We start from the raw sequence: 54,630 nt of genomic DNA on the forward strand, positions 1-54,630 counted from the left end.
GAGGAACCAAATAAAACTGTAGCTCTTGAGGGTCCTTCCCAGGAGCCTTTGCCTTAGGGACCAGGTTTTGTTTCCTTCAACCTGAAAAATGACAGCAGAGTGTCAGTTGGTGTGCCCTATCAGGAAAGACCATCTCTGTGGGCAAGGATGCTCCAGTAGCCATCCCGCTGAGACTGACTTCATGTCCACAGAGACTATCTTAAATGGTGGACCTCTGGCCAAGTGTCTCTATGCTTCATCCTGAGCTAAGATGGGGACAGGGCCTCCCTGAAGGTGCGCCTTGCCTCGACTGGGGGTGCCCCTAGGTAAGCAACTGGACTTAATGCAGTGTTGAAAAGGGAGCACCAGAGTGACTTAGGGACGCGTGCCTGGCTCTTGGCCATCTGGGTGGTGGAAGGGGTGTTCCCTGGTGTGTCCTGGTTGCCATGCCAACCTGCATGTCAGTCATTCTTACCTACCCTGCTATTTTCAGAGAAATTCTCTGCTTTTCCTGTGTCCTTTGATCTGGGGTTCAACTCCACAGCCATGACTGTTTTTATATTTTTACATTCACATGTTTACATGTGGGGTGTACATGTATGTGCACATGTGCTTGTGCTCAAGTGTGTGTGTGTATGTGCGTATGTGTGTGTATGTCAGAGACAACAGGGGCTGTTCACCAGGAATTGTTCCACTTTCTGTAGAAGCCCTCAGAATATTTAGAAGTACATTTTGAAGCAATGTACTTCTATACAGTGTGTGTGTGTGGTGTGGTGTGTGTGTGTGTGGTGTGTGGTGTGTGTGTGTGGTGTGTGTGGTGTGTGGTGTCTGTGTGTGTGGTGTGTGTGTGTATGGTGTGTGTGTGTGGTGTGTGTGGTGTGTGTGTGTGGTGTGGGGTGTGTGTGTGGTGTGTGTGTGTGTGGTGTGTGGTGTGTTCATGAATGTCCTCACTTGCCATGGCCCTTTGTGAGGATCTCAGAGAACAGCTCTCAGAAGTCGGTTCTCTCCTTCCACCGTACGGGTCCTGGAAAGCAAACTCAGGTCATCAGATTTGGCAACCAACATCTTTACCCATGGAGCCATTCTGAGAGTTCTAGAACCACAGCACACCTCAAGGCGGGCAAGGAAGACAACAGAGGGTCTCAGACTTCAAAGTGCCTGCTGTTTCCTAACGAGATGGATACATAAGCTCTTTACTTTCAGGCCTTGGTCTCCTAATCTAGGAATGAGGTTAGCGACAGGTTCTGTGGAGGACTGAGCAAGTTACATGAATGACTACAAGAAAGCGCTTGAATGAAATCATGCATGTTACCAGTGGCAACTTGAATGATCATCCAGGCCCAACAAGTTTAGGATGCTCTTTTCTCCTCTCACTGGTTCCCTGGCCTTTCTTCCATTTTTTGCTTATGAAATGGTTCCCTGCTTCAGGAAGTCTTCTGGGATTGAAGGGCAGGTGTTAGAGCTGATCTCTGGGGGTGATTCACTTGCCTAGGCTGAGAACTGGCAAAGTGGGCTTGACAGAGTTTCTCTCTGTTGCTGCCCCACCCTTGCCTTTCTGGTTTATGGGGCTGGCAAGAAGTCTGCTCGATCTCCAAGGTGTTCTGATCTCTCATGAAGATAGCCATATGGCAGAGGCAAGGATGGTGTGGTTTACGGAACTGAAGACCGAGCTTCAAGGAAATCCCTCCCTGTTCCTGGAACTGAAGACTTTGCTGTGTCTAGACTCGCGCACACGTGGAGGTCGCTGCTGGAGAACCAACGGTCCTAGGATTGATATTTGGGTCTGAATCCACATGGTAGGGTGGGGGATAGATGATTCTCAAGCCCTTGGCTTTGGTTTAAAACTTCAGTGTGTGTGTGTGTGTGTCAAACATCTAGCCCCAACCATTCCCAGACAGTGTGAATAGAAAGGAATCCATACTTGGACATTTAATGACGGAAGCACTCTGATGGCTCCATATTCTTGGGACACCCCTCCACAGTGCCCATTCTAGTCAAATGCTATCCACAACTCAAAACTTGCTTCAGATCTAATAAATATTACAATATTTCTGGTCTCTCCTCTCCATCCTCCCCTCAGCTCTTGGTTCCTACATCATCCTGGACTTGGCTTTTTTTTTTTTTTTTTTTTTTTTGCTTTTTCGAGACAGGGTTTCTCTGTGGTTTTGGAGCCTGTCCTGGAACTAGCTCTTGTAGACCAGGCTGGACTTGAACTCACAGAGATTCGCCTGCCTCTGCCTCCCGAGTGCTGGGATTAAAGGCGTGCGCCACCAACGCCTGGCTGGACTTGGATTTTTCACTCTTGTGCCTTGCAATGGATTCTTTATCTTTCTTTCTTTTTTTCTATCTTCTCTCATACCATATATATATATATATATATATATATATATATATATATATCAACCGCAGCCTCCCCTCCCTCCTCTTCTCCCCCACCCCATCCACTGGTCCAATTTTTCCCTTCAGAAAAGAGCAGGTCTCCTAGTGATAACAACTGAACATATCAACACAGCATAGCAAGATGCGATAAGACGAGGCACAAACCCTCATATCATAACTGGATGAGGCACCCAGTAGGAGGAAACGGAACCTGTGAACAGGCAAAAGAGTCAGAGACACTCCCTCTTCCACTGTTAGGGGTCCAACAGAAACCCCAAGCTAAACAACCATGGCGTGTGTGCAGAAGGCTTATCACAGACTCATGCAGACTCCATGGTTGCCGCTTCAGTCTCTGTGAGCCCCTGTGAGGCAATGCACTGCACTTGCTCCTCTCCTCCCCTTTACCAGTCCTGCCTGCGGTGTTGCGGATTGAAGTTAGGGCTCCTGGATGGTAGGCAAAGTACTCTGTCACCGAGCTGTATGCCCAGCTCGCCGTTTTCTTCTGACATGACACCATCAGGGATGAAATGAAACGGGATGACCGAAGTGGATGGTGGGATATCTATCGCACTGGGCTTGGCACAGGCACCTGGCCAGCACAGCAGCAGGTCTGTTACCAGGCAGCTGCCAGGTGATGAGCAGGGGGAGCAGCACATACAGGGTGGGCACAGTGAGTGACGGGGTGGGGAGGGTCACAGTCGTGACAGGACAGAGCAGGACAGCACTGGATCTCAACATGCCACTCAGAGCATTGTACAATTTAAAACTAGTGAACTGGGGGGCTGGAGAGATGGCTTCGAAGTCAAGAGTTTGTATGGTCCTTCCAGAGGGCTTGGAGTTTGGTTACCCACACCCACATGAGGTGACTCAAAACTGCCTGTAACTCCAGCTCCAGGGGATCTGATGCTTCTGGCCTCTGCAGACCATATGTGGTGTGCGTATACATGCGCATGTACACACACACACACTTAAAAATAATAAAATAAATAGAAAAAAACACAGATAAACTGTTTATTTCTGGGATGTTCCAGGGAGTAGTGTTGGACTATGGTTGGCCATGAAATGACAGGAAGTAAAACCAAAGATAGGTGGTGGTGAGGGATCGCTGTGTATTGACTTCCAATAGGGTTAACAACTATTACAGAACAAGCTATCAGTCACATCGTAGTTGACAATGACAGTTCAGTGGGCTAAAGGGAGGCTGTAGAATTCCTATGGTGAGCCACATGACCTTCTATGGGCTGTGTAGCATCATTTCAACTTCAAATGGATGAGAGCATGAAGCATCCAGTCATCCCCTCGCAGGGACCAGAAACCTGTGCCCATCCGAAGTCCTTTCAAACAGCATAGTGTTGGGTAGGCATTGTATGCTTCCTTCTGTGTACTTTAAATCACATCTGCTTACTTGATGTACCCCATACAATAAAAACACTATGCACACACTTACCCTGCTGTATTTGAGAGACCAAGAGAAATAGCCATTTGACCCAACACACTTGTGGTCATGGACCTTGAGGACATGGAGGGCCCGAGGCAGCCTCCTTCTGTCCCTTTAGATGCCTGAGAATGGAGACATTTATGGAGACCTCAGCCCAGAACTGTTTTGGAGAACGAGGGGGGAGAAAGAAAAGAACTGGTTTGTGTTCTGGGAAAAACACTCACATCTGCCAACTCAGGGCTCAAGGAAAGAGAGATACCCATGGAGCAGGAATCTCCCCTCTCCTGTCTGCAAGAAATCAAATCAAATCAAATCAACGCCTCCTGTTACCATAAAAGTCTGTGAGGCCCTGGGGGCTCTTAGTAATCTTAGCCCAATGTCCTTCTTCCTAGAGTCCCAGCCTTCTAAGAAATACACATCCCCGTCAATTAAAACTATCTGCTCTGGAAAGGGAGAGGTGAGGGCTCAAAGTCTCCTGAGGGCAAGAAAGGGGTCAAAGCCCAAACCTGGTAATGGTAGCACTCCGCTAGCAGCCACTGGTGTGCCCTGGAAGGTGCCAGACCGTGACACCCTCCTTCCACATTCACGCTGTATGGTTGTGCTAACCAGTGTCACGCTAGGTGCTGACGTCCCAGACACACTGTGCTCCCAGCAGTTTCACGGCACAGAAGTTTGCTTTGTCCTTCTTATCCATCCAGTGAGAACGTTCCTGGGGCAATGGGCATTTCCTCCACATGGGGACTCGGAGATCTGGGTCTTGTGCCTGCATGTTCTGGTGACAAAGATCTGTCCCACGGTCGAAGGGCAGGGGAGTGGAATCGGGAACCCAGGGTAGACTAGTCAATTTTTCAGCAACCCTTCCCCTGCAGCTATCATGGAAGGGGCGTGTGAACTTTTGATGGACAGCTAGCCATCTCGTTCTAAATGTACTCTTTTATCTTCATTGTCATTGTCCTAACTGTCATTCCCTGTGTGAAAGCTCCAAAGTGTCAGGAACTTCCCCCAAGGTCTGCAGCAATTTGCCTTTGAATGGAATCCAAGTCGCTTGTAAATTCCCTGTGCTTACCACGGTGTTCTGCCAGCACTCAGGGGTAGATGCAGGAGGATTTCCACAAGGTCCAAACCACTCTGGACTGCATAGTGAATTCCAGATCAGCCAAGACGACAGCGTGAAACCAAACCAAACAAGAGCAGTAATTGGTTCACACACCTGTGCTCACAGCCCTTGGGAGGTAGAGATAGGAGGGTCAGAAGTTCAAAGTCACTCTCAGCTGGGATAACTCAGTGTGAGCCGCATGCCTCCCATCCTCGTAAAAACAAAAACCTGAACTGGGGAGATGGCTCCGTCAGCAAAGAGCTTGCAGTGCCCGGGTAAATAGGTGTGGTCTTGTGGGCCTGTAACCCGGGTGCTGGGAGGCAGAGACAGGAGGATCTTAGTCTAGCGGAATTGTCAGTCCACTTTGTCTCAAAAATAAAGTTGGGAATGATACAGGAAGCCATCCAGTGTGGACTTCTGGCATCTACACACATACAATCACATATGAACATGTACCCACACACATACAAGCCCCCACACTGACATTTACACGTACAAATCACACACACACACACACACACACACACACACACACACACACACCTGAGTCCTTACTCTCCAATTCTGAGAGTAAGTCAAGTCAATGATCGGCAGTTATGACAGGTCCTGGTATTAATGGATTTGCTTTGAGATTCATGATTCACAGTGCATGAATCAAAGTCAAGGATGACCAGAGTCTGGAGGACGAGGGATTTGACGTTTTCCCCAGAGTCTGTATACTCTGGTGCTAAGTGCAGTTTGGGAGCAGGCTGAGAACAAAGGGCCGGGTGTGCCAGGGGCAGTTCACCCTTTCAAATGCTTTTCTTAGGAACACCAGCAAGGAATCTGTGTGGTTGGAGTTTAGAAAGCTATAAATGCATGAAGAGTGCAAAGAAAGTGAAGTGAACGGACAATCCGGAGACAACCAGCTTACCGTGGGGGATTTTGGGGGTGGGATCAGACTCTGTCTTTGCAAACTACTTCTTCTTCTTCTTCTTCTTCTTGTTCTTGTTCTTCTTCTTGTTCTTCTTCTTCTTCTTCTTCTTCTTGTTCTTCTTCTTCTTCTTGTTCTTCTTCTTCTTCTTCTTCTTCCTCTTCCTCTTCCTCTTCTCCTCTCCTCCTCTTCTTCTTCTTCTTTTTTTCTTCTTCCTCCTCCTCCTCCTCCCCTTCCTCCTTCTCCTTCTTCTAACAACAGACTCCACACACACACCATTCCAACCCAGTCTAGCTGCTATCAATGCAATTCCAACTGGCTTTCTCTCTCCTCTCTCTCTTCCCTCTTTCTCTCTCCTCTTTCTCCTTCCTCTTTTTCCCCTCTCACTTTCCCCCTTTCTTTCTTCTCTCTCTCCCTCTTTCCTTTTCCACTCTCTCTCTTATTTTGAGACAGGGTCTTGTGAGTGGAACTCTGGCTGACCCCAAACCCACGATGTCACCCAGACTGGCTTCGAGCTACTGGCAGGCCCTCTTCTGTCTCCTCAGTGCTCGAATCCCCCACACCTGGCTCTGCTTCAGCGGACAGAATATAGTTTATTTGAAAATTCTCCAATAGTTGACACTTAGCTTGTTTTCCACTTTTCCTGTGACCCTAAGCGCCCCATGATGGCTTTGGACCTAATAATTGAGTCAAATGGCCTACATGGGCCCCTTCCAAGTATGATGTATTTTCTGCCAGAAAAGTGGAGGAACCCCAGTAGATCTAGCTGTGAAAAGGCAAATTTCAAATTGAGCTTGTGATTTTTTAAGAGTTATTTTATTATTTAATTATGTGTGTGTGTGTGTGTGTGTGTCTAAGTGTAGGGGAGGCCAGAAGAGGGCAGATCCCCTGGAGTTGGGTGGGGTTGCAGGTGTCTGTGTACTGTCCAACGTGGATGCTGGGAGTGGAACTCCAGTCCTTAGGAAGAGCAGCAAGAGCTCTTAACTCTTAACTGAGCCAACTCTCCAGTGTGTAATTTCACTCATGAAAAATAAAATGCTTATTTTTATTTTTATTTACTAGATCTGCTCCAAAAGCATCATTTTGATTATGATCATTTTCTTCTAGGAAAACTCCACAAATTATCTATCTATCTATCTATCTATCTATCTATCTATCTATCTATCTATCTATCTATCTATCTATCTCTTTATGTTCAGTCTTCATTGCAGCTATCTGTATCTGCATCTAATCTATACGTCCATAGCTGGAAACTTTGGAGAGAATGCCCACTTGTTTGGAGATAGTCACAGTCTGAAAGTATTAAGAGAAAATTTCCAGAAATAAACAACTTGTAGATGTCCAATTCTGCACCTACCTGAGCAGTGTAATAAAATCACGTGCCACTCTGCCCCATCCCTCCCAGGCGGGAATCATGCCTCTGCCCTGCACGTCTGGGTTACGTAACGCTCCCTGCCCATCTGTCACTCAGCTGTTCTCTTACTTACCAGATCAACTGTTAAGATACCTCAGGACTTGCATTCAGCTAACCCTGACTTTATGTAATAATGGCTCCAAGGGCAAGAATAGGGAGGTTGCATGGAAGATACATCATGAAGGCAGGGCTCGGCACTGTCTGTAGTTTGGGGCTTCCTCTAGACTCCGCATAGCTCCTGTGGATGTGGGGGGGAGGAGGTGGGTGGGGGTGACCACTTCTCTGGAGACTTCTTTCAGAGTCCCTTCTCTCTCTTCCTACATGGTTCGAACAGGGTGCCATAGCACTCTGAGTCTAGAAGTGATATCATGAACTGTCTGCTCTCCCAGATTAAAGAGCCCCCTTTGTTACTATCAAGGCTGCTTGCCAGAGCATCAGGTTTTTTTTTTTTTTTTTTTTTTTTTGTACAAGGTGTCAGGTAGCTCAGGTTGGTCTTGAATCCACTCTGTAGCTGAGGCTGGCCTTGAACTTCCGATCCTCCTGACTGCTGGGATTTCTAGCATACCAGATTTCAGTTTTTTTTTTTTCTCCTCCCCTTTGACCATTCTTCTCTAAACCTGCTTGTGGGACCGGCCCTAGAGACTCAAAACTGATAGAGTCTTGAGCAAATCAGAACCGTGAAGAGTTAAGTAAATAAATAAAAATAAAGCTGGGCCATGTGGGGGTATGCCTTTAGTCCCAGCTCTCCGGAGACAGCTGCAGGAGGATCTCTGTGAGTGCTAGGCTAACCAGGGCTATACAGTGAAACTCTGTCTCAAATAAATAAAGGCAGACGAGTGAATGTAAGTCACCCCTGTCAACACGGAGAAGACAGTTAAGGTATCTGAACACCTTTTAGACAACAACAAAGGTCACTGAAGATAATATCCAATTTGGTCTTCTTTATATGAAGTCGGACACGGTGGGCATCAAGACCTACTGTCTGGGAATACAAACCCAGCAAACACCTAGTTTGTGATTTGGGGTCACAGGGAGGGGGTTCCTGACGTTGAGAGATCCATAAGGGGTTTCAGTTATAGTGTGACATTGCAATTCTCGAGCATTTCTGGACACATTTTGAAACCTCACACTTTAAATACATGCACATATGCATGCATGTAGAGTAATATACTCATTTTGTATTTCAAAATGTTTTATATTTGACACGGAGGAAAGGGGGAAGGTTGAACCACACAAAGCTATGATTTCTGTGGATCAGCTAGGGCTGGGCATGGTGGGTCCAGTCTCTAATGCCAGCACTCTGGAGGCTGAGGCAGGAGGACTGCCCATGAGTTTGAGGTCACACAAGACAAGTTCTTGGTTTGCCTGAGCGACAAGGAGAAACCCTGATAGAAGGGGGAGGGGTGTCAAATATCAACATCTTAGGGCTAAGCCTAACGCACCAAACAGCAGCAACGACTGTCTCTGAGAGTGAGAATACGGGCCACTTCTTTGCCTTTTTACTCCTTAATGTCATTTTGAAGGTTCTATATCATGAACATATTATGTCTTTTTCATGCCTGAAAGACTTCAATGCTCATGATTGCAGATTCCGGGAATTGCTGAGGTGAGGGAGATGGAAGGTCATGAACCGTTCCCTACACTGCCACTTACCAATAAAGGAACTCACAGGCCCAATTCAATTTCTCATGGCTGAGATCTTCTGGTGCGGAGAAACAACAGCATGGCATCCGTGCACTCCGTCTATCCCTCAAGCCTTGGATTAGGCTGGGGTGCTGCCCAGATGTTTCAATCACAGCATGACTCTCTGCTGCCCCCTCGTGGGCTCTGTGGGACCGACCCGTATCACTCCCTGCCTGCCGGACTCCTTATATGGCAGGGTGGGTGTGGCCCTGCTGCCAGGCACAGGGAAGGACGGAGTTTATGCAGCATGAGGATTACAACTCCGTGATCTATTCGATCCTGGCACAGGGCTGCCAAACAAAGAAACTGCCGTGGAGTTGTAAAAGATAAGCCTAGGGTTAAGGGGCCAGCAAGTTCAGGAGAAGCACGAACAAGCCTTCCAACCTCACCCTTTGCCCGTTTTCCCCATTCAGACTCAAAGGCAGAGTGATGAAGTCAAGGGAGGGCCACCTGCAAACAGACTGATGTGTCTTATTTCCCCTGCGAGCAGTTTGCTAGCCAATTAATAATGGATATTAAAGTCTTTATTTGCATATATGAATAATTTAGTACATGGACTTTCGGGTTTCTAGGAAAGTGGAGAGGCAGACGGTGGAGGTGGGAGAGCGTGGAAGTACTTCTGTGCTGGCAGCTGGTGAGGGGCAGAAACAGGAAAGGTCACGATCGCATCCTACCATTTCAGAACATTCCCTTTAGAAAGCCTCTGTGTGTTAAGATGGTGAGACAATGTGCTATAGAAGTCCTGAGGAAGAGGAAAAAGCCACAGAGGGCAAGTGGGACTGACAGGCCCAGAGGGTGGCCAGTGCCACACCAGCAGAAACCAGACAGAAAAGGAGCAAGAAGAGGGGCTGGGAAATGGCTCAGATGGCTCAGGACTGGCGGTATAATCATGGGGACTGGAGGTCTATCCTCAGCATCCAAGTAAAGTTGAATGTGGCTGCTAAGTGTGTAATCCAGACATGGCTGCTAAGAATGTAACCCAGACAGGGGGGAGGTGGAGACAGGAAGATCCCTGGGGATCAAGAGTCAGCCAGCTTTGTTGAATCCGTGGCTCCAAGTTCAGTAAAAGATCCTGTCTCAGAATGTAAAGTGGCGAGGAATTGAGGAAGCTCCTGACGTTAACCTCTGGCCTCCACACGAAGGAGCAGGTATGCACATGTACACGCTGTATAAGAAATAAGAAGAGAAAAAGGAATCATAAGTTGCATTCTGTGTGGACACATACAAACATGCAAGCATCTCCAACAAAACAGAAACAGAAATACACACACACACAGACACCACACACACACACATACACGGTTTTTACTGAAAGTCATGCTTCACCATGGCCTACTAGAAGGTTATCACAGATATCCTGTGATACATATTTGCAGCATCAGGAACAGATGCTGAAATTAAACCCATCTATAACAGTACCATGAACTCTACAGCCTGGGCCTCCTCCTTTGAGACTGCTGGACAACCACCTGCACAGAATGCTATGCTGTGCTGAGGTCACTGAGTGTGTCTGGGTGGTGGGCAGAGGGGAGTTCCACGTCCCGGCTGATTAGTGATGCCTAATTTGTTCTCGGTGCCCATCAGGCAGAGTGAAATGCCATCTACTTAAGCACAGCCTGTGACAGTTGGACACGGTCTGGTTGATATTTAACTCTGCCTAGGCGGTGTGCCTTCATGACAAGAGCAAATGAACAAGATAATCAAGACTGATCCAAGGGCGACATGGAGAGAGCTTGGTGCCAAGAACTCTTGAGGTCTTCAATGACCAATGCCTATTTCTAGAAGAAAGCAACAAGCGGATTATGACTTCATGTTTGTTGATCTCACGGGTCCCCCACAGAGCTCTGTAAGGCTTCATTTGGAAAGAAATAATAGATTTTGTTACTAGAAGCAATTAATTATAATTATACAATTATAAGAACACCTGAATCCAGTGATTCTTGTGAAAAATACATTGAAAATAAGGGCAAGGTCTTCTTTTTTTAAATATTTATTTATTATGTATACAATATTCTGTCTGTCTGTATGCCCTCTGGCCAGAAGAGGGCACCAGACCTCATTACAGATGGTTGTGAGCCACCATGTGGTTGCTGGGAATTGAACTCCAGACCTTTGGAAGAGCAGGTAATGCTCTTTAACCTCTGAGCCATCTCTCCAGCCCCACAAGGTCTTCTTAAAGTAAAGGATAACCATGCTACACTCCACAGGCAGCAAGGAGTGCCCAAGGTGGGAGGAATGGATCTCCTGGGGAAGAGGAAACCTAGGAGATCTCCTGGCTGAGCTGGGGGCGGGTGAGCATGGGAACTTGAGGAATCGGGTTGGAGGGTGGGTGGAGGGGGAGAATACTGAGAGAGATGACTGGAAAGGGAGCTTTAGCGGGTTGGGTAGAAGCCCCAAGCAAAGGAATCTCCCACAAGTCTACAAGGATGGCCCCAGCTAAGACTCCTGGCAGCAGAGGGTGCATAGCCTGAACTGGCCATCTCCCCTTGAGATGGACGGAGGCTGCTTCTGACTGTGCTTACACATCAAGGGTTCCTAATGGACACACGCACTCCTCATACGCAAGTACACGGTTCGCTTTAGGAAGGACGAAGGGGAGTATAGGACAGACACACTCCTTCCTCTACAGAGTCCAACTTCCTTTCTATTGTTGTGATAAAATACCCTGACAGGGGCTGGAGAGACACTTAAAGTTCCATCACCTGCAGCAGACACTTTCTCTCAGGCACAGGTTGGCGCCATTCCACACCTGCATTATATATTTATGATGTATAATGATAGAAGCCCACCTGATATATGAGGTCCTTCTGTATATGTGCTGCTTTTAGTGGTTAATGAATAAAGCTGTTTTGGCCAGTCAGTGGCTTATCAGAGTAAAGCCGGGCAGGAAATCTGAACAGAGATGATAGATAGATAGATAGATAGATAGATAGATAGATAGATAGATAGATAGATAGATAGATAGATAATTAGATAGATAGATAGTAGATAGAGTCAAAGGAGACACCATGTAGCTGTCAAAGGAAGTAACATGTCATACCACTAAACCACAGACTCATGCCAATACACAGATTAATAGAAATGGGTTAATTTAATAGTTAGAGCTAGCCAGTAAAAAGCCTAAGACATTGGCCATCCAATTGTAACTCATATTAAGCCTCAAAGTGGTTATTACATAAGCAGCTCTGGGAACAGGTGGACTGAGAAAACCAGTCTAATTCCCTCTGCTCTGGACCACTTCTACTCACCCTTTAAGCTTCAGCTGAGACTCTTCTCTTCTGGGAAGTCATTTTGCATTTTTGACCTATGTCTTTCTCCCTGCTACCACCTTCCCAATAGCATTTATCATACACTATTGTCATTGCTGAGTCCCTGCTTAGGATAAAACCTTTGGGTTCTGGGCTCCCTGTAGGCAAGGGCCATGTCTCTCTCATTCTGCAACTTGTCTGTTCTGTATAGCCATCTCCTCTGAACTGAAACATTCCTTCAAAAAAGAAGGCTCATGAAACTCAGCTAGTGAACAACCTACAAGTCTCAGGAAATTCCCGAAGCAAATGAGACCAGTTTACGGAAGCAGATGGAGGGGACTCTCTGGTCTGGTAAGCAGCTTGCAAGCCAGGGAGCTCTGGAGATGCAACTTCTGAATTGGGGCACCCAGGCTGGGGTGGGCCTCACTGATGCAGCTGCCTCTGGGTCACCCCTGCTTCTGTAAGTAGGTCTTCATTTATACTCCTGTAAGTTACCCCAGTAAACTTGTTGGTTTATCAAGTTGGGCCTTGTGGAATCATTACTTATTACTGATTTTACGAGTGGTGTCTCACTCTAGCTTAGTCTAGTCCAATATCACTCTGAAGCCCAGGTTGGCCTCAACTTCATGGCATTCTCCTGCCTCAGCCTCCCTACTGTTGCTGTTCTAAGTGTGAGCTCCCATGCATGTCTCGTGTTCCCAGGATAGGTAATGAAAGATCTCAGCTGGATAGAAGGTCCAAAAGAGAAGACAGTGACATTGTTGTGGAAAGAGAGAGGGTAAGATAAAGGAGCCAGGTTGAGAGCGATATAATCACTGATGGTGTCAGCTCCCAGAATAAGTGGACATGGCTTAGAGTAATCAACTACCCTGGTTTTTCCAGCGCTATCAGTTTTGGAGCAGAAACAGGAACAACTTCAGCTCAGGCAAACCTAGTTGGCCATCCCAAGATGGAATCCAGATTAATGGACAGAAGGGCTCCTCTCCTTTGGGTCATTGGGAAAGGGCAGGGGTAATGAAGCCTGTGGGCTCTGGACTAGGGCAAAGCCTGGCTTCTCAACTCTGGCCCTCCTGGATCCAGTTTCCTGTAATTTGGAGAGGAGGAGTCACATAGATGTGTCTCTCTCAATGAGGGTTCACGTTTGTGTGTGTGTACGTACCTGTGTATGAGGTGTGTGTGTGTGTGTGCATGTGCAACATGCAGAGGCCAGAAGTCAGCATCCAGTGTCTTCCTCATTTTCTCTCCACCTTAGTTTTTAAAAATATGAACTTATTTTTACTTATGTGTATGAGTGTTTTGCCTGCAACCTATGTGTACATGTGGTCGTGCACATGCGTGTATACACCAGATGCATGCAGTGCTTGTAGAGGCCAGAAGAGAGCGCCAGATCCCAGAACTGGAGTTACAGATGACTGTGACAGGCCCCGTGGGTCCCGGGAACAGAACCTAGGTCCTCTGTAAGAATCACAAGTGCTCTTAACCACTGAGCCGTCTCTCCTGCCCCCACCTTACTTTTAAAATAGAATATCTTTCTTTATTTTTTTGATAATTTCATACATGTAAATAATGCATTCGATCTTATACACCCCCAACTTCTCTCTCCCGTTCCCCCAGGAACCTCCATCACATCTCATCTCCCTTTCATATCACTCCCCTTTTTTTTTTTTAAATAACTGTTTAAATTAGTGCTTCCTTTTGGAATGCCGTCTGACTTTGCTGACTTGCTCTTGTGAGGGTAATGATAGCCCCAGTGAGTTCATGGTCCACCATTTTCTTCTGGCGGGGTTTCTCATTGAACTTGGAGTTCTCTAATTGGCTGAGCTGCCTGAATGATAAATTTCAGTGGAGTATCTCTGCTTCCACAGCGATGGACTCACTCACATGCCTATCCTTCTTAAAGTAGGTGTTTTCGTTAGGGTTTCCATTGCCGCAAGGAAACCCCATGACCAAAAAGCAAGCTTGTGAGGAAAGGGTTCATTTCCCTCACACTTCAGACAGGGCAGGGTCCCTGAGGCAGGAGTCCATCCAGATGCCACAAAAGGGAACTGCTTACCGGCTTGCTTCCCACGGCTTGCTCAGTCCACCTTTTTGCAGAACCTCGGACCAGAAGCCCAGGGTTGGCACCGCTCACCATGGGCTGGACCCTCCCCCACTGATCACTAAATGAGAAAATGTCTTATAGCTGGATCTCAAGGAGGCCTTTCCTCAGCTGAGGTTCCTTCCTCTGTTGACTCTAGCTTGTATCAAGTTTACACACAAAGCCACCCAGTACAGTGGGTGATGGTGTCCCCAACTCAGGTTCTCATACTGGTGGAACAAGTATTGTAGGCTCTATCTGTGCACGCTCGCACGTCTGCACAGGCGGTTGTAATCGAACTCGAATTTGCTCATTTCAGACAAGTATCTTCCCATGTCACTTGTCTCCACTTCCTTCTTTTTCAGATTTGACTCCCCTGACAACCTCAGTCTGTCTTGACTTTCCCCATCTGGTCCCGCTTGCTCCTTACTGAGCACTACCTACCACTAGGGGGCAGAAGAGGTGCTTCTCTAGCTCTCCTAGCGCTCTCTCTATGGTGCCTGCCGGCTATCCCTCCAGGGGGCGGGACTACCACCACGTGACCCGGGTGCCAGGCGACCGCGCCGTCGCAGTGGCCGTGTCGCCGTCGTCCCACTGCGCCTCTCGGCCGGGTAGCCGGCTGAGGCTGCGGAGCCCCGCGCTCTGCGGCTCCGGCTCCTTCCGCGGCGGGCCGTGTGCCGCAGCCATGTCCCGAAAGCAGGCGGCGAGGAGCCGGCCGGGCAGCGGCGGCCGCAGAGCCGAGGCGGAGCGCAAGCGGGACGAGCGGGCGGCGCGCCGGGCTCTGGCCAAGGAGCGGCGGAACCGGCCCGAGCCCGGCGGCAGCGGCTGCGAGGAAGAGTTCGTGAGCTTCGCCAACCAGCTGCAGGCCCTGGGGCTGAAACTGCGGGAGGTGCCGGGGGACGGGTGAGGCAAGCCGGGAGTGCGGGAGGTGACGCTTGGGGATGCTCAGGCTCGGTCGCCGTGAGGGAAGCAGGAACCGGGCCTGGTGGAACGCTGCAGCAGGTGCCCCGAGGACCCGGGGCCGGGCTGAGAGGTGACCTCGAGGTGCACTTGTCAGGAAGCCGAAAGCGAGGGCTCCTAGGTCCCTCTCGGTGTCATGCCGGACCTCCTGGGCGTCCTCGCTCTCTTCTGCAATGGGGTAACGAGGGCAGAGAGCTGGAGGCATCTTTGCACGCCTTGGGTTCCCTAAGCAAAGGACTTAACCCATTGCTTGAGAATCCCAGGCCAGCTCTTTCTCGGGTAACCCGATAACACTAGTGGCAGCTGGAAAGAGGGAACGGAGGAAGGACTTAATAGAAAGGGTATGTGGTTCCAGGAGCGTGGGGAGAGAGAAGGAAAAGGGTAAAGAGACTGGGAGAGAAGGGTTAGCAGGTCCGAGGGAACCTGATTGCCCCGTGTGTTGTTGCAAGAGGCACTATTAGTGTTTTCTTCGTGAGTGGTCAGGTTGAGCTGCAGAAAGACTGGGTGTAGCTAAGGAGCATAAGCCAGATGTCGTGGCAGGGTTGCTGTGAGGTTGAGGCCAGCTTAGACTGTAAGAGTGAGGGGGCTTCAAAAAAGAAAGAAAGAAAACCAAAGAAACTTCGATAACCTTCGAAATTGTGGGAGAAAGAGTACTAAAGAGAGAACTTTCTTTCTTCCTCTCTCCTATTTTTTTTTTCTTTTCTTTCTCACTACGTCGTCTTGGCTAGCCTGGCACCCCCTGTGTAGACCAGGTTGCGTATAAAGTTACCGCGGCCTGCTGGAATTAAAGATGCGCACCTCCGTCCACCGCGGAAAGTGTTTTCTTCATTTCATACTGCGCTGAAGTACACTGATCAAGACTTAATCACCTCTCCCCATTTGTCTTTCCTACCTTCAGAGCTTCAGGCAATCGGATTTTGCTCTGTTCACAAAGAGTTGGGCACACCTTCCTGCTAGGTGTTTCTGCTTAAGTTGCAATTAGAACGTAATTGCATTCAGCCACCACTTAGAGCAGTTCCTGGGTCATAGAAGGCATTTAGGACACTTTTCTCCCCCGAGACATGGTTTCTCCCTGTAACCCTGGCTGTCCTGGAACTCGCTCTGTAGCCCAGGCTGGTCTTGAACTCATAGAGATCCACCTGCCTCTGCCTCCCGAGTGCTGGGATTAAAAGGGTGTACCACCACCTGGCACTTTTTTAAATTCTTGAATGAAGGGCTAAAAAGTATCAAGGGAGGCCACCTAGCTCCAGCAGAAGCACAGACATCATAGCAGCAGCTGCAGCCTGGCATGATGACCATGCAGGCCTTTAATCCCAGTGCTGGGGAGGCAGAGGGAGGGAGATCTCTGAGTTTGAGGCCAGCCTCATCTATATAAACCTGGTCTCAAAAAACAAACCAAACAGGAAACTTCAGTGGAATGCAGTGGACTCAGATGGGGTTGTCCTGCAAATGGTTAGATTGTATTTGGCAGACAGCATGGCTTCTCTATGTCAAAGAAACATGCTGGGGAAATAGATACTTCACAGTTGCTCGGGACCAGCAATCAAAGTCCACAGTGAGAGACGCTAGGGCTTCCATCAGGTTCTGGGCAACTTCGGGAGGATTTACTTTTCTTTCCCCTATGAGAGCAGACTTCTCCAGTTAATCCTCATACTTTGCTTGAGTGGAGAGCTGGAAACAGGTAGATGACCGAGATAAAGAAGAAGGGTTCCCAGTGGAGAGACGTGTAACAGTAGGTCACTTATACTTTCGTCTGTTGAGCAACTTTGTATTCTTAAAATTTGCTAAAGAATAAACAGGCATGAATGCTTTTGAACCATAGCAAAGTATTTACAGAAGTGCACAGACCTATACCCATTAGCCACCCGTGCTTTGAGGTAGTAGCCCCACCCCTTCCCCTGCCTCTCTCTCTTTGAGATAGGGTTTTTCTATGTAGCCCTGGTTGTCCTGAAACTCACTACTAGACCAGGCTAGCCTCGAACTCATATCCAGTTTCTTTGCCTCTCAAGTGCTGGGATTAAAGGTGTGTGCCGCCATGCCCAGCGAGATGGTAGCTTCTTGGAAACACTGTAAATTTATGAGAGATGAGAATGAAGAAGATAAAGGTCTTTGTCTTGAATTTATGGACATCCTGAAAGAGTCTCAAGGATTTAATTTACTTGGGAAGCAGTTGCTATGGGGAAAGCGGTTTTATATATTCTTAGTAACCGATCATAGAGATACTATCAAGAAGGAAGTGCCTAACATGCCTTGAAGTGTTGGGGAAGACCCTTTCTTACTCAGCCAGCAAATAGTGACTTTCCACATTCAAGATGCCTCTCAGAAAAGCCATGCTTTTATCATTCAAGAAGGAACAGCATGAGTTTGCCAAGAGAGCGTTCCTGGATGAGCACCGCGTGGGAGTCCTGGAGCATGCTGTATCTGATAGCCCTGTCAGTTGTGCAGCAGAATGGGGGCGCAGTTTAATGGTTGTAGTGCAGGGAAGTGAGGGGCAGATGCTAGCTTACTTCCCAGTCTGTTCTTTGGCAGCATTAGGTAGCTTCATGAAACCAGCCTGCTGTAAACAGGTCTTTGCTTGGGTGACATTTGACGACGGGCTGACTCTGCTGCTTTTTTATTTTTATTTCTTTTTGGTTTTCTGAGAGAGGGTTTCTCTGTAGCTTTGGAGCCTGTCCTGAAACTTGCCCTGTAGACCAGGCTGATCTGGAACTCACAGAGATCGGCCTGCTTTTGCCTCCCTCATGCTGGGATTAAAGATGTGTGCCACTCCCACCTGGCCTGGCTCTGCTGTCATTCATCACTGTAGTGAATGGGAAGGTCTTTCCTTTCTTCCTTCTTTTTCTTTTCTTTTCTTTTTTCTGTTTTCTGTAAGACAAGGTTTCTCTCTGTATCCTAGGCTATCCTGGAACTTTTGTGTACACCAGGCTGGCCTCAGACTCAGAGATCCAACTGCCTCTGTCTCCTAGAATTAAAGGCATATACTACTACCACCATCTGACTCACAGATTTTTTTATGCATTAATATTTGTTGTTGAGTAGTATTAGGTTAAAATATAGTGACATTTTGCTAATATAAAAAAGTAGTTAAGCATTTCTGCTGTTTCTCTTCTGGCATTGTTACAGTTTGGATGGCCTAAATGGCGACTTGCTAGAGGTGTGTTCCTTCTAGCATTCTGTAATTGTTTGTTTTTCTGAACTCAAATTCAGGACCTTAAATCTGTGTATCCCTAAAGCACAGTGGTTCTCAAATAGGGATGGTTTTGCCTCCCAGGGGACAACTGGGGCTATCTGGAGACATTGTTGGTTGTCACAGCTGGTGAGGAGGGAGGTGGTGTGGTCCTGGCATCTGGTAGGCAGAGGCTAAGGATGTTCCCAAGGATGGCGGTGAGCAGGACATTTCTTGCGGCACAGAATGACCCCAGGTGTCTATAGTGGGGGCACTGAGCGGCCCAGCTGCGCTGCAGCAGTGAGAGCGTGAACTCAGGAAAACAGTGGGGTCTCCGGGAGGCCTTTAGGGTCATGGTTTTGTTCTCACTGGTGTTGGCAGTGTTTGCTTGGCTCCCTAAGGGAACTAGAGTGTTTGTTATGTTTCCTGTGTTGCTGCCTTATAACCTCATCGGCAAAGCAAGCCACTGCAGTGTTTTTGACTTGTTAGTGGGCTCAAAGTATGCCAGATAAAAGTGTATTACTAGCACTTTTAAACGAATACTTTAAAACATTAGTTTAAATGTGGTAAACTGTGGCTAATATTTTGGTATTAATGTTGGGAGAGTCCTGGCTAGAGCAGGGTTGCCCAGCTTTGCATCTTGGGCCCAACATTTACCCACTAACCATCCTGCTAGCCCTGTTACCAGCATTTGAAGTTTAGAAAATAAAGATGCTTAGCAGTGGCATCGCTGTTCCCTGGTGGCAGGGCGAGCTGACAGTGAGGCCTGTCTTTCCCTGGTAACCTTGTGTGCCAGGTGCTCCCTCCTCGGCCTTCACAACTCTGTTCTTAGCTCCCAGACCTGGTGCAGAGCTTAGAGCTTAGTTTGTTTGAGCAACTTGACAAATTGCTGTCTTTTGAGTACTGAATGAGAGATGACCTAGCTGGGCACTTTTAGTGAAGTTTGGTTCAGAAGGTATTGGTAGTTGTGACGTCAGTTTGGAAAGGGGTCTGGGAGTTTTAGACCTTAGTCCTGGAGTGGTTTTTGAGGTCTGTACCCTGGTTATCAGCTCCACTATTGAGCCAACTGAGGCACTGAGTAATTTAATATTTGTTTTGAGCCCGCCAGCCGGTAAGCGGGACGGGAATCCTTATTTGCTGTCTCACATGGGTGATCTGCTGAGATGCGGTGTCTCCTTTCCTCAGGAGTCAGGCAGGAGACGTCCTGCATTAGACGAGCTAAGTGCAGTTTTGAAAGACCTTGACCAGCATCCATGTTTTGACAGCAATTGCCTGTTCAGAGCTTTGGGTGATCAATTGGAGGGCCATTCTCGGAACCATCTCAAGCACCGACAGGAAACCGTTGACTACATGATAAGGCAGCGTGAAGATTTTGAGCCCTTCGTGGAAGACGACATTCCTTTTGAGAAGCATGGTAGGTTCACCGAGACCCTTCAGGAGCCACCAGCACCCCACCCCCACTGCCAGGGTTTGCTAATGTAAATTATGCCATTCATTTACTCAGCAAACTTGTTTGCATATTCTGTGAATAGCCCACGCTCTGCAGGTGGGAATCTATATTTAGCTGCGTGTCTCCTTGACTAAAAGTACTGGCACTTGGTGGCTTGGGTGTGGCTGGGGTAGAGTGCTTGCTTACCTCACAGTGATCCTTACTCAGCACCACCACCCCCGTAGAAAAGGAAAAGGGGGTGATGATAATTGACCAGAGACTTTGTGACCTCCTACCAGTGGGATGGGGAATAAGCTCTAAGCATACAGGTACAGTGTCCACTTTTTAAACTCCATGCAGGGAGATGGCGGAGACGCTAGCAGCCGTTGTGGTTCTTTCCTGCTCTTTCCGTTTTCATAAAAGGGAGATAATAAAGCACCTCTCTGGCGGGATTTTTTTTTCCTGTGAAGATTAACTTAGATAACAAAATTAAATTCTTAAATTAGTTAGCTGTCTGGTGATGACGGGGCCGTAGATAGCTTTAATTGTCTCCTGAAGTTATTTTGTTTTTAAAAACCATGTATTTATAACTAGAAAAAAGAAATCAGCAAGCCCATTAATATCTCACCAAAAACCTAAATGTGCCCACCCACCCACCCTTTTTGAAAGGGTGTCTATTAAACTTGAATGTGTTAGGAACTTAGTTTTGGGTGTGCTTGTAGCTTGACCTTTGATCCTCCCAAGTGTTACACATGCCACCATACCCAGTTTATGGGGTCCAGGGGGTAAAACTTACCTCCTCTTGCATGGTAAGCAAGTACTCTCCGTGCTCATCCTCACCCACAAACAGTAGCTCCAGCACAAGGCTGTGTCTTAGCAGGCTGAGGAGGCATGGTCTCTGTTTTGATGACAGTGGGGGCCCCATTGAGAATGGTGAGGAGGCTCTCCATGTTGCAGTTCTGAGAGAGATGTGAAGGGCCAGTCCCAGAGCAGTTGGTGGAACAGTTTACTCTGGCGAGGAGACCAGGGCTGTTCTGAAGGTCCTGCTTAAGAATAGCTCTAAGCTGGGTGGTGGTGGCATACTCCTTTAATCCCAGCACTCAGGAGGCAGAGGCAGGCGGATCTCTGAGTTCTAGGCCAGCCTTGTCTGTAGAGCTAGTTCCAGGACAGGTTTCAAAGCTTCAGAGAAACCCTGTCTCCAAAAACAAAAACAAAACAAACAAACAAAAGAATAGCTCTAAGCTTGGAGGACAGAGGGAGGGGCATATCTTGGACACTGTTAAGTGTCCTAACCCCTAACCGGGAATGGGCCCTTGAGTCTGGGGTGTGTGTTGGGGATGAGGGGGATAGGCTGTACCTGTTACTGTACTCTGGTGGCCCTCTTCCTGGGGTCACATTTCAAGCAGACAGGCTGTTTCAGAGTTAGTGTTTTATAGATGTGGGGGAGGTGTGTGGCAGATTTTGGAACTGTATGTTTAAAATGAGTCATGTTGCTGGATGTGCTGGTGCACACTTGTTACAGCACTCAGGAGGCTGAGGCAGGAGGATCAGGAGGCTGAAGCCAGCCTGCATAGAAAAAAATTAAAGAATCTTGTCACTTTTCAGTATTACTTTGGATGAACTTTATGATCTGAATTCCACTTGAGCATCTTTAGGAAGGGTCCTGTGGTGGATTTGGGGTGTAACAGTGTAGGACAGGGAGCTCAAATCTTGTCACCAGAGTGATGTCACTTTAGCTGTGCAGTGGGAAGGTGTTTCTCTCGAAATGTCACTGCACGACTGAGTGCTGATGCATAAAAGTGTGAGCGTTGAAGAGGTGACAACGGCTTTGACTGCAGAGCAGAAATGAAAACCAGCAGGGAGTCTGCACATACTCAGACCCATTGCCTTCTCAGGAACGAGCTGTTATGACTTTGTTCCAGATCCAGCCATACCTGACATTTGGAGGTATTCATAGAGGATTTGCTGGTTTAACAAGGGAATATCTCACTGGTGAGGACCCAGTGGCCCCAGCACTTGGCTCTGTCTCCAGGATTATCTCACCTAGATGTGGCTCTGTAGACTCTGCACCACCTGTCCCCATCTGTGCAAGACCTGGATCCTCATCTCCCTGTCCCCTCTTACCAGTCCATTATCTCTTGGACCTTTTCCTCAGCAGCTGCCTCTTCCTCTTACCACCTGTGTTTGTTAGTTTATTTGTTAACCCCATGGGGATGGATATTTTTTCTGACTTCTGTTTGCTCTTCTTTTTTTTTCAATTTTATTTATTTATATTTTATTCATGGGTGCTCTGCATTTATACCTGCGTGACAGAAGAGGGCATCAGATGCTATTATAGATGGTTGTGAGCCACCATGTGGCTGCTGAGAATTGACCTCAGGACTTCCAGAAGAGCAAGCAGCCAGGGCTTGTAACATCTGAGCCGTCTCTCCAGCCCTACTGGTTAGGTTTTACTGTCAACTTGACATAACCCAGAGTCACCTGGAACCTTAGATCAAATTCGCCTGTGGACATGTCTGTTGGGGATTGTCTTGATTGTTATAACTGATGTAGGAGGACCTAGCCCACAGTGGGTGGCACCATGCCTAGACTGGTAGTCCTGAGCTGCATGAGAAAGCCAGCTAAGCATAGGTTTATAAGCGAGAGACAAACCTGCCTGCAGGTTCGTTGAGTAACAGACTGACCTGGAAGTGTAAGATGGGATCAGCGTTCCCTCCTCCAGGTCACTTTAGTGGTGGTGTTTGTCACAGCGACAGTGTGAAACTAGAATGCCACTTCACAGGCGCCCTCGGTGCAGTGTGGCTTGGCTCTATGGCCCTCTTGATATTCAGTCTGTTCTAGATCAGAGTTGTGAGCCAGCTTCGTTTTCCTCCAAAATCTGTTGCTAGTCCCCACTGTTGTGGGGGCTGAGCCTGCGCTTTATAGCCCTTCATGATCTGTGATTTTTAATTTCTCTCCTGTCTCCGGTTTTCTCCCTGTATCTCTGCAGTCCAGGTTCCTGTCATACAGAAGAGTCCATAGTCTCTCTTGTTGTTTGGAATATCATCCATTAACTTTGAAGCACCGGTTTAGTAGTCTCAGCCTAGTAGCTTATCCTCCACCCCTTCCCTGTGCACACGTGCACACACACACCTTTATGTTTCTGACTTGAAACTCGGGTAGAGAGCATAGCTGTGCAGGGTTTCCCTCGTCTCTGACACTACTACACATTCAGATTTCCCCACACTCACAGGAGCTGCTCTGATGGCAGTGGTTCTGTGGGAGAAGGGAGCAACTAAAGTTAGCCACAGGGAAAACTCAGTCCAGCACAGTCCAGTCTCAGAAGGTCCCAAACCCAGTGCTTCCTTGTCTTCCAGAAGTTTTATGCTCTTAGCATTTCTGTGACTCTACACAGAGTACTGTCAGCAGGGAAGCTTGTTCCAGTGTCAGTCCAGATTTGTTTGGTTTTTTATTTTCGGTTTTTTGGGTTGTTGCTTGTTTGTTTTTGGTTTTGTTTTGCTGTTTCTTTTGTGGTAGCACATAGCTGCTGTATAGTCTGTTAGCAGCTATAGACTAGGGTCCATCATGAAAGACAAACTCGCCTTCTTTGGAAAGTCTAAAAGATTGGCAGATACTTTGCAGGAGCCTGGAGTAAAGACCAGATCAGCCCTCTCCTGAAGCACCTGGTTGTCACCATTGTCCATATTATTCTGATTATAGTCTTCTTCAGGGCAGAGTGACAGTAACCATAAGCCAGGACTGTGAAGTCAGTTGCTGGGATGAAAGCTTAGCCCACCAAGTTCAGGCTCTGTGACCTTGGCCACCCTCCCCCCTTCATCTCTAGTGGCGAGTGTGATAATCCTTCCAAGCACTGCTCTGATGATTAAAAGTGATGATTTCTGAGAAATTACCAGCACTGCTTGACACATGCATGTAGCATCCATTAGTGTGAGCTGCTGCCATGCTCTATTGTGTACATGCCGTGCCTGTCATGCAGCCATGCAGATTGGAAGCACGCAGCATTTCTGAAGGAAGTAATCAGCAGATCCTTCTCTGATGACGTGCACCTCCAAGTACAGTCTGCATATTGTTTACCTCTGACTCCCTAGACTGACGGTCGGTAGCCTTTGAGATGTGTGTTCGTGCTTCTCGCTGCTTGCAGTACGTAAATACCAACCATGTTTGCATTTGCATTTTCCATCGTAAAGACTTCATTTTTCTTTCCTGTTTCCATGCAGTGGCCAGTTTGGCAAAGCCTGGTACTTTTGCTGGCAATGATGCAATTGTAGCCTTTGCAAGAAACCATCAGTTGAATGTGGTGATCCATCAGCTTAATGCCCCTTTGTGGCAGGTAGGTCACCTATTTAGGAATGTCCTGAAGATGATGGGCTTGACCTGTGATGCTGAACTCCTAAGAATAGCTTGGACTATGAGCTAACCAAAGACAGGAATCTTGTGATTTGGAACTAACCTCCATGCTGGGTCAAGTGGAGTCTGGAGTGTGAGAGAGAAGCATTTTGTGATCCTGGGGACATTGCTCAGCCGTCAGCTAAGTGGTGATGCGGGGGCAGAACCTAATGTGGAAATGCTTCACATAATTGTAGAATAAAATGTTTAGTACACACAAATTGTAGTTTTGAAGTGTGCCTGTTCCCCTGCAGTGTGTGTAGGAGTAGAGAAGTGTCATCAGATCCGTTATAACGACTGTGTCTGCCAGAATGACTCTGAGTTTTCTGACCAGTAGACTGCTGTTTTTATTCAGCTCTGTTTGTGTTTTGATTTTTCCTACAATAAGGATTTTATAACACATTTGCTCCAGGCTGAGACAGTTAAGCCACACAGCCCTCTACTGTCCATTCAGCTCCTTCTGCTTCTCTTTGTCTCCTGCATTAACCTCATCTCTCAGTCCATCAGACCAAGCATCCCAGAGCCCAGGTGATCAGAGGTTGCTGACTGAGTGTACACTGCACTTCCTTATTCACCCTCAGAACTCACAGGGCTTCGTATCTGGCACGGCTTGAGACTCTGAGCACAAGCTTTCTGCCCCTCCTGTTCTCTGTCACCATCTTGAACTTTTTTATTAGAAAGTTAAAATGTTTAATTGAAGAAGAACTGGGAAATTCAGAAAAGTCTCTGCAGGTGGGCGAGAGTCACCAGAGTCACCCTGACTGGAATTAGGACTGTTAGCATTTTTAGTGTGTGTCCTGCCGTTCACCCCACATTGGGCATATGATTGGGGGAGGGTGCACATCACACTGTTTTTACAATACATTTTAACCACACATACATGAATTTTCACTCATCACACACACACACACACACATGCACCTGCATGCGTTACCTCTCTTAAAGGGAATGACATTTTTTTTGTGTTCTGCCTGCATGTACCCCTTTGTAACCCCCTGAGTAATGGCTTGTACTCTTTTAAAAAGAGGGTCCAGAATTTAGAAATATAAGTTGCACATGCCAGAATTCACCGTTTTCTGGTTTATAGTTCCATGTTTTGATGTACATGTTATGCCACCATCAACATACGGAGTAGCTCCACACTACCAAGAAGTTAGTGCCTGCCCTGTGTAGTCACCACCCACTATTGCTTTCCCAGCCTCTGGTAGCTTCTGATTCATGTTTCCTTATCGTCTTGCTTTTCTGTCACATAAATGGAAGTCTTCAGCCTTTCGTATATGCTACAATGTCATTTTAACAGAGTCACCCAAGACAGAGTGACGTAGATGCTGCATGCAGGGCTGGTGAGAACATCTGCCTCAGGATACGGCGAGCAGGAGGGAAACAGCATCCGTGTCCTTGGCCCAGTGTTGCCAGATGTCGGGATGGCAGGGAGAGGACCCTGTGTTCAGTGGGTGCTCTTAAGAGTGAGCTGCTGGCCAAGAACACAGGCGCCCCTCCAGTTCCAGGTGTTTGTTATTAGTGTTGGCCACCAGTGACGTTGTCTGGGCACTTGAGTGTATGGTGTGCGAGCCTGATGGAGAAGGAGAACCCATGTCAGCGAGGTAGCCGTCTGCTGCTTTCCCTGATGATAACTGTTACGTTTCTTCATTGCCCCAATTCTTATATTTTTTTCAAATCTACTTCTGTTGCGTTCTGGTTTCTGACTTGTAAAACAATGGAAGTATATACTTAAAACAAATTTGTCCCATTGGCTCTACCCTGCCTGGCAGTACAGTCACTGTTCTGAGTTCTTGCATTAATGATGAGTCGGCTCAGAGTCAGTAACATGGATACCGAAACCTGCATTGTTCCTGCATTGCAGTGCATGCCTGTGAGCGGTTTCTGTGTATTATGTAGCCAGTGATAGGCCTGCTAGATGTGAGTATGTACATGGCTCCTAACAATTTGGTGACTTTTCCAGTTGGTTTTCTTTTCATAATGTTCATATGTTGCTACTAAATCTGTAGATGATTTAGGAAGTTTGTCATGTGAAGACAAAGTGAAAATTTCCTCTGTCAGTGTCCTTTCTGGGAGACAGTGGTGCCGCTGCTGTGTCCCATGTCCATCTAGACTCGCTGTCTCCAGACCTAGACATTTCGCTAGAGAAGCTGTTGCATTTCCTACACAGGATCTGTGTGATTCCTTCTGTCCCATAACTTGCTGGTTTTGTGGGGTTTTTTGTTTGTTTGTCTGTTTTGTTTTGTTTTTCACATCTCTGTTGCTTGTAGACCGGGCAGGTCTCAAGCTCAGAGATCCGCCTGCCTCTGCCTCCTGAGTTCTGGGACTAAAGGTGTGCACCACCACCATCATTTCAGCTGACTTGCTGTTTTTGGATCTTGAATATTATTTAAGTTAATGATCATCTCAGATTACTTGGGACTTCTAGTGAAAATAAGGAGGGCTGATGTTTTAGAATTTTAAAGGACGAACAGGCCAGATGGTGGTGGCGCACACCTTTAACCCCAACATTTAGGAAGCAGAGGCAGGTGGATCTCTGTGAGGTTGAGGCCAGTCTGGTCTACAGCGTTCCAGGACAGCCAGAGCTACATAGGGAAACACTGTCTCAAAAGCAAGCAAACAAACAAACAAAAAAATAGAAAAGAACAGTTACCTAGAGGCAGAATCAGAATTATTTTAGTGTCTGTTTTATGGGTGTTTTGGAGGGAATCTACCCAGCCCAGCACTTAAAGTTTTGTATGCTTTTTTTTTTTGCATGATTTTAGGGAATCAATTCTTGTTGTATCTCAAAGCATTGTTGTGATGTAACACCCTGTGGCCAGTACCCAGGGCTGTGAGGTGCGCACAGGCTGTGTGGTGAGCCAGGGCTGTGAGGTGCGCACAGGCTGTGTGATGAGCTAGTACAGATTTACTCTATGGATTGTGTGCACAGGCTGTGTGATGAGCTAGTACAGATTTACTCTATGGATTGTGTGCACAGGCTGTGTGGTGAGCTAGTACAGATTTACTCTATGGATTGTGTGCACAGGCTGTGTGGTGAGCTAGTACAGATTTACTCTATGGATTGTGTGCACAGGCTGTGTGGTGAGCTAGCACAGATTTACTCTATGGATTTTGTCTTAGAACTGGTGCAAGTGGCAGGTTTGAGATTGTTGCTGCCTATAAGTTCATGTGTGATTGGAAAAGGAGATAAAGTTATTATAGCTATCAAGCCATGTCCAAGCCAGGTTTGTAGTGTTTTTTGAGATCTTCAAGAGAATCTAGAAACTTTATACTTGACATTTTACTTCTTTTTTTTTTTTTTTTTCAATAGTAATCCTCAATCTGTGTGAGCTTCGGGTTCAACAAAGCTGGCTCCGCTTCAGGGTCTTCCCATTGGGAGGAGCCTGTGCACTGAGAGGCCAGGCGTTTAGTTTTATCTGACTTCATTGCAGGCCTGCCCCTGGCTGGTTAGTCATTCCATGCAGATTCACTTGCCTCTAGGCAAATGTTACATAGGCACATGGGAGCCTGCAAGGGAGAGAGCTCAGAGACTGGTGGCATGTCCTAGCCAGAGTCCCCACAGGCTCATGCTTCCAGATCCTCTCTTGTGTCTGCAGATTCGTGGTACGGACAAGAGCAGTGTGAGGGAGCTGCACATCGCCTACCGCTACGGCGAGCACTATGACAGTGTTCGGAGGATCAATGACAACTCAGAAGCGCCAGCACACCTCCAGACCGATGTGAGTGAAGCCCCGTTCCTTCTGCTTTCAGACCTGCAGGAAGCTGTGCACCAGGGACCAGCTGTTGTTGCAGGTTATTGAGAAGTTGCTGTCAGAGAACTGTGGCTCCGAATGTTAAAATATTTCAGCCAGCAAAAGCACTAACTGCCTAGCCCGACAACTTGGATTTGATTCTAGGAACCCACATGGTTGGAGAAAATAACTGGCTCTCACAAGATGTCTTCAGACACACACACGAGGTCGTGGCACACGTGCACATACACATAAATGTAAAAAACTAATGTATTTTGTATTCCTTACTTTTTAGTGAAGTGAGAGACACTTGTCCCTTTACCTTCCTCCAGTAGGCACCTATAGTTAGATATATACACAATCCGAATTTTTTAAATTAATTTTATGTTTAAAAGTCTGTTCTGAAATTTGGCAACTACGCAAGCCAGACTCAGCTGTCACTGCCCAGTACTGCCGTCCAAATACCGTGGGTGCCTCGCTGCTTCTCTTCCTGGGTAGTTCCTCTCTTCTCTGTATGCAGGGCTGTCCCGGATTCTCATGTGGGTGAATCTAGCCACTACTATTCTCGTCAGCTTGTTTTTCAAATTCTTCCTGTGTTTGGGTGGTTTGTGATTTGGGCTGTGTTAGAAAGCTGAGGGGAATTTCCTAGAGCCCATGGTTCCTATGCTGTGTTTTAGTTTCAGATGCTTCATCAGGATGAAGCAAATAAAAAAGGAAAGATCAAGACAAAAGGGGTGGACTTTGAAGACGGCCCGAAAGATGAAGTGGAAGATGCTGTCCAGAAAGTTGGCAACGCAACTGGATGCTCAGTTAGTATCCTTTACCACCCCCACCCGCCTCACAGCTGGATGCTCAGTTAGTATCCTTTACAACCACCACCACCCCCCGCCTCACAGCTGGATGCTCAGTATCCTTTACCACCCCCCCGCCTCACAGCTGGATGCTCAGTCAGTATCCTTTACCACCACCATCACCCCTCCCGCCTCACAGCTGGATGCTCAGTTGTATCCTTTACCACCCCCCCCCGCCTCACAGCTGGATGCTCAGTTAGTATCCTTTACCACCCCCCCCCGCCTCACAGCTGGATGCTCAGTTAGTATCCTTTACCACCACCACCACCACTCCCCCCCGCCCCCCCCCCCCCCGCCTCACAGCTGGTTGCTCAGTCAGTATCCTTCCCCAGCCACACCTCAAAGCTGGATGCTCAGTCAGTATCCCGCCATGCTCACAGCTGGATACTCAGTCAGTATCCTTCCCCAGCCACGCCTCACAGCTGGATGCTCAGTCAGTATCCTCACCACCACCCCCCCCCCGGCCCCCGCCCCAGCCACACCTCACAGCTGGATGCTCAGTCAGTATCCTTCCCCCAGCCATGCTGCATAGCAGGTGCTGCCATGCTAGAGCTGGCCTGCCAGAGGCCCAAGAGAATGGAGAGCTGCTAATTCATTTCCCTTGTTTGCTGGATTTCACCCATCAATGCTCAGAATCCCAAGGGGTGTGTTTAATCTTTCCTGAGTTTAGCTTTATAAAGAGAATTTATTTATAAATTCATTGGAATGGCGACTGCATTTGATGGCTTTGTTTGAAATTTATGTTTCTTGGTGTACGTGGTCTTGGAGCCTTGTCAGTTCCTCTGTTCGTGTTTGTGTGTATCAGGCTGCTGAAGCAGAGCTCGTGAGTGTGACACGTCTAGACTCTTAAGTGTCTATCTGCTTCTTCAATAGGATTTTAACTTAATAGTCCAGAACCTGGAAGCAGAAAATTACAATATTGAATCTGCAATAATGGCCATACTTCAGATGACCCAGGGGAAAGGAAACAGTAAGTCCACAGTTAAGACTTGTAAATAAGCTTCAAGTGTCATGTGGTGGCTCCCTCAAGCAGGTGTCCACAGTCTCTATGACTGCTTTAGTGTCCACATTATTTGTCTCCTCTGAGCGCTGCGAGGGCTGTGAGCATCAGCACTGCCTCGTGTTTGTGCAGCGCAGTGTGGTGGGTACGCATGTGCGGGGTTGGGTTGGGCCTGGATTTTAAGTGAATTAATAAGTTTAAATCTTAGCAGCCATGTGTGGCTCTGGCCTAGTATTGGACAGTTTAGGGTTAGGTCGTGTTTTGTTTCTAGATTTGGGATATAAATGAATGCTTTATCCCTAAAAGTTCTCTTTAAAAGTTCATCTAAGAAACAGTTGCTGCTGGCAGAAGGGACTGTGAACCTTGGAGTCAGCTAGAGGCTTCAAATGCTTCCTGCAGCCTCCTGACCATCTCGAGGAACCTGGCTTTGTAAATGTCAGGGATCTGGGGACCCTGGTGATCTTGCAGTCACGTAACTGCAATTGCTTTGTGTAATTGTTGGGTTCTTGGTTTTAACAAAATGCCTTTCTTTGGAAGATACAGAGGAGAACCTTGAGGCTAGTGACCGAGTGTCAAAACAGTGTGACCCTTCATTCGAGGAGGCAGGCAGCAGCCCCAGACTCACCGGAAATCAGGGTGGAAGTGAAGGCCAAATGGAAAATAGTAAGGCTCGGCCCAGACCTAGCGAAGGAAACAAAGCAAATAAAAGCCAGATCCCAAAGGTATGGCGCGGTCGGGAGGCAGGGGCACCGTGGGATTCTATAGCCGGGTGGGAAGCTGATTTTCACCCTGGCGTGTGTTCTTCTAGATGTGTAAAAGTAGTTCTTGTAGAGCTTCTGGGGGTGGGGTCCATAGAAACAAAAGATGCAGAATGAAGACTTTGCTTGTCCCACAATCACGATAGTCCATAGCCCTCTGTACAGATGCATAGCTGCCTTTTCCCATCCGTTGTGACTGTCAGGGCTGTGGTGTCTTTGTGTGAGTCTTTGTGCTTTGCGTTGTTTTCTTGCACAGTGTCCCAGTGGCACGAGGGCGTCTCTCAGGATCCTCTCAGGCTCTCGCTAGCCTGTTGGGTGCCCCCTCCATCCCCGCCCCGACTCTCACAGGTGGACAGCATCATTAGTTTGCCCAGTTTGAAATTCATCTTAAAGGCAGATGTTTTGAGCTAGACTGCCACCTAATGTGCAGAAAACGATGCCACAGTCTGGGAACTCTATTGCCATTATCTAGAGTCTTAAATGATGGAGAAGCATCTCCAGGCCCCTGCAATTGTCATCAGTGGCTGGACTTGGGGCACTATCTTCGTGGGTATTTGGATTATTTTATGAAGAGGATTGCTTTTACTTGATGCTTCAGGAAGGAAACATACATTTTAAAGTATATTTTAACAGTAATGAAAAAGAAATTATTTTGGTTTCTCAGGCTAGTTTTCTCTGTTCTTGCTAAAAGCAATCTGGGCCTTGTGCTCAGTCAGCCCATAGTCTCACAGCACCAATGACCCACATGGCTCTTCCAGGTTACAAACAAGCAGCGGAGGGAGCAACAGCGACTGGAGAAGAAGAAGCGACAGGAGGAGAGGCACCGGCACAAAGCCCTGGAGAGCAGGAACAGCCACAGGGACGCTAACAGAAGCGAAGCAGATGTGAACACGCCGGTTACCTTGGTGAAGACCTTTGCTGCTCTGAACATCTGATGCTCAGCCCCCTGCGAGCTGGAGGATGAGCGCTGCAGACGAGGTGTCCCGGCCAGGTGTCCTCTGACAGTGCCCACACGAGCCCACGGGAGTCAGTGCCCTTCGCGCTGCCTCGTCTGTCCTGAGCTTTGTCATTGTTTGTTGTGTGACAGTACGGTGGAGCCATCTGCTTTCTGGAACACAAAGTATGGACTCATAGGTGGGTTATGGGGCAGAGGAGTCTTTGGAGCGAGGCTTTATTTGCCCCGTGTATCAGAACGTGGTAATCCTAGGCTCCTCCGTGACGTGTGGAGTGGGTTTGCTGCCATTATCTTCAAGTCGTTTAGCACAATCATTAGAAACCCCCACAGTGACAACTTTGTCTCTCTTTCATTTTCAAGCAGAGATGCAGGTCTGGCACCAGCTCAGGAGTGTGCCGAGATGTGATTGGCTTCTGGTTGCTTGTACATGTCAGGGCAGTCAGGGACATCAGCTACAGCTACCTTCTTCCCATCTCTGGTGTCACCTCAGTGTGGCTGCCTTCCCCACTCCAGCCATGTGGCATGTGTGCCTGGCTGTGGGAGAGCCTGGGTTTGCTGGGAGATCCACAGCGCAGTGGAGTTTGGGATGTTTCTCTGGACAGTTAGGAGGTGGGGGGGCATTGCTGTGACAGCTCTGAGCTCTGATGTGCAGGGCTGAGCCCACAGCTACACAGGGCAGGCCTGGGGGAGGCTTTTCCTTAGAAGACTCTAAAGACTTCTTCTATGGGAGAAGTCTACAGGATAAAGTTTTCCATGTTTGAATGTTATTTTTTCTTTTTGATATTCTAGACTCAGGAAGATGCCTATAGGGAAATAACTGGTTGTTTGATCTTACAGGTTACTAAATTTTCTTAACATGTGAAAATGAAATGAAATCCCATGGCATAGCTGGGCATGGTGGCTCAAGCTTGGAATCCCAGTACTCAAGCAAGGCAAGAGTGCTGTAAAGTTGGGGCCAGCCTGGGCTGTGTAGTGAGTTCCAGGCTAGCCAGGGTTAGAATAAAAGGCCCCGTTTCACTGCCTACCCAATAGAGAAAAACTCTTCCAGCGTGTGTCCTGTACTTTGATATTTGGGATTTCAGTACTGGGAACAGTGCAGCTGTGGCTGAGGCTGCCTGTGGCTGGGCAAGCTGGCAGGGGAGAGGACCTGTGCTGCGGAAGCCTTTGAACGACTCAGTTCTGAAGCACCTTCAGTAGGGAGGGTGCTGTTCCTCAGACTGGGTTATAGGAATGTTTACTGTAAACTGTCCTGTGTGGGGTGGACAGTCATGACTAAAGCCTTCGCCTTCTGGGAACCTACTATTCAGACTAACACTGTATGCTGGGTCAGAAGATAACATTTTTGTTATCACTAGAAGCAAAAGGAAAATTACAAAAGGGATAGACACAGACACCACTGTCTGGGCAGGTTGTGGGTTCATCCAGTTGTCTTTTCAGCAGGCTGTTTACTGCTTCAGTTTACTGTTGTCCTTTAATTTTCCTTTTGTTTGGCTTGGAACTTTGTGTTTTGTTTGGAACTCCTGAAGTCTCCTGGAATCTCTCCCAGGATGCTGCGTTACTTCCTACCTACAGGACATTGCAAGACTGTGCAGATTTGAAAACTACATGGCATTTTTTTTCCTTCTCAGCTGGGAGACTCAGGTCTCAGTCCCAAAAGGGAAGGTGGTGGCTGCCGTCCTCTGAGGGATAGGAGTGGAGCTGGCTCTGGGAGCCAGTGTGGGGCCACCAAGGACAGGGTGTGGGTTGGCCGAATTCATCTAAATGGAAGCTCTCTGTTCCCTGCTTTTCTTTGTACTGCCTGAGTGCAGCATGCCAGCTCTTTGCAGACAGGTTAACGTTGTTTACCAAAACCCCAGGGTTGGAAGTCAGAAGTGGCTGGACTGGGGGAGCCTGGTGCACTTGTATGGGACACCCTGGGCTCCATCCCCAACACTTAAAACTCAGGCTGTGGCTAACTCTCAGCAGCCTCTTGGCCACGCAAGGAGCTGCTGTTTGCCTGGCTGACAACAGCATGGGCCTCTCAGGTGGCAGAGCTGCTCTGGAGGTTTACAGACTCACGTTTGCTTCTGGAAGGCGGTGGCTGTGTGTCCTGGATTGCAGTGGCAGTCTCCTCAAAGTGGGTTCCTTTGTCTCTGTCCACACTTTCCAGTTTCAGATGGTGTGTCTCTGCAGTGTGCCGATTATTGGAAGTGGGGAGCCTGCACCCAGCTTCAGGGTGCTGCCAGCTCAGACTCTCAGCCTCACTGAGTGAGAGTCGCTGGGTCGTCTGTGGGCGTCACCACTGTAGTGGGCACCTGCTGGTTACCTCCTTGGCACCAAAGTAAGGCCCAGAATGTCGAACTTTGGGATGACAACGGTTAACACTGTTCCTCCAGTCCAGGTCCTCACAGGGAAGCTGGCATGGGAAGGGAGCCTGTCAGCCTCCGGCTGGGCCTCAGCTGCTACCCGAGAATGTTGTTGTAGCTCATTGTGAGCACACAGGAAAGCCACAGTGCTTCATGGAGGCTCACTGGCTTTATAAACGCTGTGGAGAGGTTTTCTGGATTTTAAGGATAATTTTTTTAAGGTTAAAATAAGAAAAAAAAATAATGGCAGCACTTTGCACTGGAGGCAGATGAATTAAAACAGCACTGCCCAGACTTGTGGAGTAGAGCCCACCAGGACAGTGTTGAGAATGCATGTGTTCACTGGGTCTTCACAAGAACATCTACCTCCGGGCATTGTAGCAGGAAGAAGAGTCTTAAACGTCCACCAGGGTTGCTATAGTTTCCTGTGTGAGCTCTGAAAATACTTCTGACCCCGTTTTGATTGTGAAAGTGAAGTGGACTGAGCTTGTAGGGCAGCTGGAGTGGGGCTCAGTGGGGAACCGCTCTGTAGCTCACGCATAATACCCTGCTTCCCTGGGGGACAGCAGTGGCTCGGGTTACCTGGTAGTGTCAGGTGGACTTTGCCAGTGGATGCGCTCAGAGTCCTTTACTGTCTGCCTGGATTTTACCAGGAGAACACAGAGTGCCCTTATTTTACCTCGGATATGTTCAGCTCAAACACCCAGCTGGGTAGAGGAAACCTGAATCCCCAGAGAGTGGCTCTCACCCCAGCAGAATGAAGCAGAAAGAGGGGGAGCCTCCTGAGAATTGTGGCCTTGATGGAGCTTCTCACCTCTGACCTTTAGACCCAGGCCGTGCAGGGCTTCAGTCTTGTCCTTTCCTTTATCTGCTGTGTGCTTCCTTTCGCACAGGCTGGTGTAGCTCACACCCAGTGTCGTCCCGAACAGGCCAAGGGACGCTTTTCCAGGAACACATCCCTATCCTCGCAGGCCTGCCGTTTCCAGGGTCGATGTTGAGTTGAAGAAAGAGCTGCACATTTAGGTTCTAAAAGTTGACTGCTGAGTGGGACCATACACACCCTGCCTCTGTCCTAAGTGGGAGGGAGCGCGGGGTGTGAGGCTGGGCAGAGAGCTGCGTCCTGTGATTGCCTGGCCTCTGTCCCAGGTAAAGGCCTGACGGTGTCTTCAGTCTTTTCTTTTTAGGACATCACTCTGTTTTGCAGCTCAGTTGAAATGTTGATCTCCTGACAGTCACTGAAGATGGCTGGTGACTGTGGGGTATAGTTGCACGTGCACGGTGACTTTATATCAGCAGGGCAGTCCTGTGGTCCAGGATTCCTTGTGCCCTGTCCTGAGCACAGGGGGAAACCTTTGGGGGTCTGGCTCAGATCCTTGCCCATGAGCACCCTGCAGGCCCCTGTTTCCATCACCACGGCACTCAGTGACGTTCATCAGCCTTCTGCCTGTGGTTTGAGCCCCGCCAGCCCTCTGTTGAAACCTGAACCCTGCTGGTGTGGGCCTCCAAGTCTTCCTGTTCTTGGGGTTCTTTTTCCATGGTGGCTACCTTCCCAGCATCCCTCACGAAGCTTGGAGAAAGGTAGACAAGAGCCTTGAGCCAGTCTCAACACCATCCTGCGTGCTGGTGTCTACCTGTCCCCCTAGAAAAGGGGGCCAGTGTATCTGCCTTCTCCTTTTTCCAATTGCACTGTCCTTGTTCTAACTTCAGGTTATAGAGACCTAAAATCTTCTTGGGGTCATGACCCATAGACTCAGCAAGTCTGCCTTAGCTATGTGTAGAGGTGAGAGATAGCTGTTTTCTGTGTCTGGAGCCCGTTTCCCCTAGGCTGTCTCTTTACAGTTTGTGTTCATCCGAATCATCTTATCTTTTTATTTACCAAAGTACTGTACTTGGCTATTTGCAGTGTTTTAAGAACCAAATGTTTTGTGTTTTTGATCTTCAACACTTGGTGCAATAGAAGCCACAAAGATGTGCCACCTTATCTTTGAAATGGATTTTGTATACCAATAAATTCTAGTTTAAAAGCAAAGTCCAGGTCGGTTTGTTTTTGTTTACTGCTGCCTGAGAGTATTCTAGGCACCCACCTACCACGAGCTACATCCTTGGCTCAGATTGTTCTCGCCAGTATCCGACCACCACCTAAGTGAATGAAAGGTCTGAGAAAGCATGCTGGGAAATGGCCTTTTCTGAGACCTTTGTGTGGGAGGTGCTTAGACTATGACTCCTAGTGTGGTAGTCATTAGGGACCTGGCAGAAGTAGCATGGATGCAGGTGAGTATGACTGTCTCATGGCCGGGCAGACCATTGATTAAGATCTCCCTGGACCTCAACATGTCTGACATGTCAGGTGCCACCTTGAAAATTACTTCCACAGGACAGCGCCAGCATGGCTTCCTCTTGTAGTGCCTCTCAGGGCACTGAAACAGTACACTTGCCTTGTTCAACAGAATTAATAAACTGCCCTGTTTTGATCCCATTTTGCCTGGACTGCTTGGGAAAATGTGTGCTCCTAGACCACACTGATGCTGATTGAGAGCATTTGGCTGGAGAGGATGGAGACTGGTCCAGCTGCTTCGCAGATTCTGGCTCTGCAGATGGAAATGCTCTGCACATTATCTGAAGCTGCTCTGATCAGCCCGTGGTAGAGCGATCTGAGTATTCTGTTTGTTTTCAGTTCTGTCTTAGGGTTTCTATTGCTGTGAAGAGACCACGGCAACTCTTATAGAGGAAAACGTTTAATTGGTGTGACCCGCTTACAATTTCAGAGGTTCTGCCCATTATCATGGCGGGGAGCATGGCAGCTGGGAGTACAGTGGCTTGCAGGCAGATATGGTGCTGGCTACATCTTCATCAGAAAGCAACAGTAAGTGGTCTGTTTCAGTGGGCATGAAGCGTATGCGAGACCTCAAAGCCAGCTTCCACAGTGACACACTTCCTCCAACAAAGCCTCACCTCCTAATAGTGCCACTCCCTCTGAGCCTAGGGGAGCCAATTACAGTCAATCTACAAGTTTATTCACTCATCCAAACATCTGAGAATCCATCCTACTGACTCCCTGGGTCTTAGAAAACAACCGGGGCCTTAGTCATCAGAGAAATGCAAATCAAAACAACTCTGAGATTCCATCTTACACCTGTAAGAACAGCCAAGATCAGAAACACTGATGACAACTTATGCTGGAGAGGTTGTGGGGAAAAGGGAACACTCCTGCATTGCTGGTGGGAGTGCAAGCTGGTACAGCCCCTTTGGATGTCAGTGTGGCGATTTCTCAGAAAATTAGGAAACAACCTTCCTCAAGACCTAGTAATACCACTTTGGGTATATATCCAAAGGATGCTCAATCATGCCACAAGGACATGTGCTCAGCTATGTTCATAGCAGCTCTGTTTGTCATAACCGGAACCTGAAAACAACCTAAATGCCTCTCGATCGAAGAATGGATAAGGAAAATGTGGTACATTTACACAATGGAGTACTACAGTACCAAGCCTTCAATGCCAGGGGCTCGTGGACCATAGAGAAGTGCTGAGGATTTGTGGGGAACCAAGAAGTGACACGGTAGAAATCAAAGAGGGTATCAGCAGGTAGGATGAAGACGGTGGAGAATGGGGTCTGTCTGCCACTTGACCATAGCTACCTTCTCTCTACAGCATCTTGGGCAGAAAGAATATGCTTTAATGAAGTATCGAGCCTTCTGGCCCCAACTGCAAAGGGTCACAAAGCAGCAGATGAATGTCATGATGTCATAATTAGTCTCTTTAACTCAGGAATTCCATTTGTGACTTATAATCACTTATTCAGCAGGTTATTTAATGCGACACTTTGTGTTAGAGGCCACGGTAGGAATAAAAGCAAAATCAATCCATATGCTCACATCAAAATTGGAGAGAAAAGCTATGAGATATCCACATACACCCCCCACACCCAAAGCAGCCATGTAGCTCCTTGTTTCATTTTCCCATGTATCCATCCATCCCTTCATCTGTCCTGGAGCTTTCTATCCATCGGTGATAGACCCATCCATCTATCCACCCTCCACCCTGCTCCTACCCAGGTACACATCTGTGCACACACTGTTACGGGAATCTGAACAAAAAGACGAGACACGGAAACTTCCTCAGGCAAACAGACTTTAATCACATTAGCGGTCTCAGTTGAAGAAAAAAAAAAAAAAAACCTGAGGGACTGATAACCATAAAACAAGACACGACCTTAAGGTGGGATTCCAAAGAAGCCCAGATGTGGAGGGAGGGAGGCTGATCAGGGATGTAGCTAAGTGTCTTCATTAGGGTTTCTATTGCTGTGAAGAGACACCATGACCACAGCAACTCTTACAAAGGAAAACATTTAATTGTGGTGGCTCGCTTAAAGTTCAGAGGTTTAGTCCATTATCATCATGGGACATGGTGGCATGCAGGCAGACATGTTGCTGGAGAGGGAGCTGAGAGTTCTGTATCTTGCAGTCAACAGGAAGTGGTCTGTCTCACTGAGTGTAGCTTGAGTAAAGAAGACCTCAGAGCCCAACACTTTCTCCAGCAAGACTGCTACTCCAACAAGGCCATACCCTTTCCTAGTGCCACTCCCTTTGGGAGCCATTCCACTCACTGGCACCTAAAAGCTTTTAACAATATCATGATTCAAAATGCATTCAGTCCAATTTCAAAAGTCATAGTCTATCACAGTCTCAACAATGTCTAAAATCCAAAGTTCAAAATCCCTTCTGACACTCAAGGCAATCTCTTAACTGTAATCCCCTGTAAAATCAAAATCAAAAAGCAGATCACCATACTTTCAACATACAACGGCACAGTGTAGAATGAGGCTGCTAGTGTGTTCCCAGCCGCCCAGACTCCCAAAATAACCACACAGAAATTGTATTAATTAATTCACGGCTTGGCCAATTGCTAGCTAGCTCTTATATCTAGAATTAGCCCACCTCTATTATTTTATATTTTACCATGAGGCTCGTGGCCTACTGGCAAGGTTCCAGCGTGTCTGTCTCCGATGGCGGCTCCATTGCTTCCTCCCTGACTCTGCCTTCCTTCTCCCAGCATTCAGTTTGGTTTTCCCTACCTAGTTCTGTTCTACCCTATCAGGCCAAGCCAGTTTTCTTTATTCATTAATGGTAATCACAGCATACTGAGGGGAATTGTAACATGAGGGCCTGCTTGTTGGGGTTTCTGTCCTGCCCGGTTCCCACAGTTGTGAGGTCCCAAAGAATCACACAGAAGCCTATATTAGTTATAAACTGATTGGCCCATTAGCTCAGGCTTTTCTTCTGGCCTTCTCACCGGAATGGCGCACTGCAACCTCCATGGCTGGACTTTCCCGTTTCATCAGGTCTGTCGCCATCCTATGACAGTGGTGAGGCCGCCTTTGTTGATCTCCTGACATATTTCCTGTCGAAAGTGTCACTAGCCCAGAGTGCACTTTGCCCACCTGATCAAGGTTAGGAAACCCCGGGCATGTAAGCCAGAGCCGATATTCTGCCTAACCATGTAAAAAGGTGGACACCAGAGGGCGCCGTGGGACCACACTTTCTGCCAAAAAGGGGTCGGGCTGGCGTCCCTCACAAGTGGGTTTTGATTTAAGGCCTTGTTGCCCAGTGGGTTTGAATCAGCTACAGCGGACGCACCCAACCGCCCACCTCTTTCTTTCCAAGCGATGAGATGCTTCACCTTTCAGAGTTCCTGATGACGCATCCGTTTGATTTCATGCTCGTAGAGATCTTGTTGTACCATGAAAAGGACAAAGGGAGTGGATATGTATCGAGTGTCCTCTGAGAGACTCGCCCCGTGCAATGGTTACGCTGCTCTGTGCCATGGGGCAGGTTCTTCTCGAACCTTCGCTGGCTGCCCGCTGATTGCAGATGGTGGAGGTATTACAGCTGGAGTTGCCAGTGAAATCTGCCTGAGCACCTTGCTTCTGCAGGAGCTGCAGGCCTCTGCCGCTGGGAATCCTTTAGTGGGCCCAGCAGCGTGAACTCCGTTCTCTTTACAGGCGCCTGAGCCAGCTGTGTGTGTTCACAGCTGACCTGCCTGCCCTTCTAGGCCCAGCATCTGTTAGGTTCGATTAATACAGCCACACTAGAATGTGGCAATGAAGTAGCTGGTGCCAACTCCTTGAAGCAGGGAAGGACCTGGAGTGAGGGCAACCCCTGGGCAGGGTGTGCCTTCTCTGACCCTCAGATACCCGTCTATCAAGAAAGGGATCGGACTAGAGATGTGGCTCAGTTGATAGAGCATTTGCTTACTACGCATGAAGCCCAGGGTTTTATTCCCAGTACCGTGGAAAACCAGCTATGGTAGTTCATGTATGGAATCCTAGAAGTTAGGAAATGGAGGCAGGAAGATCAGAGGTTTATGGTTATTGTTGGCTACATGAGCCCTTGTCTCATTTTTTTTTTCTTTTTTTTTTTTTTAAAGTGAGGGTTGGACAAGATGGATCTAGGGCTACTTTCACATCAGTCCATGTTGGTGGAGGCCTTTTGAGGACTAGTGACAATGGGGACAGTATTCTTAGGCTGGGTTTTTTTTTTTTTAATGCTTCTCATAGTAAGTCATTTGGACAGAGATGTTCCTTGCAGAGGAACATGACATGTCTTGGATAAGATTGTTGAAAAAAACAAAAAAAGATGCAAAGCCCAGGTGAGGTGACACACACCTTTCACCCCAACCCTCAGCCCAGAGGCAGAGGCAGGTGGGTCTCTGTGATTGCAGGGTCAGACCGATTCACATAGTGAGTTTCAGGCTATGGACTGAGAAGCGAGGAAGCATGGGAACTTACTGTTGTAGAAAACAAAGGATTTACTGCTGGATCTGCAGGCAGGAGCCACTGCGTCACATCTGTCCCCACCATATGGTATTGCTCTGGCCAAGGATAGGTGCTCAACATATGACTGGATGGATGGATGGATGGATGGATGGGTGGATGGATGGATGGATGGGTGGGTGGGTGGGTGGATGGATGGATGGGTGGATGGGTGGATGGGTGGATGGATGGGTGGATGGATGGATGGATGGGTGGATGGATGGGTGGATGGATGGATGGGTGGATGGATGGGTGGGTGGGTGGGTAGATGGGTGGATGGGTGGATGGATGGGTGGATGGGTGGATGGATGGGTGGATGGATGGATGGGTGGATGGATGGGTGGATGGGTGGATGGATGGGTGGATGGATGGATGGGTGGATGGATGGGTGGATGGATGGATGGGTGGGTGGGTAGATGGGTGGATGGATGGATGGGTGTGTGGGTAGATGGATGGATGGATGGATGTGTGGGTGGATGGATGGATGGGTGGATGGATGGGTGGATGGATGGGTGGATGGATGGGTGGATAGATGGGTGGATGGATGGATGGGTGGATGAATGGGTGGATGGATGGATGGGTGGATGGATGGGTGGATGGAAGGATGGATGTGTGGGTAGATGGATGAGTGGATGGATGGGTGGATGGATAGATGGGTGGGTGGATGGGTGGATGGGTGGGTGGGTGGGTGGATGGGTGGGTGGGTGGGTGGATGGATGGATGAATGAATGAAAAGGAAATGAGCGTCCAAATTCCAGGAAGACAATGGAAGAATATTAGACTTGCAGGGAAATAGAATTCTCTCATTCAGAAGAGGGAACCGAGGTATCAGGGGAGACTTAGCGGGTCTTGTGAGCGCTGAAGGGCTGGATGGTCCTGTGGCTCCTTTAGCTGATCCTGGGGAACAGGTGTGGCCCAGAGGCCAGGGCCTTTGGGCTCTGAAGGGAGGGATGGGTGTGCAGGAGAGGGATTTGGGCTCCAAGCTTCTGTAGGCCTGGGACCTCAGCAGGGTGGGGTGGGCCCAGTGCACAGCTTGTTGGGGTAGTGGGCATACTTGCGGTTATACGTGCCCAGGTTGTGGCGGAAGCAGAGCGCGGCCCGTTTGTCACATTCGCAGGTCTGCCGCTGGCAAGTCGTTCTACCAGCTGGAGGGGAATGGAAACAAGCCAGAGTCTGGGGTGGAGGCTGGGGGCTCCGGCTCTCAGCCTCTGCATGAGAGTGACTCCTGTATGCTCTGTGGTCCAGGTTCCCAGCCCCATCCTCAGCCGCCTTCCCACTTCCTGTGGAAGCCCATGCTCAAGGGGATGGGTGGGGGCTGGCTTACCACCCTGGGTTTTCCCTTCCTCTCCAAACCCGCTCACATGATCTTAGCCCTCTCCTGCCTCGACAGGATGCTTGTTTCACAACCTCTCACCTTCCTCCTACCAGGGCTTTAGCAACACTCCCCATGTGATGGTGTCGTTAGGGATGGCCAGTATCCAGGCTGGAGGTTATTAGACGAATGCAGGGGCCTCCTTCTCAAGGCTTCAGCCTGTCTCTATTAGAATAGACAGAACCTGCACCTAGCCTGGGCATCAGAGCCAGCAGGCATCATCATGGCCGGTGCCAGTTGTCTAGAAGCCTTACTTCAGTCCTTTGTGATTGTCTCTTTCTGCTCTTCAGTCCCTAGGAATCCACCTCCCTGTCTGGAAGGGTCTGGTGCCTCACTTCCCCCTCAGAGATGAACATTTCCCTTCATGATTCTGCCCACACCTGCTAGTTCAGCAGGACCAAGGATACCCTTGAAGTCTTGACAGTGGACAGCTGGGGAGATGGGCGTGTCTATCTCGGCGTAATAGGCAAGAAGTCACACAGGCTTTCCAGGGCTCATTCCCTTGGTCAAAGTACCATGGTGGGCTATGTCCCATCCACCTGACTCCTCCCCTAACATCCTCAGTGCCATACCAACTGGGGCCTGTCCCACCCCTGTCTGAACCCTCAGTGCCGAGGACCTGATGCAGCTGCCCTGCTGAGGGATCCCCTACAGGTGTGAGACACCTCGAGCCAACTCTGCCTCAGTGATGTTGGCTAACACTTCGGCACGGACCCCTGAGTTCTGTGCTGAGCCAGTGCCTCGGACTGTGTGCGTCCTTCCCTGCATCCCACACCCACCAGGCCCTACTCTCCTTCAGGGTTCCTGACTTCACACTGGGAGGAAAGTTGAATTCTCTGATTTGAGTGCCCTGCGGGCAGCCTTGCTTTTGGCTATTTCCCCAGCTGAGGCCCAGAGGAAAGCTAATAGTGCCAAATGGGCACTGAACTTGGCAAAGCGGAGGAGGTGGGCCCAGCTCAGCAGCCCCGCTGGGTGCAAACAACTTGTAAGAATAGGCCTGCTGTTCAGTCAGGGCCCCTCCTGGCCCCTCCTAGGGGAGGGTTGTGTGAATCCAGCTCCAGGTATGGCTCAGTTCAGTCCCTTATGCTCAGTCCCTAGAGACTGAGGCAGGGCAAGGGCTGCATTGGTGGGTCACAGGGCTGTGGGGCCCAGATGCCTAGTAAGAATCGGAACAGCTGGACAAGCGTTGTCACCCTTACGTGATGGTGAGAAGCCTACTGGATCTGGCCCTGTGACAAGCACCAAGGTCACCAGCTGGAGGGACTCCTGCCTACCCAGTGCCTGGCTCATTCCAGGCTTGGCCACCTACCACAGAAGATGGTGTCTCGACCAATAGCGAAGAGGTACTTTTCCAGCTTGGGCTCACAGCCCAGCTTCTCCACGCGTCCATAGCAACAGTCATGGGCGTGGCAGCACCTGTGGGGTCAGAGTTAACCTGGAGGGACTGGGCTGGACTGGGCTGGAAGCAGAAGTGGCTGGGACATCCCCAGGACTCAGAGGGGATGAAAGTGCCCCCAGGACCTCCTTCCTCCCAGGCTGCTTCCCCACCTCCTCTCCGTCCTCCAAGGTCCTCCCGCTCACCAATCAGTCTGGTCCACTGGCCAGTTGGAGCCACCTACACCGCAGTAGCAGCCGTAGTCATTGTACTGCAGCGCAGACTTCCCCGTCATCCTCTCGATCATCACTCCAAACTGGACCAGGTTCCCGCTAGCCAGGGATGCTACAGAAGAGGAGGCAGGGACCACACGGTGCTTCAGGGCCAGTGAGCATCATCCACCTGCCTCTGCACCCCGGGTGCTGGGATTCAAGGCGTGCACCACCACAGCCTGGTTGGCATCAGATATCTTTTTTTATCTCCCATCTTACTTTTTTGAGATGGAATCTCAAAAAAAAAAAAAAAAAAAAAAAAAAGGAACCTTGCCTATTTGGCTAGACTGGCTAGACAGCAAGCCAGGAAGATCTGCCTATCTCTGTGCCCCAGCATTGGGGTTACAGATGTGTGCCACACGCCTAGCTTTTATGTGGGTCTTGGGGATTTGAACTCAGGTCCTCACGCTTGTCTGTCTTTGCAGTCTCCTACTCACCTGGTGCTCCTCACTCCTTTCCACCCGCTCATGCTGTGTCAGAGCTCTCCACGGACTTCTTTAATCTTTCCCAGAAAAATCTTCATTTCCCCAGATCTCAGCCCTGTCTCTCCAGCGGCACTCTGTTCCCCACAAAGATCTCCTCACATACCCAGCGCCTGTTTCCCAGCTGATTCTGTGGACCTCCCCAGATTCCTCCAGACCCTTCTGCTTCAGCTGTGGGGAGGTGCCCATTCGAAGCAGGGATGCCAAGGCCCCCACTCCCTTCCCCACTGGGTTCTCCTCAGCCCACCCCTGCCTGCCTTCTCTCCCAGACACTGCTGGCTCAGGCAGCACACATCCCAGGGTCACCGGGTGGCCTCTAGCACTTGGTACCCATGATGCCCTGTGCAGGGCTATGCTCAGGCATCCAGAGAGCTTCCTATTGCCAGCTGGGGCAGGATGCAGCGGGGAGGTCATGAAGGTCACTTACCCAGGAGGCAAAGGAAGGCCAGGGCAAGGGGCGGTTTCATCCTGGGGGAGGTAAGCAGGGGGCACAGGAGCCTGCTGTGGTGGGAGGAAGTGAGCAGGGCCTCTGATCTCAGGCCACCTCCCAATTAGTTAAATACACAGGTCCTGCCCACTCCCCCATCATTAACCTTTGAGTGCCCAGTGATGCAATAATTCTTCCAGCTTTGACACTTTGGCTAAGTTCCCAGGGGAGGGGCCAGCTAGACTCTGCCTCCAAGGGGGTGTGTAACAGGGGTGGGGCAGTCTTGGGGCCATCTTTCCTCCTGCCCATCTCCTGGACAAATGTTTCAAATTTACAATCCTTGCTCCCAGTGGTTGTGCCCTGTTTTCCCAAGCTTAATATCGCACCCATTCTCTTTAAACCAACTCAGTGATGAGACCCAGTGTGGCAGGGGACCCTGAAGCCCTCACAGGGCCAAGCCCCAAGTCTGTCCCATTTCCAAGGCAGAAGAGCCCCTCCCCATCCTTCCCTGACTGAGATAACTTGATCATTGCTTCCAGTCAACACTCTGGGGCCCCTGACCACAAGGCCTTGGGCAGGTCTTTTCCCTTGCTTGGGGCATCAGTAATCCTGTCTGTGTTACAGAGACAGAGGTATCTGCCTCACCTCCTTCATGGGAACTGGCCCTCACTGAGCATGTGCGGGGCCCCCAGGTGAGTCACCCATAAACAAGGCCAAAGCAAAGGGCTTAGGCTTCCATGGTTCCCCTGTTACAGAGGAGGGAACAGATCCATACACCTCAGTAAATGAGGAGCTGCAATATGGACCCAGGCGGTTCTGAAGGACTTACCCAGGGCCAACACAGTGCTTCTTAGGCCACGACTTAGTATAAAGTCAGAGGACTGAGTGTAATACAGCCCAATCTAAGTCTGACTTTATATTACTACAGTTATAAAGTAACTTCCTATACTCGATTTTTTCTTTCATCTGGGGACGTGGCTGGGGCACGTGACTAAAGCCCCCTCCTCCCAACTTCAAGCCTCAGCTACTCGTTTAGGGCCTGGAGTCTGTCTTTTCTCCCTGGTCTTGGTTGGGCCTCATGACAAGGAATCCACACACCCTGGGCCAGAGGCCCCAGTCTCTGGGGAGCTTCTCCACAGAGTCAGGACGAGGGGGGCTGCCTGGGCTGTGTGATTTGGGATGACAGGTTTTGAAAGCAGAAAGGAAGCCCTGTAAATAATACTGCACACAGGACCTCAGCCCACCCCTAGCCCTGCCCATGCACTTCCTGCTACTTACTATCTCCACCCCCACCCTGGGCCCTTGGGTGCTGGGAGCTCTGTTCCCTGTTGCAGAGGTGATGGGGACCAGAGGTGAGTCCAGCTGCCTGGGACACTCTGCAGCCGTGAATCACCATCTACTCAGAGAGGTCCTTTTCCTTGGCATTTCCTTTTGATTTTAATGAGGGCTCTCTTGGCAGCCCCTGGCTTCTGGCCTGGGTCATGAGGCCTCAAACCGTGAGTCATAAGAAGAGCTGCCTTCTAACAACAGGGCAACATGGCTTTCGTCCCTGGCCGGGAAGCAGGGTCGTCAGCAGGATCAGAGCAGGGGAAGAAGGCACTGGTTCTGAAAGAGTTGCTTTTGGGGTCCATTTTGAATCCTGGCCCAGACAAGTTGGGGGACCCTGAAAGTTCCTGTAGGTCTGTAGCTATGGTGAAGGAATCTAGGCTACCTTCCTGGAGGAGGCGCCACGCTGAAGTGCCATGCTGGTGAAGGCTGGACTCAGAGGAGTTTAGACATTCTGGACGGGGTTGGTGCTTGGGCCTCACACCCCTGGCACAATGCGGCAGAAATTACAGCAAAACCAGGCCTTGAATGATGGCACCTTTGCTTAGGGCTTGAACGACATTGGCTGGTTTTGTCATCTCTCTGAGCCCAGCTTCATCATCTATAAAAATGGAAATAATCAGACTGAGCTTTCAGGGCTATAAGCCAGCTGAAAAGGAAATGAGACAAAATGGCCTTTTATAGGCAGCTGTGTCCTTCAGGGGAACCCATCCATATTGGGTCCCTCTTTCTCATCCCTTTTTCTTGCCCCCTCTCCTGAGTCCAGAGGAGGCAGCTGCTGTGGGAAGCTGGAGGCACTCAGTCAACCTGGGAAAGGCACACAGGCAGCCTGGGCGTCCAGTGTTTTCATGGGACCACCGTTGCTGCTTGACCGAGTGTGGGGAGAGAGAGAGATGCACACACACACAGATGCACTCATGCACACATACACACACCTCTTTTAGCTCAAAAGTCAATGCAATCACCGTCATCAAATCAAAGGCTACACTTTACTGATTTCCTACAGAGCTGTGAGTGCTGTCTGCCGCAGGCTTCTGATGTTTCCTAGAGTCTTAAGGACCCCATGGAGCTCTCTGAACAAAGAGGCTGTGTTAGTCACTTTCCTGGTTGCTATGACAAAATATCTGACTAAAGAAGTTTAAGGGGGAAGGGTCTCTTCTGGCTCGCAGTTCGAGGGTGCACAGTCCGTCGCAGCAGGAAGGCATGGGGCACAGCGTGAAGCAGCTGCTCCCATGGCATCCTCAGTCAGGAAGCAGAGAGAGAGATGAGGGTGATGCTCAGCTCCTTCCTGTTCATCCCAAACCTTGAGATGGTGACGGTCACATTCAGGGTGAGTCTCCCTCCTAGTTAGAGCTTTCCGGAAGTTTCTTCTGAGCCGTATCCAGAAGGGTTTCCATGGCGACCGTAAATCCTGTCAAGGTGATGATGAAGATGAACCATTCACAGCCACAGCACGGTAACCTTATCAACATCTCTTCAGTCAGTAAATTCAGCTGAGAGCCTACTCTGTGCTGGGGACACATCAGAAAGTAGAAGCAGGGGGGAGTTCCCTGCTAGTTACAGCCAGGGAAGATTCTGGAAGTACAGGAATCTTCAGGCCTGCTTGGATCATGGAGCACATTCTGTATCCATTTCTGTCCTTTCTCTCCTGTTCCTTCTCTGCATTCATCTTGTGTTTAACCTGACTTCTATGGTTGGAAGATGGTCACCTGTGTGAAAGGGCCTCCTGCTTCTTCCTCTCCGTTGGAGGAAACAGAGAAGACTGACCTTCTCCAGTCTTCAGAAGTCTTCAGTTTTGTCCTGTGGACTCAACCTGACGCTATCCTCGTTGCAATGGGCAGAGTATGAAAGCTGGTTGACTTGTCCCTCAGGGCCCATCTGGAGTTATATGTGGTCGTGGACTATCCAATGTGGGTGTTGGGACCCAAACACTCAACCAGTCCCCCCCACCCCCCACCCCAGAGACATTTTCTGCAAGCCCCAGGTTCCAATCCACATATCACTCAAGGAGTCAATATACCAAGAAAGGCTCGGGTAGCATCCTGCCAATCAAAACCCTACAAGTCTGAATTCTTTTATCCGAAGAGAAATGGCAAGCACGGGAAGAAGTGCCAGCAGGAGGCGATGCAGACGCTGGGCTAGTGATGGAGCTCGGCGGTAGAGCACTTGCCTAACAGGTAACAGTCCTGGGCTTTGGAGTCCCCGCTACCGAAACAAAGGCAGTATAGGAGGGGGCTGGAGAGATGGCTCAACAGTTAAGAGAGTTTGCTGTTCTAGAGAACCCAAATTTGGTTGAATTGCTCACGACCACCTGTAATTTCAGATTGGACGATGACCGAAGAGACTGTTCTGGAGAGTGGACAATGGTCAAAGAGACCACTGTCCTGACCTACATGCTATTTTCTTCTCCTTAGGGAGTTTATTTTTAATTATATGCATATGTGTATGTATGAGTAGGTCTGTGGGGGGCTATGTACAGGCTGCAGTGCCTATAGTGGCTAGAAGAGGGTGTCAGATACCTCGGAGCCAGAATGACAGGAGTTTGTGAATTGATTGGTGTGGAAACCAAACTCAGGTTCCCTGCAAGAACAGCAAGCTCTCTTATCTGGAACCCAAAGTCACTAGCATAGGTTGTCTCCTGAGCAGTGTTTTCTCTCTTGGTGACTGACAAGCCCATTTGGGTTGACTCTTAAGGGAGGGGACAATGACCTGCCCCTGTTCTTTATCTAAAAGCCTCCTGCCAGGGGGTAACCTCAGGATCTTCCTGAAGTTCAGAAAGTCTCCACCCGGAACCATACAGCTCAGATTCCACTCTTCCTATAAGAAAATCGCACCACAGAACATATTTATTCAGATTAAAGGAAGACAAAAGTTAAATAAACACATAAAAAACAGCCAGGCATGGGGCTGGGTGATGGTTCAGAGGGCAAACTGATTGCTGAGCAAGCACAGGGACCAGAGTTTAGTTCCCCAGCACTTTCTTATAAGCAGACATGGAGCCGCATGTCTGTAACTCCAGCACTAGCGATGGGGAGACAGGTGAATTCCAGCCAGTCTAGCTGAACTGGTGAGCTCCAGCTTCACCGAGAGATTGACCCGGTCTCAAAAACTAAGTTGGAAGAACTATTGAAGGAAACATCACGACTGTAGTGTGCAGGCCTCTTGTTTGTTCCCGGCTGCTCAGCCCCAAACCACACAGAAACTGTATAATTAAATCACTGCTTGGCCCATTAGCTCTAGCTTCTTATTGGCTAACTCTTGCATCTTAATTTAACCCATTTCTATTAATCTGTGTATCACCACGTGGCTGTGACTTACTGGCAAGTTTCCATCCTGCGTCTATCTCTGGTGGGGCCACAAGGCTTCTCCCTGGCCATGTCCTCTTTCTCCCAGCATTCAGTTTTTCCCGCCTAGCTCTGTTCTGCCCTGCTCTCCTATAGGCTCAAAACAGTTAACCATTGGTATTCACAGCATACAGAGGGGAATCCCACACCACACAACATCAACTCTGGCCTCTACGTGTGATGGCACGGTTAGCATGTGTGTGCAAGCGCCTGTGCATGTGTACATGTGCGTAAGCATGCACACACATGAAGTTAGGACTTCCTAGGTGCTATGGTCGTTCTTGAATGGGTCTCAGCAAAGTCCTGCTGCCTCCACTTTCCTCCCTCTTACCCAGTATGTAATTTGTAGCTACGCTTTTCACACAGAATTTTAAATTTTAGGGTAACTGTCACAAGCATGGTCCTCTAGAAACATAGATGGGCACGTCTGTGTCTTTCCATAACGTCTGAATTTATCGAATGTGCTGGTTTCATTGGCTGTGGCTTATCAAGTAGTCCTGATGTCCCTAGAAAGCATGACTGTTGGCAATCACAGGTCCTTTTTATTAAATCCTGGTAACTAATATTAACTCAGAACACACAGTACATGTTACACATTTGAATATGTGTGTACACATGTGTTTAGAAATAGGCGTATTACGTATATGTTATGTATACACATACATGCGTTACAGAAAGAGGCCTTACTGGAGGCAGAGGCTGAGAGCCGCTGCTGGAAGATGATGAATATTAACACGTCTAAGTGGAGAACTTCTGGGAACTAGGCAGAGTTGACCTGGGGGTCCCGAGTTGCTGGGTCTGACCAAACCTGATCAACAGGATGGGAGCACGGAGGGGAGGCGCAACTCTGTCTGGGTGGATAGGGATAGATGGACGAACATACAGATGGCAGTTGGGATCAGGTCACATCAAGAATTGGGTACCCACAGTCTGGGCTGAGCTGAAGTCCCTGAGACGGTTGGAGGTTCTCTGTCTATTGGTTCTTTGACACCACACACACACACACACACACACACACACACACACACACACACACACACCGGGAAGCTGGATGGCAGAGCCATTGCTGTTGTAGTATTAGGTGTTCTTCTTTTTATGGGGTCCAGAAGAGGGTGTTGTGCCCTCTGTTGGTTTCCTGTGTTTGGTCAGTTTCTCACATAGGTTTAGTACATTCTCATACCCATGTGTTCTCAATAAACTTTGGTGAGTGTATAACTGGGTGTAGTGATATTTCGTTTGTATTTTAATAAATAAAGCTTGCCTGGAGATCAGAGAGTAAAACAGCCCCACCGGTCAGCCTTACAGACCAGGCAGTGGTGACACACACCTTTAATCCAAGTAACCACACTAGTTTGCCATAGAAACTGGGTGGTGCATGCCTTTAATTCCAGCCCTGGAGAAGAATATAAAACGAGAGGAAACAGCTCTCAGACACAGTCTCATTTTGAGATTCCTGGAGGCAGGATTTCCATTTCCGTCTGAGGTAGAGGTGGGGGCCAGTGGCTGCTGTTTTGCTTTTCTGACTTTCAGGTTGAACCCTAATTTCTGTCTCTGGGTTTTTATTAATCGTGCTGCAGGTGGGGCTTTCTTAACCTTTGGAAACAAGTCATTATCTGTCGATGTCTCCCGGGTGGTGCTGAACCGGGTGGTGTCTGCGTGCCCCAACATAGTCACCTGCTCCTGGATTCTTGCTCAAATTGGAACTAAATGCTGCCCAACAGCTGCTCTTCCACTCGGTATGGATGCACTGAGAACAGAACTCGGTGTGTCTCCACTGAGCTCAGCGGTGATGTGCTCTTCCTCTTTTCACAAGGCAGGCCTAAGGAGAAGCAAACTTTAAGGAGAAGGGGTTACAGCATCTCCCCTTAGGGTGAGTGGCAGCAGAACACAGGAGGTGGGGCTGATTATGAGGGAGGGATTTTTCCTCAAGGACCCCCAACCCTGCTCATTTTCAACTGACTGTCGTAAGAGGTAAGGGAGAGGTGGAGATGAAATTCTGCAGTTTGTAAGTTAAAATGTTTTCTTAAATTAGTTGGGTGATGGGGCTGAGCAGCTAAGATGCGGAGGACCGGGGTTCAGTTCCCAGCACCCACCCTGGGTGACTTTCACTGCCTGTAACTTCAGTTCCCTGGAGATCTGATGCCCTCTTCTGGTCCTTTCAGGTACTGTATGGAGGTGGTGCACATACATACACTCAGGGCAACACAGACGAATATATAATAAAGATAAAGAATAAATTAGTTGGATGAGGTGACATGCTCTTTCAGATCTGGGTTAACAGGAGATGGACTGTGACCTTCATTAAGAAGCTTCCAAAATGGAGAGTAAAAATAAAATGGGCAAAGAAATCTCCGGAAGTGGCCATAGTATAGGAAACGCTACGTAAGCTTCCATAGCAACGCAACATAACTTCATATGGTGCAACTTTGAAAAAAACTAAATTCCCTTAAATCAAGGGGTGTTGATACTTATTGAACTGAAAGCAAAATCTAACTATGCTTTGAAGGTCACAGATAGAGAGCCGTATCCATGACGAACCAAGGCTGAGGCTTGAGGCCTGTTGGTTAAGCCCCACAGGCACAAACCCAAAGGCCACAGTCACTCTGCAATGGTGAAGGACATATGGCAACCCTAGAGAGTTCCCATAGCCAGGAGCTCACTTTGCTCATGAACAGCAGCCACAGGAGAAAGGACACCTTACAAAAGATACAGAAATGGGACCCCAAAATGTGTTAGCATAAGAAGAAAATAAAAAGAAAATTGCCAAGTGTTTTTTATTTTTAAGACGTTACTGGCCCCTGTGACTTCACTGGAGACTTTTTCAAACGTTGGGAAGAGAGGGAAACTGGAAGTAGGCATTCATGCTGTAGCAACGAATGTATGGTTATTGTTTTCATTTGATTTTTACTTTTAAATTTTGTATGTTTGGGTTGTTTTGAATCCAGGTCTCATGCCTCCCAGACTGTCCTAGAACTCAATATATCAACAGGGATGGCTTTGAACTTCTGATCCTCCTGTCCTGAGTCCTGGGATCACAGCTGTGCACCACCATGCCCAGTTTTATAGGGTGCTGGGAATCAACCCCAGGGCTTTGTGCTTGCCAGGTGCATCTGCAACCCGAGGGCGAGTGTTCTTCTGTGGGAACACTATGTCCTGCTCATGTTGTTTCCTTCTGATGCGTTGACCATCTACTGGTGTAACTCCTCTCGGGTTCCCGCTACCTATGCCCCTATTCCTTCCTGATCCTTCCATGATGAACACATTTGGCAGAGGACTCTGGGAATGCCCAGCGCATCCTCTTTCTCCTTGGCGGCACAGCGTTGCCTACCCGCAGAAGGCTCTTCAGGTTGGGGTTGCGTGGCCAGCTTAGCTGGAGAGCTCTCTCACACTCTGGTGGCTCAGCAGTGTTCTGGCCTGGCCGGTTAGTCATCTAATTCTAAGGAAGTGGAATTAGGAAGTTTACAGCTACCTCCTCCAATTTAGCTTCAGTCAAGACTTTTTGAAGTCGGGACTAATTTGATTGCTACCCGGCTGACTCACCTGTCTCTCAATTGGTCCAAATCTAGACAGGGAAGCAGGGTGTAATTCTTCTCTGACCTTGTCTCCGAGCCCCTGAACCGATGACTGATCCCGGAACTTAATAAACAAGGAGGCGAACCAGAAAAGCCAAGGGTAAGTGGCATTTGAGGTAAACTTCCAAGACGGTCTTGGGAGCCATAGCAGGGTCACAGGGAGGGGCATAGCAAATGGGAGTGACAGGGCCCGGGCACAGCATGGACTTCACAGGCTTTAGTATTTAGGTCACTACATCTTAACCTTGAACTGCACAGAGCTGGCCTGGGCACAGGCTGGGGTGGGGCGTGGGGGAGAACTGGAGTTGAAGTAGGCAGCTGGAGGAGTAAGGACCAAGGGCTTCTGGTCCTTAGCAAATCTTCTGTCTGCAAACCTTGCAGCCGTCACTGGGGGCGGGACAATAGCTTCCAATCAGGGCTTTGAGGGCAACTAAATTCCTGTATGCTTGCTTATAAAAGAACATTACTGCCCAAAGTGCGGTGGGGATTTTGTTAAGGGTGTCATTCTGGTCCATTCAATTTGAACTGAAGACTAAGAGGTGGGCATACTATGGGTACCTCAGTAGCTCCCTCCCCAAGACTATCAAAAAGATAGTTTTTGATTCTCACTGCCTTTCGCTCTGACTCATCTTTGATGTAGGGGCACTCCTGAACCTCATGAGCTGCTTAGCCACACTGCCAGCCTTCACCCAGACACATCAGGAGCATCCTCCCAGTTGCCACATACATCTGCTCCAGATGTTTCCAAGTGCCCTCCAGTGCAGCTAGTCACCCCTAGTAGAGTTATCCTGGAGGCCACTCAACCCATAGGAATGGACTGGCATCCAGGGAGCCATCTAATTCTGCCATCAATTCTAGTAGAAATCAGAGGCGAGCCCTGGGGCTGGAGAGATGGCTCAGCAGGCCGGAGTGCTTGTGGTTCAGTCATAAAGGACACCAATGGCTCACAATCCCCTGTAACTGTAGTTCCAAGGGACCCGACACCTTCTTGAGCACCCTCATACACATGTGCTCATACATGCATGCATGTATCCATCCATCCATATACACACATACGTGAATAACTTTTTAAAAGGTTGGTTCTGGATATCTTGATTACAGAAGGTGGGTCACAACTAATTGCCAGATTCCACCATGGAAGGTTAAAAAAATGTTATGGATGTTCTATGTATAAATATAACGTGTCATCCGGCGTATGTTGAGACACAGGAATTAATGCCATTAAGTTCAGTTCTGGTTGACTCGAGGGTCAGGAAGCGAAAACAGCCAGTGTCATATGATTCTGCCTCTATCCAGATTGCACGGGGAGTTTAAAAAGAGACCAGAAAGACTCGAGAAGTGTGACTCAGTATACTTATTTTTTTCCCCCTAAAAAAAGAATCCGAACAGGAACAGTGAATGAGGGAAAATGAAATAAATACAGGAAGACAGGAAAAGAGATTCGCACGGTCCCCTACCAGCAGAATCAACATCAGCTGCTGTGCTGGTTCATCCTGTCAACTCCATCACCATGGAAACACATCTTCAGGGAGGGTAGGAGAGATCCTTTAAACTGACCGAGGTGGAAGACCCACCCTCCATGTAGGCGGTGCCATTCCCTAGGCTGGGGTCCTAACTGACTATTAAAGGAGGAAGTCAGCTGAACACCAGCATCCATCTCTCTGCTTCCTGCCTATGGACCGGATATGACCAGCTGCCTCGTGCTCCCGTGGTGACCATGCTTACCCCACCACGATGGACTGTGTCCCCTGGTCCTTAACTTGCTTATGGAAAGTGTTTTGTCACAGCAATGAAACTAGTAAGCCAAGGGACCCAGCAGAAATGTGGATTCCTAGGCCC

At 48.7% G+C, this 54,630-nt stretch overlaps 2 protein-coding genes across 4 annotated transcripts; one reads left to right on the plus strand and one right to left on the minus strand.

Annotated features, from left to right (window-relative positions):
- The first annotated feature begins 14,809 nt into the window (after nt 1–14,809).
- Nucleotides 14,810–35,830, plus strand: Otud3 (OTU deubiquitinase 3). 3 transcript variants are annotated; one of them, XM_057784359.1, is made up of 8 exons: nt 14,810–15,130; nt 19,619–19,767; nt 24,000–24,112; nt 27,768–27,890; nt 28,580–28,711; nt 29,627–29,723; nt 30,291–30,475; nt 31,270–35,830. In XM_057784359.1, exons 1-8 carry the CDS (start codon nt 14,913–14,915, stop codon nt 31,444–31,446), a joined length of 1,194 nt encoding a protein of 397 aa, XP_057640342.1. In that variant the 5' UTR covers nt 14,810–14,912; the 3' UTR covers nt 31,447–35,830. The 3 variants fall into 3 exon arrangements, with proteins under 3 accessions (XP_057640342.1, XP_057640343.1, XP_057640344.1); XM_057784360.1 differs by having other exon boundaries at nt 30,297–30,475; XM_057784361.1 differs by lacking the exons at nt 14,810–15,130; nt 24,000–24,112 and having other exon boundaries at nt 19,626–19,767.
- A 5,793-nt stretch (nt 35,831–41,623) lies between these two features.
- Nucleotides 41,624–44,589, minus strand: Pla2g2e (phospholipase A2 group IIE). The gene is made up of 4 exons (XM_057785492.1): nt 44,550–44,589; nt 43,575–43,713; nt 43,303–43,409; nt 41,624–41,766 (listed from the first exon to the last, which is right to left on the minus strand). Exons 1-4 carry the CDS (start codon nt 44,587–44,589, stop codon nt 41,624–41,626), a joined length of 429 nt encoding a protein of 142 aa, XP_057641475.1.
- Nucleotides 44,590–54,630: the final 10,041 nt, after the last annotated feature.

The sequence above is a fragment of the Chionomys nivalis genome, chromosome 11 (assembly GCF_950005125.1).
Source record: "Chionomys nivalis chromosome 11, mChiNiv1.1, whole genome shotgun sequence".
Taxonomy (NCBI): domain Eukaryota; kingdom Metazoa; phylum Chordata; class Mammalia; order Rodentia; family Cricetidae; genus Chionomys; species Chionomys nivalis.

Excerpts from the sequence above, each read along its gene's own strand:
- Otud3 (XM_057784359.1), top strand. The coding sequence starts at position 14,913 with ATGTCCCGAAAGCAGGCGGCGAGGAGCCGGCCGGGCAGCGGCGGCCGC. Across the intron at positions 19,768-23,999 it reads CATTCCTTTTGAGAAGCATG|TGGCCAGTTTGGCAAAGCCT; the intron begins GTAGGTTCACCG and ends GTTTCCATGCAG. Across the intron at positions 29,724-30,290 it reads GACCCAGGGGAAAGGAAACA|ATACAGAGGAGAACCTTGAG; the intron begins GTAAGTCCACAG and ends TTTCTTTGGAAG.
- Pla2g2e (XM_057785492.1), bottom strand. The coding sequence starts at position 44,589 with ATGAAACCGCCCCTTGCCCTGGCCTTCCTTTGCCTCCTGG. Across the intron at positions 43,714-44,549 it reads GGCCTTCCTTTGCCTCCTGG|CATCCCTGGCTAGCGGGAAC; the intron begins GTAAGTGACCTT and ends CCTCTTCTGTAG. Across the intron at positions 43,410-43,574 it reads CCAGTGGACCAGACTGATTG|GTGCTGCCACGCCCATGACT; the intron begins GTGAGCGGGAGG and ends CTGACCCCACAG.